The sequence below is a fragment of the Xiphias gladius genome, chromosome 15 (genome assembly GCF_016859285.1).
Source record: "Xiphias gladius isolate SHS-SW01 ecotype Sanya breed wild chromosome 15, ASM1685928v1, whole genome shotgun sequence".
NCBI lineage: Eukaryota > Metazoa > Chordata > Actinopteri > Istiophoriformes > Xiphiidae > Xiphias > Xiphias gladius.
In genome coordinates, this window is record NC_053414.1 from 10,183,028 (window position 1) to 10,255,116 (window position 72,089).

Here is a 72,089-nt window from a genome sequence, read left to right on the forward strand (position 1 = left end):
TGAGGAGATAAATATAAACAGAAAATGGTTTCTTGTGTTTCAAAGCAGAAGACTGGATGTAGGAATGGCAGGTTGATTTAGCAGCTAATGGATGAGAAGATGAAAGTACCAGAGGGGTCACGGACTAGTTTCATTTGTGACGGTTTCTCTCAGCTACCTAGAACAGTATCTAGGCAGTTAAGGGAAAAGTCAGACAGTTTTGGATATATACTTGTTTGCTGACAAATCCGCAATCACTTGAAGAAATCGATTACAATTTCTTTTCTGTACGCCCAGTCATTACTGAGATAGGTCCAGGACGTGCCAAGCTGAGCTGCCGGTCTTATTTAAGTAATATGTCAAAGAGTCATATGAGTATTGTTGATGCTAAACATGATAAATAGATAGACAAACCTGGCAACCCCACTGTGACAACAGGAGGGTTGAGCTTCAATGTGCAACTGCACCGAAAAGAACAATTAATTTCCTTTACAAATTATTTCTGCACTAAGCTAGGAGACAGACTGGTGATGTGATGTTTGCACTGAAGTGGACGGAACATGTTGAGGAGGATTTCTGCACTGGTGAGGAAAGAGAAAAGAAAACCGGTTAAGATAAGAGCTTGGTGATAGCGTGAAGACCTTTATAAAAATGGAACGGATCGAAGACGCATGACAGTGACATGAAGAGTCACAGAAAGGTTGATACAGACAAATTGTCAAGTCATTCAAATAAAGACTGTCTCCGGCCTTGTGATCAGGGGAATGTGAGATCTGAAAAGAAGAAAGAAGATAAATTAGGGCTGAATTTGTAAATATAGGTCACAAGTAACGTATAATCGCGGTTGTTTTGGGTTTGCATAAAAAAAACTACTATTTTATGACTGTGAATATTATCACTGTAAAATATTATTTTACTATTTAAAGATTGGTGAAACTGCTGGTGGCAGGGCTCTACGGTTGGATGCATTGACATGAAAATTGGCTCAGACATTTATGTTTCCCTCAGCATGAATTGTAATAACTTCCCCTGACATTTCATCTCGCACCATCACCAGGTCAGAGTTTCAGTTTGTTCAGAATTTTAGTTTATGACCAAGGGCCTGCAAAGCTAATGACCATTCCCATCGATGTCTGTACTCTGTGTTTGGTGCTAATTATCAAATGTTATCATGCTAACACTAAGATAGTGAATATGCTAAACATTATACCTGCTAGACATAAGCATGTCAGCATTAGCGCTTTACTCAAAGCGGCACTGTACCTGAGTGCAGTGTCATAGAGCTGTTGAGTGTGGGTTTTGGGCTTGTTTAAAAATATCATTTACAATGCAAACACCATGTAGATGAACCATTTATTGTTTTGGTTTTTTTGTGTTACTTTGATGGACTTTAATTTGAATCAGCTGCTCATTTACCCCCATTTGTCAATTTACTTTCTACAGATTTCCTCATTATAAAAGGATCTCCTTCATTCTAAACTGGGGTGCTCTCTTGTAGCATTAAACATTAATTGTGGGTGTGTGGGACACACAACCCTGCTGAAAATGTGAAGAAAAAAAAAAACCCAACTAGACTAATTTACACACACTGCCATTTGAAACTCTTTGAGTAGTTTGTCTCCTTGCACTCATCGGTGAAGACCTGTGCACCTCCAGCCTGTGGTAGTTTAGGGAACGACCTGCTGCATATCCCTGAGCAGGACATCCTTTGTTTTGAAACCAATCATTCTTTGAACTGCACTGATGTCATGTCCCCCAGGAGAGACCTCATTTCAATGCGAAAACACTGGGAGAGGAAGTGGTTCCCACGCCTCGGCCTTTCAATTGCTAATCCACATCAGAAATCTCTGGATAGTGGGAGTGTGTGTGGTCTATTGTGTGAGAGTGCATATGTGTGTGTGTGTGTGTGTGTGTGTGTGTGTGTGTGTGTGTGTGTGTGTGTCTGTAGGAGGAGGATGGACCATGAAACGCTAACCTAGATTATGTTTTCCTCAATCAAGTGATGAGGGAGCTTAACCATTGATGGCTCTTCATCTAATTTAGGTTTACTTCAGTTCAGGCTTCCATTGAGTCCTTAAGTATAGAAATAAATCAATGAAAATGAGCTCTTTCTGTAATAATCTCTTGGAGATGCAAATGCCATGTTGCTTTAAGTAGACAATTCAAAATGTTTCAATTAAATACTGTCTAAAAATTCTAAAGGTAAATCTTCTAGTAGATAAAAATAGCCGAGAAAACTTGAAGAGTCAGTGACAAAACTGTCAAGGACAGACACAGGCATCCCTGCCAGTAACTTCATGAAAATTAAGTTAGTATGGATAAATTGTGATCACTCATCATTCCTGTATTTTTCCATTAAAATGTTGCGCAATTGTTAATAATTCTGTAATCTCTCTGCTTATTATTATTATTATTATTATTATTACTATTGATGTTGTTATTACCCTTATGCTCCCCGTCTAAGATGACATTCTTTTTCCGTTTATCTTCTCTGATCCACATGTACCCTGTGGCATTTTTAACAGCCACAATTATGATATAGATTTAGGTAACATGCAACAAGGGCCCTCATCTGGACTCGACCCAAGGACCCACGTTGCGGCCACGTACACCCCCGGGCACGTCTGCTCTTTTTATGCTTTATATTTTGGCCTCTCTGGTGGATTGGAGGCATGAATGGCAGTATGCATGAATGCTTCGGCCACAGTAGAAGAAAAAGACGCTGGTACTGTAACATCAAGGTTTACTTGAAAAAATCTGTCTCTGTCGGCCTTTATTACATCTTTTGTTTTTCTCTTTTTGCACGTGCCAACTTTTCAACTCAGCCAAATATCCCCATTTGTCTAAAGAGATGGGAGGGCCGGACAGTTCGTTTACTTATATTTATGGGGAAACAACATCTCATGTACCCTCAAGAGTCCATAACAGGTTCACACAGCCCAATATTGAAAACGCAGAACAGGAACCCACTTACATACGGTTGTAATGCTGTCAGTACTTGAACACAATGTGCTTTCATATTTTGAAAACCTGACACACAAACAAAAACAGAACACTTGAAAAATAGCCACAGTGATCAGTGAGGGGCTAATACAGATCTCACTTCAACAACTGTGGAGGATGAGCTTCTTTTCTGTTTAATGAATAAGGCACACTTAAAAAAAATTTAATGGATTTAATGTCTCCAAGCAAATTGTTATGTTTTCCTGCAGTAAGAACATGCTGCTCATTGTGGTTTTAGCAATAAACAACATCCTGCTGTGATGAGCACGGATCAGAAAATGCTTCTGGAAATAAAATCAAAAGGGAAAAGAAACAAATAGAGAGAGGAAATGGAATTGAGTTTCTGATTATCCCTCACAGTAACTAAAGTGCCAAGGTGCAAATAAAACTTTAAAAATCCAATTTTCATGTTTTTTTGTATTATTGGTGTTTTAATTTAGATTTTCACCAGCTTTTTGAAATATTCAAAAAGAGAGAGAGCAAAGCTGAAGAATACAAAGTAAAGATTTAGTTGGAAGGTGCATAGACGACCAAACAATGGGAGAGTGGAAGGACCTTTGTATGAGAACATATTACATACATAGGAGCATGGCACAATTACAGTTTATGGATATTTTAAAAAATGACCCTGAGTTTTTCAAGTCCTGTACTTGAAAGGCCAATTTAGGCTATTAAGGGTCAATGATAAAAACAAATGAGAGAGGTCAGAAAGCCGTGTGCACATTGGCACAGCGGGGAGAAGATTCTGGGTCAGACAGCTGAGGAGGATTAATTCATAGTGCGGTGTAACTGGATAACAGCACAGACCTCTGGGTAAAGACCTAAAACTGAGTTAGGAAGGCGGGGTGGTGAAAAGCTGCTGGCTTAAGTGTATTTTTGACCCCGAATGAGATGACACTCTTCACTCTGAAACAGGCCGGTAACCTCCAGGTAAACTTCCTGAAGGGTCTGTAAGCATATCTCCCCATTGTCATTATAAAGGAAGCTGGATTTCCATGCATGCGTCGTGTCCGTTTAGTATTCCGCTTATGCCAAGGTCGAGCAGGTGGGGTCTCATTTTCATACAGTCACACCCCTGGCAATGTCAATCAAGCCCCTGTGAACAGGAGCAATGGGATGAAGAGTGGGAAGGGGCACGGGACAAGACTAAGCCTTTCCATGCTTAATGGCCTGATTAATAATAAATCCTCTCTCTAATTATGAAATGGTCAAAACTAATGAGATTTCTGCCACCCGCTTTCTAATGAGTGTATCACCAATTGCACTCACTCTGTACCTCTGCCACACATATGACACCATCTGCATATGTCACGTTCCTTGAAGCTTGCACAACACATGAATATGAAACTTTTCGTTTCGCACACACTGTTCCTGTTAACAGGTGTTGAGGGAGGGAAAATACTGAGACCGTTCCTGTATGTGTTTGTCTGAGCAGCTACGCATGTCTTTTATTTCGTACTGCAGCTCAGTCCCAGTCGTGTGCCTACACGCTTATCCACTCCACCTCCATTTGCACATTGGCATGGAGGATTTGTCATATTTAAGGCTGTCCCGCGCCAGCTAGGATAGAGTGGAAGTGAACCATAAAAAAAAATTTCAGGCAGTGATTCTATACTGGCGCTGACTTATCATGCTCAACTGTGCCAAACCGGAAGAACAGCTGCTGGATAATGGAGGAAACAATAATAAATTGAAATTTCATCGGTAAAGGACTCAGGACAGAGGGGTCTTAAAGAATAAGTCTGGCAATATTATATTACTTTTCTGATTGTTAAGAAATCCCATGAAAAGACCAAAACCAATAATGAATTTATTCTACTAAAAAATATATTCTGTGTAGCCAAAGCCTGAGACAGCTTATTTCTCCGTGCCGTAGAGCTCCATTGTTGTTCAAAAAGTAAAAACTCATCAGTGAGCCACACTGTTGCCCTGGATGACATGTGGCTTTATTTCAATGGGTATGGCAGTTTATGTTTACTCAATCCCACATCACTCTCCTGCTAAATACTCAGTAACACACCAAACGTATTAGACTGGGGCTGAAGATAGTCCCAAACTTAAGCACTATTTATTCCCGTTTGCGTGGCGTATGCTAAAAACTACAGTGCACAGCTGATTAAAAAAAAAAATAAAATACAGAGAATTAAAAATAATAATAATAATAACACTTGTAACTCATTTTTAAGGATTTAGATCTTCAGTAGGAATTAATGGGCTTGTAATGTTTTTGCCACAGACGGGGGCAGGGAAGTCGGAAAGTATTGAGAGACAGACTCACACACTATCAAGACCAGCTTTATTCTTTATATCAACAGGCCGACTTGGAGTTGGCAACTTGAAGTTAGTCCAAAACGGCCAAAACATTCTGTGAGGGCTACAAAAGGGTCAAAAAACTATGCAGGTTGAAACACAGGTAAGTACAAAGGCGCCTTACAACAAAGACGATTTGAAAACTGACTGCAGTAACCAGGCACACATATACTGTGGGGCTAATGGGGCGACGGGGGACTAGGTCTGCAGGGAGGAGCAGAGTCAGGTGACTGGTGGTGGACAGATGTGGAATGATGAGATCCGGAAAGTGCAAGAGGGAGGGTGTTAGTTCTGAAGTGGAATTCAAATGAAACAAGGCAAGTGTTTCCATTGCACCATCATCTTTCTACTCCGTAAAAATTATTTGATTTAATTTTAACTTTCCATTTTTGGAGCACTTTATGAATTTTTCATCCATGTCGAAACGTTGAGGTTCAGAGACCTCAAGTTTTTAAACCTTTTTTTTTTTCCAACCTTTAAACCTTAACTTTTAAAGCAAGACTATTGACTTTTGATAAGCTGTGTGGTAATTTCCCGGTAGAGGTTGCTCAGAAAAGAGCAAATTTGAACATTAATACGTCCATGACAACTGGGCAAACTCCATCTACTGATAAAGGCCGTGCGTTATAATCAAAAGCTCTAAAACTGCTACTAAATGAACCTTGAGGTGACACTGTCTTATCATCTGCTGATCCCAAGGTCAAGACTGAACTTTGAACTAAATCAATCCATGCAACCAATCTAAAAAGAGTGCACATGCATTTTATTGCACATGCGGACTGTTTTGGATGATGTTAGGCTTATACATTCACAGTAAAACAGTAGATAATGAGGTAAGTCAACAGCTGAATAAGCAAGTCCTCTGTTAGTGCAAATTGCCTGGCAGTATCCATGGTGACTAATGTCTCTCGCTCATGGCAGGGAGTTGCAAGCGTTTCCCAAAGTTTACCGGCTTTCATACCCTCCCCCCTTAATCCGCATTGTCCTCCACAGCCTCAGGTCTGACTTCATACAGAGTAAGACTCCTTAGTGTTTGTGGGTAGGAATCAGTTTGGGAAAGTGCCCGAGTTTTTAACACCGGAGCACAGGCGCGTGACATCATGTTTAGACAGCTGGAGTTCAACCAGCGGCATTAATATTTAGACCCTTCGGCTCACATGAAGGAGATGATCCGATGACCTCGTACGGCATGGTATGCGCACAGACAAAAACATATCATTTATATAATGACCACCTGTCAGCACACTTTGATCTTTCACATGGACATGGAGTGAGATACGCATGCTGATAGTTGAGGGCTGCAGCTTATTTGGGTTATTCATTCTTGTTGACAGTCAAATTATGACTCCACCTAACTAACACCATGAGCGAATTTCTCATGGTGAAGGTGAATTTAGTTCATCACCAAGCCAGTCTCTCGCTCCTGGCCGCTTGAGCACTGTGATCTGTCCTCTCTCAGAGTGTCCCGCTCGCTTCCACATTAATCTGCCGTTATGATGTGTTTTGATGAAGTCCTCTGTGTTTGGTGGGTTTTATTCTACACTGTTGCTGTACAGTACTTTCAATGCATAAAAAGAGCCAAATCCAGATGAGGATACATCAATAAACACCATAGACTTTTGGACTTTTGCACTTTTGCGGTCTTTTCCTACTGATCTAGATAAATACATAATCTTGGGAACATGTACCAGCGTGGAAAATGGAAAGTCTGCGCCTGATATTTCATACCTAAGTTATGCCCTATTGGGCTTACTCATTTATCATTTTATTCAAACTTTAATTGGCTGCGAATGAACTATGGCAACTTTTTTTGGATGGACTGAAAATATTTTCCTTTTTGGTCCATTTGATCCATTTCATTTACATGGATATGGTTTGACCGATTGACAGTTATTTATATATTTATCATCATATTATCTTAATGTAATTTTTTTTTTCCATTTTCGATGTATTTCTACACATGCATGCAGGCAGAAACATACAAGAAGCTTCAGATTATATAATAAATATACAGATCTGGGATAAGATTTTGCAAATGACAAAACTGGAAAATCATGCCATTACATTTATTAAGCGCATACAATATAAAAAAAAAACAACAACCGATAGGTAAATTACAATAATAAATACAACACTTCACACAGAAAAGAAAAATCCATGCTACAGCTCTAGGTCAGCTGGCTGGTCGGTCACAACCGGAGTATTAAGCACATCAGTTTTTGCGTGGGAACACATAATGGACCTACAACTAATATTCTGTGGCAAAAAATTCATGTCAGATCTCATTTGCGATTTGTTATCACGCAAAAAATCATGGGGGTCCCAGTTTATCGAATTAAACTTTTCGTCCTGCCCCACCCACTTCTACCTCTGGAAATGCCACCATGCTCTGCTTGAGTGATTCGCTGCTCCTCATAGGAAAAGAATGGGGGAAAGCATCTCCACTTAGCTCTCTGCATCTGCATCTGGCACAGCTTCACTGTAAGACTGTTACCTAACACATTATGTAAGAGGTGGTGTTAGGTGTGTGTGTGTGTGTGTGTGTGTGTGTGTGTACGTGATGGACAGCTGAAAATGGCAATCAGGGCAAGCAGTCGAAGTATAGCAGATGTTTCTCTGCTAAAGCTGGTGATACATTATGTCTGTATGTACATTAGAGATATTAATTTGTAACTGGTCTGCAATGAGCTGCACTTTATCATAGCACTATGACAATAGTGCTAATACAAATACCATAACCACATTCATCTTCATCTTTGAAGCTACTATGCAGCTCAACTAAGTTTATGGTGCAAGTTTGAAAAGACATACTGTGTACTGAAGTTACACATGGAGAGGATTTTTGATTTAAACAGTTTATGAAATAAGATGACAGGGCAATATAACTTGGTTTCATCTATAAATTGATTTGCCCTCCAGTACCTTCTGCACACAGAGGTGTATACAGAATGCACATGGAAGTAAATTACATACTGGTGCAGTACATAAAAGCAGGCCTGGGCAGGTCACATCCACATATCATGCAGCCACACAGCAGTGGACTGCAGACCAGCAGACTCCATGGATGACGCACAGACCCAGCCCATGCATGGTGAGTGTGTGTGTGTGTGTGTATGTGTCATATGCAGAGTAGTGAGAATTCTGCAAAAGTAGATCAGCAAGCGGCAGACAACTATGTTGGTCATTAGTGGGCTTATCAAATTACTTTACAGAGCTTATAATCAGAGTAAATATTCACAGTCACACAGTGATAAGTCTGTAACGGAAGTTTTCTGATTACAAAGAGATGATGAAGTCTGTTGAAGGAGGAAAACACAGTGATCCACACAACCATAACTAACTGTGATATTTAATGTTTACATCCACTATAATTGACACTACTGCCAAATGGTAATAAAGCACCTCCCCACCTCTTTGAAGGCAATGGTAAGCTCTTGGTGTAACCATGATTTAACACATGAATTTGGTGTTCTAAGACAGGACCCACCAACCCACTCGCCAGAAAGAGGGCTGCTTTCGGTGGACTGGATTTTGTTCATTCACATGTTTGAGTGTTCAATGTCAGTGTTTTTTAATTGTTAATTTCTACAATATCCACATATCAACACATGCGAAGACATGCCAGTGTGGTCGAAACAATAGTTAGTTGAGAAGTTTGATACCTCTCTAAAGGTCTGTATGGTAAATAAAACAGCCAGCTAACTTAGCTTAGCACAAAGCCTGCAAACAGCTAGTCTGGCTCTGTCAGGATGGTAGCAAACTCCACCTGCCAGGACCTCTAAAGCTCACTAATTTACACATTATATCTCATTTGTTTGATTCATAACAAAAACCTAAGTGTAAAAACAACAAAAGGTAGTTTTACACAGGGTTATGTACCAAACTATTTATTTATTTATTTTTTTAACATGAAAGGTTGCCAGGTAACCAATGAGACATTACCGGTCCTGGCCAAGAAATAGTCTGACACATAACTCCCATAAAATACAGATTAAACAAAGGACCTACAACTTGGTATTGAGCTTTAGAAGTGCTGATAGGCACTTGTATACTGCCATTGTATAGTGCCAATCTAGCGGATCCTTTTTCCAGTGTTAATGCCGTGTTTATTCTGCTAGCTGGCAGCTTGCAGTACCTTCACAGTTAATGGACAGACATGTGAGTGGTATCACTCTCAACTATCAGCAAGTCGGCAAATGAGTGCATTTTCCCACAGTATCGAGTTAGCCCTTTAAGGTTAGGGAACTAAAGGAAAAGTGACAGAAATGCAACATTTTTTTTTTCCATTCATTAGTACGGGGGCTACGTACAATATAATAATAAACATTACCATTACACACAAATATCAGCTAGAAATGTACATTGAGCACATTAAAGCAAAGATGAACTGCTGGTTTGTGATGGCACAAAAACTCCAATTACTGGCATGACAGCTGGACGTTCTACTCACCCTTCCACCGCCCGGACCTCTACACCGTCCCTCTCTGCCCCACTGCATAAAGGTACTTCCTGCACTGGCACTTACTGTTGGCACTGGACATAAATTGTGCTGCTGAATCATCCAAGACGAACATGATTCCTAGGGATACTGGGCTGATCTAACAAAGACAGCATATGGTTCGATTTGTGTTACGCTTTTCAAAGTACTTGAGTTCCCTTTAATCCTCACTTCACTGTCTCCACCGCCATCACACAACACTATCATTTTCTCTGTTTCCAGTTTACTTCCATTGACAAAACTCTAGAATTTCTTATGTGGTGCACGGTGTTGCAGATATGAAGATATTCAGTGATATTTTATATGACTAAATTTATGCAGCGATAGTCGCTGTAATTGGATCCTGTTATTTTATTCTTTTGGCAGCCTGAAGGGACATGGAATAGTTTAACCAGTTTAACCAATGAAATGTTTCCACACTCTTTCTACACGCATCTAAGACTTTTTAAGGGATGAACATGTCATCAGTATCCTGTCCTATAATATAAAAGCGTAGAGCAGAAACAGAAAATTGGCAAATCATCATCTTTTCTAACTCGTGTAAACAGCTTGATCATGTTTTTTTCAGCAATAGATTAAGTGCAATAATTACACTGTTGAATGCGCACAACAGATTGTAATGAATAAGTCATTGAATGTTCATTTATATCTTTTACACTGACACCAGCCTCATTTTATTCTGCAGCTATCAGTTTTAATCTTTAAAATGTAGTGTGCGTACGTACACCTTCTCAGCATGAAATCACCCTTGACGCTGCCAGTCACTTCCTCGATCTTTTTCAGCTCATCCCTCGTCGAGCTGTGCTCACTGCGACATCTGTTCTCTGCCTCTTTCCCAGAGTCAGGAGGGAATGTCAACTTATTGATACTTGTTTTTTAAGGAGGCGTGACTCATGCCACATCAGTTTTGCAGCTTCACAGAAGCGATTGTACAATCATGTACCTGCACGGCCTGAGAAAGCCCCTGTGCCGTTACTCTCTTAACAGCTCTGAAAATTGTTTCACACCTTGGGGTAAAAGTCAGGGAAACATCTATCATATTAAAGGTGATGCAGAGGCTTTCTGAAAACATGGTTGCTGTGTACAATTTTAAGCTGAATGCCTCTTATCAAAATCAAATACATGGACGTTTACAGCCTTTTTTATGAGAAACATTTGGCATTTTCCATCATGCAATCAACTGTTTAAAGTGAAAGGGAATCCTGTCTGCTTTCTCTTCAGTTATCCTTTTTCATAAATGTTGCACATCAAGGTCTCAGATAGAGAGGGCGCCTGGTCAAGTCACTCCAGCACTTATAAATGTCTGGAAGGAGAAACCAATAAAGTTCCTCACCGGTAAAGGTGAAATTTGTTTTTTAATTTGTGGGAAAATGGTGAATGTCAGGGTTGCCTGTAACAGCACAGGCAGAGAGGACCCAAATGCAGACTCAAAGACTGGCTGATGCAGTGAAGTAGCTTTAATGAATGAAAACTGTCTTACAGGTAGACAGGTGGACAAGCAGGAATGATGGGTAGACAGGCAGGCAGGCAGGCAAGTATAGGCAACAGGTAACTTAACACAGGTAGTAGGCACATAGAAAAACACAAGGGAACATAAAAAGACAATCCGGGGAGGAGCTTGGCCCGGGAGAAGTGAGCAGGGGCTGGATACAGGGGCTGGGGGGGAACCGTGGAGCAGACTGTGACATTGGAGATGTTGCTTCCCCAGATAAATGTTGTTTGGGGAAGCTTCAACAAGTCAACAGATGATTTGAACTATGCTAATTTTTTCAACTATAAACTTTATGTAACCCTTTGCATAAAACTAGACCAAACCACACAAATATACTTGGAATATACATAATACAAGACATGTGTTTGAGGAATGCAACTGTATAAGACAAAACATATATTGAGCTTTGTTTGGGTGACAAAGATGTATCGTGTTTGGACCAAAGTGATCATATGTATGAGCAGTAGAGTATTAGAATATGCTGCAGGAATGCTTTGAGAAGTTTCTTTGGATGTTTTATGCCATTTTTCTGGAATGAAAAATTGTTACCATTGGAATCGACTTAAATTCAGGCTGAATCTCTGTGGAGGATGAAGCTACCAGCTTTTAACAGCTGCTTTTCCAGCCTAAAGGGCTACATTTTGAGTTAAGTTGATGCCAATGATGGTTTACAGGAAAATACAGAATGATGGATCAATGATACGAGTGCTATAAAAAGCCAAAACCGTGCGTAATAGTTTATAGTTATGGGAGCCACTTTGGTCACTTTGTACCGCATCGCTGAGGGTCTCAACAACTGGTACAATTGCACTTCTCCTAAGCAGCTTTTTTTTTTTTTTGACAAGTCTAATTTGGGGAGGAACTGACAGAAGCACTGATATGCAAACCAGTGATTAAGGGCTTGTGTACATCTTTTTATGACTATGGGAATGGAAATTGAGGCCAGTGCACGTGCATCCACTCCATATGATTGAAATGATGATTGACTGATTCATAAAACCCCCACTATGCGTATACGTAGCTTTGTAATTGTAAATAAAGGAAAGGATTTGTATATGTCTTTGTGCGTACACAGAGTTTTGTGGTGATTTTACACATTTTTTCAACAGGTACCAGGTGTTTTTGGACTATCAGTATTTTGGTTAAAAGATCACAGTCATGCTTTCAATTGTTACTTGACATAGTTTTAACTAGGGTGTTTGGAACTAAAATAATTACATAGGTTGTTCATCTCACCTTGGTGCTTAGGTGCATGAATATTGACACTTTATTTACTATACAGAAATTCATGGAAAGCATGGCTGCCTAAAAGGTGTGCCATGTTAATAAGCATATTAAACAACTATTTCCTTCAGATAACACAATTTTTTTCCTTGACTGTACTTTTTTTGCACAAGTCATACTTGAATCTTCTTCAAAAATTCATGCCTTCTTTCGTGTCAAGAAAAGACTGCCTCTCCAAATTAGTCTTATATGTGAAGCCACATATGAGATTTCAGAACAGTCCAACAGTAATGCAGTAAATGTTAAAAACTAGATAGTATTGTATTTACAAGTGTCCCTGACAGCATGGAAAACTATGGCGTTACCTCACTTTGATGTGTTGAGATAAAAGCTCTTCAAAGACCCCTGAGTCCAGCACACCAGGGCTCAAAACTGAGCCAAGTCCCCCCCCCCCCAACACCACCACCACCACACACACACACACACACACACACACACACACACACACACACACACACACACACACACACACACACACACACACACACACACACACAGATACAGATACACAAACACTCCACCACAAGGGCATCCTGTCAGAAGTAGATCCACACCAAGTCCTGTGCCACTGCCCTGGAGCCATGAGGTATATCTTGTGCCTAGAATTTGTTGGAATATGTTAGCCAGTTTAATTTGCTCAACTGAATCTGAAACATAACTCTGAAATAAGTACAAATTATTCATTTATGTGATAAATTGTGCTGCTTTATCTAAAGCAGAAAAAAAATCATAGACACAATGCCCCACTTCTGCTGAGAGATGAGCTTAACATATTGTCCTGTTGGTGAATGATTTGAAACTGTGTTTGTACTGGATTTTTTTTTTTTGGCCATACAATGATTTTTCCTTGTTATATATGAGATAGTATGCATTGTATGACAAAATATTGTCCATCAAAATCAACAAAAAACCTTTCGACATATTTGAAACCTGTGAATTTCACTGATAATGATGTCCTTCTTTGCCCTGGGATGGTCAGAAAAATAAAGGATGCAAAACACTCATCGTCAGCACTGGCCAAACACGGTCATGCACACGTGACGAATATTGACATGCTTACCTTACAGTTTCCTACCCCTGCAGCTTGCCCTTGTATAGATCGTCAGGCTTTTAAAAAACAGCTAGCAAGCTCTCGTTGCATTTGCTCTGTCCCCCACAGTGACACCGGTCTGCTGACTCACAACATCCATGACTTTGGGAAAGATAAGTGGTTGTTACGACTGTCATAGTGTGAAGTGCAACATGGACCTGGGGGGATGAAGAGAGAATTCGGGGGCTACATTACATACAAACCACACACACCGCTGACTGGGATGGAAAGGATGAGTGAACAGCTGCAAAACGATCGTGAGTTGCCCTTGACTTACAAAGGTATGACATGTCAGAGATGCTAGCTGTCAATGAGCCTTAGCTTAGTGAAGAAGGGCAAAGCCAGTTCCATTGTTTTTGTCTTACAGTATTACCTAAATCAGACAGGTTATTGTACAAGCTACAGTACGAAATTAGGTTTCAAACTTGGGTCAAACCTTAACTTTCAGTTCAATTTTCCTGTGTATCAATCTCAGTGTTTTGGTGATCTTTGCAACAGCAGACTGAACTTGCCGTCGGCAGGCACTTGGAGGGAAGATGGTACTATATGTATATTGCTCAGAATCACAGGTGAAAGTGCCCTCGAGAAACATACTGGTAGTAGTGGGGATGATGAAAAGACCGTTTGACTCCAGTGCACTTGTCCCTCTGTGATACGGAGAGGTTGAAGTGCAAACTGTAAATGAACAGAACCAGAACATGTTTATTTTTTTACTGAATTTTGGTTGAACACTGACAGACAATGAGTACAGGGTAGAATAGGTTCAGCTTTACCGTATGTACAGCATTTTAATGTTGTGAGATAATTTTAACTAGTTTATATACTGTTGAGGGGATTATTCAGTATAAGGGCATCACAGTTTAGAAGCTCATTAAATAAAATCTTCATCTATAAAGGACCTAGTGACCAGAGTCAGCCGCTGGTATAGGCAGCATAGGCAAATGCTAAAGGTAACACAGTACTGTAGGGATGCACAACAGCCCGGGGAATAAATAAATAGATTGCATAAATGATTCAAATACTGAACATGAACATAAATACATAAAAACACTCTTCAGACCACAAAACAGTTTGGCCAAAACTTTGACATGTCCATGTAGATTAAAAGGAGAATCTGGAATGAGATATCAGTGTGGATTTTTTTTTTTCAATATATAGTAAACTAGTAAACTACAGAACTAGTAAAATACATAGTAAACTACAGTTGGAACACTGCCCTAATGATATACAAGGTTTAAAGAGGGTGAGGGGAGGTGACATGATTAGCTATCATTAAAATTCATTGCAGCTCCACCTACTGTTTGGGAAATATTTTGGTACGTTATTTATCGGGGGTCAGGTACGGCCACTTTGGCGAAAGGCAGCACTGCTAGTAACTATAGCTGTCAAATAAATGTACAAATATGTGCCTCTGAAATGCAGTGGAGTAGAAATATAAAGTGTCATATACAGTACATATACACATATATATACATACATACACACACACACACACACACACACACACACACACATGTACCCCACATTATTTATATTTTATTTATTATTTATATTTTATTTCATTATTTAAACCATGTTTTAACCCCGATTGGTCTGTGACCTAACTGGACACTTCCATTCTTAATTTTTTCCCCAATTGACCTTGAACCCTGAACTAACAACATGCCCACCTTGTGCAGAGTAGCGATACCCCCCTTTTTATGACCCTGCCCTTTGGACACTGTGGACACACCGGATGCTTGCCAGTTAAACGGACAACCTTCTCCTTTACTATCTCTTGTGGAGCCCTGCTCAGCACTTCACAGAGGCCGGCAAGTCTCTATTCTAACTAGCTAATTAAAAACGTGTCAATCACACATTAGAGGAAAAGCCCATGGGAAGTTAGGGAAGGGAAGGGCATATTCTTATTTTGAATATTGACTATTGTGATTCATGTGGAATCAAAGCACTGCTGAATGATCTGAAAGCGCGGCATGGTGGCTTGCTGCTGTTGTGAGTGTCGGCAAAAGTTTTTAGTTTAGTTTGATGTGCACGATCTTTGAGAAATTAGAGGGGAAACTTTTTGCAACTAGGGTAATGATTTGCATGTGTTATTTGCACTATTCTTTTGGAGCAGTGCCCCTCAAGAAGCTGATGATAACAGACATTAGCCGGGACAGTGACAGATGCTGATAGAATAACAAAACCATATTTCATGACAAAGATCTTTTTTGCTCTGTTTCACCACACAGTATAAACTGTGTCTGTTTTGCTCTTTGTCTGTGTCTCATCTCTTTAATTGTTTTTTATTTTTTGTATTTTTGAACCAACTACTCACATTAACATTTCAATGAAACATGATGATGTTTCCATTACATCCCTCTCCCTACAGCATGTATATAAGTGCTAATGTGAGGGCTAGTGGACTGCGTTGTGTACATGTGAGCCTGCCTCGGTCAACACAGTGCAATAATTGGCAACCGTCTGTATAAACATTCATCCAAGTCAAACAATGTGTATGTCTTTATATTTACAGTTCCTTGGTTATGTTTATAAGTTTGCTGCGCTGCACCGTTATGATGTCTTGTGTGTCGTGTTTTCACAGAACAGATAGTGGATATAGAAGTTATGATGAAACAGGTGGGAAAACCTAATGCAGGTTTTGCAGTAACACTAAGAAGGGTCTTCAGTGAGCAGACGGCTGAGTGCTTCACAACCAGTTTTGTATCCACCTCACAGCTGTGGAAGCACTTTGCTTTAGTAGATGGCTTAAGAAAAGCTCTTGTTGTGGAGTGCTCAAAGATGTACATAGTTTTCTTCACATGGAGGCGTCACATCAATAATGGCCTTTGTGTGGTTAATACATTAGTTTAATGATTGAGTACTGCACTTCCAGTTTCCACTCAACTTTGCTTAAAATGCTGTAAACCTGCGTTTTTAGAGAGATGTGAGTAATTAATGTATTTAGTGGAAGCAATTAGCACTAATCTGCATCCAAAAGGCTGAGAGTTGTTGGAAGAGCCCCAAGATGCCACTACACCCCATTATTTCAGCCACAATGGAGTATGAATTTTGGCAGCTCATATCACTGGTGCTCAATCATGGCACAGCAAGTGAAGGCTTCATCAGGGGCTGATGATTGATAGCTTATATTTGGTCTTTAGCCTATTTAAGCAGAAACTTAGATGTGTTTTTAGCCTGAGGCTGTTGTTTAAAAAGAGTGGGAGGAAAGAATAATATCTGTAGCTAGGATAACTCGTAATTGGATATCCTACATTTGGTTTAAATCAGTTGATTCGTCTTTGGCAAGATGATTTTGTGCTTTACCGTCCATCTTTCTTTCTTTTAGGATTAGGGTCCATACATAGGGTCCATGACTTATTTTGAGGTTGCAATTTCAAAAAAGTTCTTGCACACATTTGTCTCTATGAAATTTAATCAATAAAGTGAGTGCAAATGATGGACTATGTGTGGTATTGATTTTACAACTTATTTTGGGATAAAATATCTAATCCCTATCTGAAATAATTCTTCTGTTATTATCTAGACTTATTAGTGTAAGATAATAACAGAATCAAATACCATATTGGCCTCAGTGGCTCCTAAAAAGAGTTTTGCATTATCGGTTGTTTGCAGTCTTGATGGTGCTTGACTACACTAGGCTACCAAGTTTTTTTGTGTTTTGTTAGCATTAGTAACTGTTCCTGATGGTTTGTGTAACGTGATTTGGAAGAAATAAGAAATAAAGCGAGTACAAATCGGCATTTAACGTTTTTTCTGCTGAAACACAGGAGACCAAATCATTCTGGTACTGGTGTCTCGCACTAGACACAAGTTGGGGGGGGCTGCATTTTCTTGGTAATATCTTTATATTTCTTCCCTGATACAAAAACTTTATACTTTAAGCCCAAGAGGGTTAAATGAGGAATTCGATTTGGCGCCGGTTTTGTAGAGTCTACAGGATTATATTTGTTGTCAGATTTCACAATTTTTGGCTGGACTGCAACAGCAGGACCAGCCCTACAAACACGAATGTCTGTCACTAACTGCCTGAGTGATTAGGTTACACCAGTGGTCAGCTGAATGCCGCGTGACTGAGTGATGAAGTTACACTATTAGTCGGCCGACCATGTGTTGGAGTTTCCCCATTGGCCGTTGCTCTTTCATAATGAATCGGCGCAAACAGTTTTCTATTACATCATCAGTGGGGTGTTTACAGGCAGTGTTGCCAATTTAGCACCTTTGTCACTAGAGTTACTGATTTTCACACCCCATTTAGTGACATTTTTTCCCCAGCAAAGTGCACAAACCCATTAACAACAGGTGCTTCAAGTACCAGAACAAAACACTGCCACCAGTACCACCACCAAAGGTTCAACTGTCCTCTGACACACCAGACGACAACCTTGAGAAAGCCCATTGCCCTCAACAAAGTGTGGAACACTATGCAAAAAATACTTTCGACAGGTCATTTGTCAATAGTCTCCCAATTCTCTAAAATATAACCTGATATATGATATGATTTAACTACAGGGACTTGAAGAAGAAATACCATGCGTGGACACACATCACTAAGGAAATTAACCACTTAATCTTGTGCCAATATAGAGGCAACGGGAGAATTTAACTGCCCGATCAGAGTTGAGCATATTATTACTGCTAAACATGCCCACAAGTTTCAGGCTTGTGAGAATCCAGAGAGAGCAAGCTGCTATGAGTCCATTTGCATGAAGAGGGTTTAGTGAGCTAATGTGTGAGTTTACTTCACTTTTATGTAACATTCAGGTGGCATGATCCCGATTTTATTTGTTTTAATTGGAGATTGACATTGTAGCCAAGCTTTTTTTTGTCCCTTGAAATATTTCCATTTAGTTTTTAGCACAGCCAACATTGTGTTGCTTACATAATGCAGCACTGCTGCAATTCTAAAGACACTGTATAGCATGTAAAATTGGTGAATGTGTTTTCTCCACTTTCTTGTGTTTTTCTGGGGGTGTGGTGTAGCTGGCATCTCTACCTGTTTCCAAGATGTCTTCCCCGTCCTTAGACTTAACTCTGTGTTTAACCTGGAGCCCCGGTTCCAAAGACAGTGCTGACTAAGATTATTGTGCATCATATGTAATGATGACTCAGTACCCGATTGTTTAATTAGCATTTTCTAAGTTCACATAGCATTTTGCTAATTAGTATTTTGCTTATCATCATCATAATGTTCATTAGAGACATTACACCAAGGAGTTTTACTCTGAAATTATATAACAGTTTTGTGCTTTGCATATAAAAATGATGATGAGTAATACTTTTATACAGTTCATACGTCTCAAATTGGCTGATTAAACATATAAGATGTTTTCTCATATAGTTTTACAGACTGGTGATACATTAAAGGAAAAACCTGAGTGGAGAAACATGTCGAATGCAGATGCTCCTACACGGTGCAGGTGCAGATGCATTGCATGGTACAATTAAGCAGTTAACATCCAATCATGCTCTGTGGCATGATTGGATGTTCACTGTGCTGAGCAGGCCTAGTTGGTTCTGATTTTGTATCAAGCTGGCAATAGGAAAAGATCTAAGTGACTTTGGGTCACTCAAAGAGTTCACTGTTGGGGCACGGATGGCAAGAGTCACAGTCACAAAGACTGCTCAACTGGCTAGTGTTTCAATACGGATCAGTGACTGAAGTACTACAAATCGGTGCAAAGTTGTTCTGAGTGATCACCTTTATCCTATGACGAAACATTTCAATCCTGATGGGATGAGTATGAAAATGATGTGAATCACATGCTACGGCCTTTGCAGTCACCAGGTTTCAACCCAACTGAATAACTATGGGAGATTTTTGGACTGACGTGTTAGACAGCGCTCTCTACCAGCATCACCATCAAAACAACAGATGAGGGAATATCTTTTGGAAGAATGGTGTCCATCCCTCCAGTAGAGATCCAGAGACTTGTAAGATCAATGCCAAGGCGCACTGAAGCTGTTCTGGCGGCACGTGTGGTGACCCAACACCTTACTGAGACACTTTATGTTGGTTTTTCCTTTAATTTTTCACCCGTCTGTAGATTCTCTCAATCCATTTATGTAACTGGGTGTCTCAATAAAAGCTCATGAGCAGAAGACAATTTTTTCCACATTGACGAGTGTTACTTAGACAGTCAGTGACAGCTAAATAGATTGATTTGATCTGAATTCCGCTCAGATCAGAATGAAACTAATGTGATTTTGAGCTCAGTATGTCATGATGTTATACTATCTGGGTATATCTCTGTAATGTAATATGACATATTTGCCAGACATCGGTACCACCTGACTGTTGCACAATTCATGCACCCTGTTGTAATAACTCTGTCTAATTCGGGGGGTGAAAATTACATCTGATGTAAGGAACATGTCATGAATGTTCTCCACCTGGCTTTCGCTGCGGCATGCAGCATCTCTACGGCTGTAACGTTTTTTTCTCTCTCTCTCCAACAAAAGATATGTATGGGTGGCAAATGTACCACTTTCCTGCAGCTGCACATTACTTAACCGGGAGAAAATTGAGTTCTCCTTTCAGTAATTCTTCAATTAAACTGCAATAACTTACAGTGTAGCAGTTGCATCCACAGTAGCAGCTTTCATTAAAGTCATTCTGACTTTTAATTACAAAAAAACAGCCTGCAACTATTACTTAATACCTGTATGTAGTAATTTGCCCCCTTGCCATTACAATTATGGCTGCCTAATGGAAACCCCATTTAATAATATACACAAGTAACCTTATAGATTCCATTTAGTGGATTATTAACTCCGCCAAGGAGGTTATGTTTTCACCCGTTTCTGTTTTTTGGTTTGTTGAACCCATTACATTTTGGGGCAGATCTGGTTAAAGAGGAGGATCCAGGAGGTTTTTATTCTTTTTTTAATCACTTTACCTAACATTGCGAGATAGGGCATTGTTCTCGACATTTTCGTCAATACTTGGCCCAGTTGGAGGTATGCTCTCTACTGAGTTTCATTCTAGTTTATAGCATGTATAACTCCATGGCAGAAACAAATTTAGAAAAGTGAATCTACACAGCAACCCTAACTGTGAGAATGATCAGTTGTAATAGCATATCTTACAAAAAACAAACAAACAATTTAAATTACTTGCCGACAAAAGTTCCAATTCACTTCATCACATGGTTTGATGTTTGTGGAAATATTCCATGGTTTACAGAAGAAAAGCTTCCTGTTCTTCCTACAGGACCCCTGTACTGTGGACCTTGTCTGATTTTCAGCCAAAACCCAGATCATCATAACAGCAAGACTAACAAGAGCAACAACAACAAAGTCTAGATGCCATTTATATAAAAATATTATGAATAATATTTGAAATTCTGCTTGGGTCAGTCAGCCGCATGGCCATGTTGTTTTGCTGACACAGGCCCCTCATTAGAACCAGTTGCTGATTAAAAACAAGCCCATCTCGTCATCCTCCTATTCCCTCCCTCTCCCGTCTTCTCCTCCACATTCTGTCCTTCCCTGTGCTGTTGGTTCAACATCAAAGGGACCAATTTGCATAGAGCAAGAAGGGAGTACTGTGAGCCAACCTTGTTTAGCTAGTCAGTGTTCTGGTCGCGCTTAATGGCTGCTGACAGATGAAAGGAAAACCGTTCCGCTGCCCAAACCTCAGTACAGTACAGCCTCTTCTTTTCAAACGGGCATAATAAAAGATCATTTTTACAGTTAAAGTGAACATCTTCATAACTATCTACAAGTATGCACATAATAATTAGGGTTTGATTGAGAACAATAACACAAAAACTTCAGTCACCATTATGACCAGCGATGAACTCCTTGCTGTATAATTTACTTGTATATCATTACTGGTTTCATGATCCTGTTTTTGCTGTTACGTGCAATTTTACCACTTAGATGGACGACTAAGCGCAGATTGTTATGATGATATTAGACGATTCTTAGCTGACATTATTAGTGCCTGACCACAACGTCACATAAATCACAGTGACGGCGTTCGTTCTGAACGGGTCTGTATGTGTTTGTGTCCGCATGCTTAAGCATGTATTCGAGCATGTGTTTACAAGGTAATTGCATGCGTGCTTGCTACGCATCGCTGCTTTAACTCACCTGTAATGAGGTTATGGATTCTATTTCCATGGCAGCGCCAAGACTGGCAGAGGGAGCGCCACACAGGTTGCTCGTTTCTTGACCTTGAAACGCTCTTTCCCCATTTGCGAGGTATTTTTGTTCCCAGTGCAGCGCGCCCAGTACAAAGATGAGAGGAAGATGTGCAAACAGAAAAAACGAGCAAGCAAGTTTTTTTTTTCTTACAATAAGTCTCTGTATGTCACAACCAGTGTTTTAATCAGTGATGGACAGTGAGGCATTGCTTAGTAACACATTACAGTGATATAAAGGAATTAAAATTTGGAATTCAGAATTTACATTACAGTTACTAATACCTGCGTAAGACAGTAAATGGGTCATACAATTGTCAAATGTATTTTCTGTAATGGTAACAATTGTGCTTATCTGAGCTGCAAATGTGCACTCAGATACATTCGAGTAGCTGTTTTTTATTTAAAAATAATTATACGTATATGTACATGTGTAATTATATGTAGTACATTAAACCCACATCCCGAGCAGACCACGCGCACCTCCCAATTTGGGAGTCAGCTCGAATGCAAACCATCTGCGACGTATGGCTACCCATAACCCCCCTATATGCGTAGGTTCGAAGAGGTGCTTGAGTAAATAAGAAAATTGTGTAACGTGTAAAAAGCTTATTAATTAATAATAATCCCGTGGTGTTCTGTACAGGGAAGAGGAGTGAACTAAGACTGAAGCAACATTATCATAATTCTTTGTTATTCCGACCGTTTAGGGGTAAGGCTTGTTTGCTCTCCTATCGGGCGTTTGATGGATGGTTGATATCAGTTTTTTGGTGTTTCTGTGAGCAGTGGACAGACGCGTTAACTTAGTAACATGAGACTTGCTAATGTTGGCTGGCTTGCTAACATTAGCCACTAACAAGTCTACATTCAAAAATTACCCGTTCCGTGGCCGGTGTGAGCCCCTTGCAAGATGGTGTCTAGTTTTTCATTCAATTATTCTAGATTAAAATGGTTCTGTCCGGAAATGATCAGCTAGTATGAACATTAGTACAAACATTTATAGTTGATTAGAACAGTCTTTCCCTATTAAAGCTGAATGCACATGCTGTGCCGGATGGCTAGTTTAGAGTACTATACCAAATCAAGCACTGCTGTAAACTTTGTAACTTTTGTGTAGTAAATTAAATTTGTGAGAGATCATAATATATAATGCAACAAAGGAAAGGAAACTATTATCTACAGTGTGATTCGATCAGACCATGACTGTCACAAAAAGGTAACTTCAAAAGAATACGACCAAACAACAGCTTACGTCTGATGGAAGCCAATTGTGCTCCTGGTGCACCAGCTCGATCCGATTTTGTGCACACGCACACACAGATGGAAACCTGGATATTCTCATATCGAGGTAAACGCAAGCTTAAGAATATTATGCCTCACCTGACAACGTTCAACAGAATGATAATGGAATCGTCAAGCTACTGTCAGATTAAGGAAGCCACCTGCCTATGTTTACTTTGATTTTTCAGTCAACCTGTCCGGTTGAGCTCGTCTGCCTGTTGGACTCAACTTCTTGCAATCACTCCATTGATCGGCTGCCCCCTGTGGAACTACACGCTTGCTAACACGTAAATAAAAAAACATGCTTTCCATGCAGAAAGAGAGATTTGAGGTGTATTTGGCACGATGGCAACTGAACACACACATTTAACTTAAGATGGTGCAGAGGACCAAACCTACTTATCAGAAGATCAATAATATATTCAATAACACTGTGAAATAATATAATAAAGAAAGAAAATCGTGTTACAAGAACCAGGTATGAAGGACCAAACCTGGCTTATTAGGAGATTAATAAATGAATGAGTAAAACAGAGGAATAATGTGAGAAGGAAAGCCAACATTAGGTTATTAAGGGCCTTGTAAACACATTCTTTGACAGTTTTTGAGGTTTCTTGTCAGCACTGTGATTATGATCCTGAAAGGCAAATTTGAACAAACTATAATTAATGTATGAAAGGAAAATTTAATCACAAGGAAAATACAGCTGAGGTGGGACTCAAATATAAAATACAATGTGTAGAATTCATTTCATATTAATTGCTTTATATATTTAATATGATATTTTCTTTCAGTTTTTGTGGATATTATGTTTATTTTTTCAGAATGTATTTTCTCAATTTCTTAGATTAATTTATTGATTTATTGTTTCTTAATAAGACAGGTTCAGTAGTTATTGTATCATATGAGAAATTATAGCTTTCTAAGCTCATATCTCAGTTTCTGGGGCAAACCTTAGGGGCAATTCACACTAAATGAAGGGCCACCATTAATTTTTCATTATTTATTGTTTTTAGTTTATTATTTTTTTCTCAGTACATTGAATTACTTTTTTAAAAACTTTTTTTTAAACATTAAAACCTTTTTTCAAAAATAATGAGAAAGAAAGCAAACATTAACCAGGTTACAATATCTAAGTATGTAGGACCTGACTTATTAGAAGATGAAAAATTAATTGAGTAAAACAACAAAAATAATAATAGACATAAAGCCAACAATAACCAGGATACTTAAAGCATTGTAACTTCGCTATGCATTGCCTTTTATTCAATACCAATTCAATTAATTACTTACATTTAAGTACCAAAATGGATGACTTTTATTTTTTTGGTATCATTCTCTGTTATGTGATTTTTGATTGATGATTGCAGCAAATTCTGTCCTTTAAAAAGTATGAATTCTGACAAAATAAAAATATCTTACCAATAGCTTATTTGGCTACCCGCTGTCTGCACTGAGCCTTGTCTTGCTCAAATGCAAAAGCAGGTGGAAATTTACAGACTGTATGTACAGCAGAGAATGCACAATGACTTCAGAGGCGAAGTCGCTGTAGCGCCACTGTTTTCCAGATTAGATTTCTCTGCCTCGCCATCTGGGGAGAAATTCAACTCTTGCTTAGTCCGTCCCCAGTGAGACGCCTTTGAGAGCTTCAATTGTGAACAGCATGAGGCAGAAGAGAAGCCATTTTCTGAAACTGCTGAGGGTGCTTTGTGGTTGAGGCTTTTTTTTTTTTTTTTTAGGGCCAGACAGCTGAATGCTCTTTTCTGGCCAAGTCAATCATCTGACCTCAAGTCAGCTGAGTATCTGTCTCAATTGCTGAAGACTGAAGCCAAAAAAAAAAAAAAAGAAAGGAAATGGGAAAAAGATAAAACAAGCTGGAAGTGAAAGTGGCTGCAGTAAAGGGCCGCCAGATTACCAAGGAAGAAACAAAGAGTGTGCCGCAATCTTTGTGCAGTTTTCAGGCAGATATGAACAATGACAATGTTTAAATATTAAATGACTCATGTCAATTTGCCCAATTGATTTTGCCCCGTATAACATCTGGCGGGACAAACAGCTGTAACACCAACGTGTATAATCTAATGTGGATGTAGATGCCCTCAAATTAAAGCAACAGTTACAAATTTCAGGACGTGCACTTATTTGCTTTCTTATCAAGAGTTAGATGAGAAGAACAATACCATTCCCATGACTGCACATTAAGTACAGAGCTAGAACCATGAGGTGGGTAGCTTAGCTTAGCATAAAGGCTGTAAGCAGGGGGAAACGGCTCCCCAAAGTTCTCTCCAAATTTCCTCCTGGCAGCAGCTTCACTTTCATTGCACAGTCATGAATTTAGTATTGTATGGTGCAAGGTAAGGGACAAAATTAAGTCTACCGAGAAGTCAGCGGAGGCTATATCCTTGCTGAAAGCCAGCTACTGATCTGTGCAACGATAAGCCGGCGCTGGTAACTGAGAGGCCCGGTAGTGGTAAATGAGAGGCCAGCGGTATCTCGTCCTTATCACTCACTGAGGCTTATCATTGGACAGATCAGTAGCTGGCTTCGGCAAGGATATAGCCTTCGCCGACTTCTCAGTATCCTTAATTTTGTCCCTTACCCTGCGCCATAACATTGATCCTATCGTATATACTGGAACTAAGCTGGAAAGCAGATGAGAATATTTCCCAACATGTGGATATATTCCTTTAAAGCTGAAATCTTGACGCTTAAACCTTTTCACCCTGGGTGTCTGTCTCTCCCTTCCTGGGACGACAAAGTCTTGAATCTATTGCACTATAATGCACTGCAGTGACCATGTTGCAGACCCTGTAGCATGCTTTGCTGCATCTCTCCAAGGAAAACATTAAATCTTCTTGTTAACCGTCCAATGCTCTTTTCAATTACATTTGTCTGCCATCCAGCTACTGAAAAATCACCGATCACAAGTCACCAAGACAGCTGTATATTTAATTTACTTCTGGAATGTCAAGACACTAGGCAAATGCCTTCAGATAAACATTTATCCATTCTGCATTAGCATTAGCTGTGAAGACCCACAAATCTCATCAGTAATAATTAAGAGTAGTAAATTGTATGATTTGATCTGTTACAATTAAGCCGATAATCAGAAATTTCCAGTCATCTCTTCAGGGGATAAATTCTATTCCCAAGTGTCAGGACAGACATGGCTGTGCTTACATTACTTAAATGCTCTCACTGAGTACCTCCTAGTCATGAGTATAGCCAGGCTGTTTGGACACACCTTAACGACTAAGAAGTTTGCTTATATAGTCACCAGTGTGCCAATTAGAGATTGCGGATATGATGTGCCTATGTTAAAAAAAAAAAAAAAAAAAAGTTGATAAAATGACCTAAAAGTGAAACCACAATGTGTCAGTAATTTAGTAATTTAGTACTCTGACTCCCCATAGGCACCATCACACAGTTGCTTTATTTCATCAAAACTGTGTGTGATCAAATGTGATCTTAAATTGGGCATAAATCAATTTTACTGCAAGTGTTCATCATGTAAGATCGGTCTCTCAATAGAATCATCCGTCTGGACCGATGGCATGTAAGCGCACATCCGTAGGCTCAACTGATGCTTGAAATATAAATATATATTAATTCAGACTTTACCGAATAATAATGAATGTCTTGGTTTGTTTAATGAGCACTTCTGTGCGCATCGTACTGCAAGTGCCAGTGCGTTTACGTGTAGCCCCACAGACTGCAACAGTCTACACAGACTACACAGATTGCCATTTTTTAATTGCAATTTTTGTTCTGACATGCACGATGTCTTCATTAAGCTGGATTTATAGGTATCAGTTAAGGGTAGGCACCGCAGGCTACGCAGTAACTAACATGCACCTCTTAAAAAAAAAGTGTGACATGCCAGATCTAATGTGGCTATGAAGATACCATGGCAACACGGCAAAGGCAAAAACTGTGATTGGTCAGCTTTGGCTGCCTGGGCTTTCACCTACAGGCTTTCTGATGCTCGCGTACTGTTGATGATGGGGACAACATAAGCAAGTTGAAGCAAAGCTTGTCCATCTCCCCTGCACCTCTTTTGCTCACTGCAATTATCACTCTGTGTGACAGTGGATGAAAGAATGTAGACATGGTTGCACAGCAATACTCTGTTCAGTAAAGAGACAAGGCAAAATAGAAGTTACCTTGAAGTAACGACTGTTCTATAAGTACGTGCGTCGCCCACCATCGCTGAATGTCACACAGTAAATGAAACAAACTAAACACAATTGCTGTGGGAAATATTATTGAAGCACAGCCCAGCCTGATCACGTACAATACATCCATATTGAATTGTGGAGGTGAAAGGTCAAGTATAATCCTTTAACTAGCCGGTGACCAGCACGTGAAACACATTTGGAACAAGACCTAGATGTCGGTTGTGTTCAGCTAATGTCACAATGCCATTAAGCCAAAGTATTAAAATTAGATATTACAAGGGGGTTGGCAAATCCATGTCTTCGTTAAAACAATACAGCAACTTGTCACGGTGGTGGAAAATTGGAGACGACAAAGAATTGCAAACAAAGAAAAGTGAAATCAACAGAGCAAACTGAAATCAAAGTGATTCGGTTCACACCTAATTTCTCCCAAGGGATTAAGGGGAATTTTGAGAAAGACCCATTTGTTTGCGTGATAACAGTGATTTTCTTGAATATGCCAGTCTTTTTCGAGAGTCTGAGTTCGGTGTCATGTGCTTGTGATTAAATGCCTGACTGGCCTTTTTCCTCAATCCCTCTTTTAACTTACAAGCAGTCTTTTCTGCCATTTCTGTGATGATGATCATAATTCTTAAAGCGTGTTAAAAAAAAAAAAAAAAAAAAAAAGTAGGTGCAAAGCTCTTTAGGTAGCAGTGCTAAATAAAAAATTACTTTTTTCATAGCTGTTAGTCATATTAAAATGTATTTTCCCTCACCAAGAGCAGGCAAATCAGGAACTGATTATTTAGTCAATACATTACCATGTGAAATGGAAAGGAGTGATGGCTTCAGCAGCACCATAAATATCACAGGTCCAAACATCACTGAAGGGCAGAGTAGCATTAGTGTTATGTTCATGCTGAAGTCTGCAGATTATTCACAGTGTGTCTCAGGTACCCCTGGAAACTGTAGCCCCCCTGAGACACTGCAACTCCAGGTCCCCCACAGAGCCTGGATTAAGACAGCACCAGGGAACTCTGGTCCATTGGAACCTGTAATTATTGTGAGATTGCTCCAAGAGAAGAGCTTTGTTTCTACCAAGATAGACACCCTGAATGAAAACCAAGGCATCGAGCTTTCTGCTCTCACTCAACATTATGCAGTTTACAATGATAATGGTGGGCAGATTTACTACTTTAAGTTCTCAGTAATTTTTGAAAAAAATCGGTGTTTGATTTAAGTAAGCAAACTTTTCATTTCCAGCCAGCGACTGTTGATTTTGTCAGCTGAAGTGACAAAATCCATCTGATTTTCTCAGCTGGAGATGTGTAGCTAATTGAGCTAATGTTTGCTTAATAGGTTGATTGAAGCCTCCGTCTCTGGCGTGACTTTTTAATGTTTCCAGCTGATATGTTGTAAAATCAGAATCATGTAAAAGGACATAAATATTCACTTGAGGGCTGCATACAGTGGGGTCCAAAAGTCTGAGGGCCACTTTCCCATGCACTTGATTTGTAAAGTGCTCTCAGACCCTTGGACCCCACTGTACATGATACTGAGATAAAAGCCTGAGGCTAAATCTGCTGTTAGCATCTACCCGTTGTGGATTCATGTAGCAAACATGGAAATAAAGAAACTGCATTATTCTTGCATCACAGATAAGGAAAAATGTAAGATCAGACTTACTTCTTTCCGAAATGTCTCTGCTTAGCTATTCACCTGACCTACAAACAGTATATTTCACTTTTGTCAGAAGACACGTTTAAGGAGGTTCAAGGACGATAGTGAGTTTGTCCGGAGGCTGGAGTGTAAGCTACTTAGATGTACATGCTAACGTTTGCATCTTATATTAGAGCAGACAAACATGCTGTTTAATCCATTCATTAAAAATTTTTGCTGTTGTATTTTGGTTGGAGGGGGTAAAAAAAAGAAGAAAAAAAAAGAAACCAAGACCCAGACTCTTTAGATATGGTGTATCGCTCTTACTACAGCCTCAAGCACACATGCAGAGAAACACTGTGATGCCTAGTTAGGGCAGCTAACCTATGACAATTGCAGTTCGGGGGAGGGACTTAGCAAACAGTCAATTGGTGAATGAAGTTTCTCCAAAATTTAACTAAATCATCTAAAAATAGGTTAAAGAAATATAGAGGAAAATCAATAACAGCCAGTTGTCCCAGAGAAATTGGAGAGAAATTGAGGACTCCTCTTACATTCATTGCCTTTCTCTTGTCTGAGATTATATTACATGTATCCATCAGATGAGAGGATTTATAGAGTGTCTCAGCGGCAAGCAGAACCAAGGGTGCAGCAGGGGAGGTCATCTGTTGAGGTGCGCACGGGCACGCACACACGCACACACACACACAAGCCTTTAACATCAATTCCATCACTGTTTCAACCGCAGCCTTCCTTAAATATTAAAGGGCAGTTCCTGCGGGAGGTCAAGGATATTACTGCCTGTAATCTCCCAGGACAGAAATGATACGATTCCAGTTAACTGTGTCCGGCCAGTAATGACACTGCAATGCCCTTAAATACTGAATCATGTGCGGCCGCTGCAATACTGGTCTTCATCCTTTCAAAGGTGGTCACTGTGGCCTGACACCGGCACTGTGAGGCGATATGATTCACTATTAGGGTGAGTTAGATATTGTTGTAGGTCGCAGGGTAAAGACAGTAAAGTGGTTTGGTACAGTCCGAAGCCATGGTGAAAAAGACACACTAAAAGGAAATAAGACTGCTCAACCTGCTCAGTGCTTTGTAGGGCTGGCTCTAAATCAAGCTAGTGGGTTATCATTATCAGCCCAATAGAATACAGGGACACAGTGTCATTTATAGTGCTTATATATAGTTACTTTAATGGGTTACCCATGTAGTTTATTACAGAATGTCTTTCATGACCATGCATTTCATTTATTGGCAATACTTAGTATATTGTTTTTTTCCGTGTTAGAAAAAAAAGGACAAGGTGAGGTTCGTTCAGCCTGAGTGCTGCTAGAGCCTATGGGACAAAAGGAAACATTTGACCAATGACTTCCTTTTCAAAAGAGGTATCTTTTTGATTTTTCAGACAGGACAGATTTTTAAAACAGCTTTGATGAGCAGTATTATGTCTTATCTTTCCATTCTGCAATGACAGTTTACTCCTGCCTGGCTGCCTGTCTCACGCATACATATATGTTTTCTGTCTTGTTGGATAAGGATAATATTTTGTAAATCAAGTCTCCAGTGGTCTTCACTTGTATTCAGGCATACAACTTCAAACTTTTTCCAAAACTTTAGTCAACCTTCCTCCCCCCACAGGACCCTAGACATGCTGTTGCTAACATCATTAACATTCCACTTACAGAAATAAACAAAACTTTTCAGGATGAATGTATTAAAATGACTTTCAGTACTAATTTCAAAAGGGAAAGCTGAAGAAAACACGTAGCCCATGCCCAAATTACCTAAAATCACAAGTAATTCAAAATGTTTGTGTCATCAAAATAACCCCAGTTACAAACTGGACCAGATAACAAAACAGAGAAAGAAGAAACAAGCCCTGCTCCATCAATGGTGCCTGTACACAATTCCAAACCCTCATTATAAACACGTCTCATATTCTGTATTTGATACAAGTAGAAAATGAAAACAGGAAATTAGTTTTTAGTTAGTTTAACACACAGAAAACATATGTTTTAAAAGTACTGACTGACCATCAACAGCTAGCTGACTGTTATCAAATAGCTCTCCAAAGGTCCTTTGGTCAGCTGCAAGGTTTACATATTATTGACAGGCGTCGTGGCTGGTGTTGCTTTATGCTGTTTCCCTCAGTCTTTATGTTAAACTAATCTAGTCGTCTCCTCACGCCAGTTATGAATACTTTACGCACATATATGAGAATGGAATAAATCTGCTTATCTCAAGAGCAAGTACGATTATTTTTCCCATATTTCTGAACCATTCTGTTAAGTAACCGTTTAAAAAATGACAAGGCCAAGCAACAAGCTTTGGTCTGGGTAGTTACCCAATGTTAGGGACCATTTTCAGTATAGTTGAAAATCAACAAAAACAATTTTACCGGAGGAAAAGTTATCCTTGACTTTATGTAAGTTGAGAAAAATGTGAAAGCACAGTGAAAAACAAGAAAACACAATAAAAAGGTTGTTTTCTCATAGTTAATAAGTAAAACATTTCATTATCAAATCAACAAAAACTCAAGGCAAGCACATTTTGCACAACGGATAACTGGCTGGATGGATAAATCAATACCGATTTTCAGTAATTATTGAATATCTGATGTTTACTCAGTGCTAAAGTTTTCAGAAATCAGTATGGATTCAGTGCCTGACATTTTAATGTTCACTCAGAGAGGGTTCCAGTACAGCAGGTTTAATTACATTTAAGGTAAAATGTGTGTATTTTAATGTCCCACATGGCATTCATATAGTGTACTTATAATACCACCTATTGGAGTGTAATTCAAATCGAATTCTTTATGGTTTTCACTTCATATTTTTTGTGGGTCATTGCCATTTATTCAAGTAAACTTCTAATACCTCTCAAGAGGCTTAATAGACACGCAACATCAAACAACTAGGGCACATAAAGCATAAAAACTAATTTGTTATCCAATATAAGGGGATCAGCCAGTCTCTCTCAGCATCATGAGTGAACTCTACAGTATATCCCTACTTCATCTCATTGTCTAACACTAATGAGTTGGAGGGGGGGGGGCAGTGAAAAATAACAAAAATGATGTGTTATTGTTGCTTTTAACAGAGAGCAGATTAACCTGGTGCTAGTGTGGGTCTAACTGAATCGCATGCTAATGAGCACATTGACAGGCAGAGTTTAGGACCTCATGGGTGTCACCCGTTGGTACAAACGAAACAAAAAAATTCAGCTGTAGTCCAAGTTTAAGACAAGGGGAAAACAGTCAGTCTGAGCCAATTTGCTGTGGCAGTCATGGGGTCGTCAGATCATCGGTTTGATCCCTGCACTGGCGTGCTAAATCTGGCGTAAAATAATATCCCTTGCTCCCCTTTAAATACAACCACTGAGGTGCCCTTAAGCAAGACAGTTGCTTCAGCCTAAAATAATAGATTTTTCTTTCTTTACTGCTGGAAGGTTGAATTGATCCAAATTATACTTATAGCAACAAAGCTTTGATATATCCTTGGCCTATCAAGTGCATATGGTTAACCTGTTTTCAATCAATTGACTACTTGCAGCCCATAGACAGTTTTATATAGAATCGATTCACAGCCCAGTATCCTTAAGAACTATGTTCTTATTGGATGGAGCTGCAGTGCATGATTTGTTTCCAATGACATTGTTCAGTGTTAATGCAGGAAGTAGTATGATGTGCCCTTTATGTATCTGAATTTCATGTGGGAGACCTGAGTTTGCATCCCTCAATTAATGTTTGCTTATCCATGATCTTTCCCTAACCTTAAATAAGTAGTTTAGTTGCCTAACCTTATGCACTACTTAACCATAGTTTATTTGCCGTAATCGTCATGTTATCACAAAGCAATTTTTTTAAAATTTAAAATGAAAAACTCTGCCATTGAAAGCAATATGGGGTTTTGGAAAATGTTCTAATATCAACATTTTTTGGGACCAACAAACTACAACAAAGAGCTGCAGAACTGGGTGTTGATTCTGAGTGGGATTGGTTGTACTAGCACCAGGTTCCCGTTATACGTTAGGTCACTTGATTCAATGTTTACATCAAAAATATCACTGAGTGGAAATTTTAAAATGCTCCCTTCTTTTTCTAAATGCCTGATGGTAAGGGAGATGCAAAAATCCCGTAGATATAACATTTTGTTGAATCAGTTCATGGTTAAATGCCATCGTCCCCTATTGGTTGCAGATGACCGGCATCGTTATTATTGTAGTAAATGCAACACACACGGACAAACATGAACCGATGCCCTTCATTGATATCAGGTTGAAATTACTACGGGCTCCATTGTCCATGCCATTTCAACCCTGCAAAACACTTAAGCAGCATGCTTTGCCTTCTGCAAGCAAAGGAGGTCAGAAGTTGTTATTCCTAAACACTAAATGGCAGCATATGGTCCACCTGAGCTGGCTGAAAACAACCTCAGTGAGTTTCTGAGATAACAGATAAACTTGATATGGGATGGCGTGGTAAAGCTGTACTCTGGCTGTGTTTATTGATTGTCCACATTCCTGCTGAGTGCAGTAGTCCTCCTATCTTGCAGACCCAGAGACCATTTTCGTTAACTGTTGTACAGTCTCGTGGCTAACGGCATAAAAGAGTACCCGAGATGCTCCTCTTGCTCTGTGACCCTGAGCACCTTCAGCATCCACCAAAGAGACGCCATGTACGCTGAGACTAGCTTCATTGCTCGTTTTTAGGGTTAGTAGGAAGGTGTTGCGTAAGAAGTTCAGTTAAGTCCTCATTTTCCACTCTGTTGCCACCCTCAGATTGTCTGTACTCAGCTCTACAACAGAACATATCCTGTCAACAGTTTGAACAGGTCTACCTGAACTAATTTGAGGCCCCTTGACAAGCACAACACAACAAAGAACAGTGTGCTGACCTGAAATGACTGGCAGAACATTCTCCATAAATTGCCTATAACTTGCATATTTCTTTAATATAATTCTAAATTATATTCATAAATAGATTCTATCAAAATTAACATTTTACTAGTGGTGGATACACAGAACATTGGATACACAATTTCATGCTACTTCATACCTCTACTTTACTGAATTTCAGGGGGGAAATTTCCTTTTTTTTCCCCACTACATGTATTTGACAGCTATAGTTACTGGTTATTTCTCAGACTAAGTCTGAGTGAAATAGTAATTTCCCCTCTAAATTTCTCAGATGGTTACATTTAAATAACTGTTCATGGCCCCAAAAGGTACAATTATACAGTATTACTCAAAAAGAAAGCAAAGATCAGACAAAAGTCAAAAGTATGAATACAAGTTTGTATGGCAGAGGCTTTTCTTAATTTCTCTCCCATAAATCATTTCAGTTCTCCAGATTTAACCTCTGACCTTTTAGTGGGCTTTGAAAACAATTGGACTGAACTAGCTAACTGTATATAAAAAAGTTAAAGTAGCGCCTTGACCAGCTACAATACTAAAATGCTGCGTATGCACTGATGCTACACTATTAGTCTAATACCGTAATATACAACTCTATCTCAGTTGCAGGCATTTTTTTTTCTGCAGAATGAGTACTTTTACTTTTCATATTTTAAGTACATTTTGCTGCTACTTTTAATACTTAATACTCTACTATTACTTAATTCTGCATTTAAAATAATTTACTTTAATTTAATAATTAAATTATAATTTAATATAGTTTTAATTATTATAACAAGAATAACAGTTTGATGAAGTTTTACGACAAAGCAGTTTTTGGTGTTTGTAAAAGAATGGTGTTATATGATGTGTTGCATTATGAGATGTGTCCTGCAGTTTTATGTAAGAAGGGATAAATTACTCTGTCCTGTCCAAGTACTCAAGCAAAAAATCTGATTTTGAGTTGAAATGAAAATGCTTGTTGCATAAATAAATCTCTAAAATCCTCATTTCGGTTTTCAGAGCAAATGGTTAACCTTTTGTAGCTTGAGTTTTGACCTAGAATCAGTTAAGTCAGTGATCAATAACAACGGAAAAGCCTTGCGTGACCTTGATTACATGATGAGCTGACCAGGAGGCATTAATATTTTTTTCTCACTCTTTCTGACAAGGAAAACTATGATTTATATACAGTGACACAGGGTGTTTTTCCCCACAATTAATGCTAGGGGTGGCACAGAGCCAATTTTTCCCTGTATGACACAGTAGAAGATATTGCTTAAGGGTAGGGCTCATTCACACAAACCACAGCAAGGGCCTGTTGCCTGCACCTCTTCATCTAACAGTTCACTGTGGCTGCTGCCTCTGTTACCATTGCCCCTTGCAAAAATTGAATCCTTGTCTTATTTTTGAGACCAGTCTTTATTGAACAATAACACCACAAATATCAGTGAGGGAAAAATGCGTCCTGTTGGTTTCTAACGGGAGGCATTTATCAGGGGACAGCCCTGGTGTCAAGCTGGACCACAACAATGCATGTCGGCGCAGACATCCCCTGCACGGCCACAGTGAAAAAGCCTGCATCGCCGAACATCGCTCGGTTCGGGACGGCGCCCTTACAGCAGGTAATACCGGGTGGCTGGGAAAAATCGCTTCTTTCCTGTCCAAGTCCTTAAAATCGCAGTGGGGAGTTCTTCCTCTCCACTGTTGCCGAGTGCTCGCTCATGGTGGGAACGTTTGGGTTTCTCTCTGTGATACTGTAAGGTCTTGACCAGACTCTGTAAAGTGCCTCGAGATAATGCATGTTATGATTTGGTGCTAAATAAATAAAATTGAAACTGAAATTAAAAATCAGACGCTCGTTCGTTTAGGGACAACCCAGTCATCGCATTTGCGATCCATAATCCAGGTATTGTCATGTGCGTACAGCTAGGCTACTTGTAGAGGATGTTTTGAGAGCAATCAGCTGATTGCTTCTCACATATGTATTTAAGGAGATCATACAAATACCAAGAAGATAAAATACGTTTGGTTGAGTGTGCATTCTGCCCGTTTGCCAGATTCATTAAGGTTCATGCAATTTAAAAGGGTGAGTTTTGCACGGGGGAAGAAAAAATGTAGGTCTGAGAAGTATTTGCAATTTGTATAGGTACATTAAAGGAGGGGTTTTAGTGTGAAAGAGAAAATTTAATTAACCTACTCAATAGAAATCACCATGACAGCAGAAAAAAGGGTGAGCGTATGACAGAAACAGTATGCAGGAGATCTTCAGTGAATTAATTCAAATATAATATGACAACTTTTTAGGAAGGAGAAGAGAGCAGTAATAACTCAAGACGAAAAGCGACTCTTTTATACCACCAGTCAAAGAGTGAACAGGGAGCTGTGGCTTACTGGTCATAAAGTTTGAGCTCGACCTTCACTGGGCTACTACGGCCAGTGCACTCCGGTGGCATGGAATTTTTTACAATGCAGTCTTTTTATGTCTTTAGATTTCTTTTTGATTTCCTCACCAATTTCTTTTATCACTCCTACTGCATTAGTTTAACAAACCTTTTAATACATATAGACACAGATGCAGTAGCTGACTGTGTCATTAGCCCCTGTTTAAGTAAATTGGAATTGTGGGATTGTCATTTTTTAGTGGCGTCTCAAATGCATACAGATGTTGAATTTTTACTCAGTTTGTTAAGTAAAAAAATCAATCACAAACACAGAACTTAGCTCACTTGTACATTTTAGACTGGAGGATGTTTTTATTGATTTTATCTACAGTATGTACTATATGTTATAGTGTAGCCCTGCCTCCCAGAGCATTGGTTTCAAGACATTTTCACCCCAAGACGCCCCCTCCGTGATGGATTTTTGGTTTCATGACACCACATCCCCCTTCCCACCACCATGTCCGCACAGGTCGTTTCGGTCAAGGGATCTCGAACGGCCGCAGTAATTACGACGGGAGCAAAGGAGGAGGTTAGGTGATGTAGCCTAAAACACAACACACAAGACTTTTACAAGGGGACCACTGTTCCTTTCCGTGTTGGTCAGCGTTATTTCCTTGATCCACGAACGTTGCGAAACATAAACACTGCGTGTTTATTATTGTTACCGCGACGATGAAGGTCTGGTATGCCTGCCACGGTAACACTCCTACGAGTCGTATCCAAGGGTAGGGACAAACGACCTATATGGTCATTTAAGTTAAGTCAGATTTTAGTTCTGTTGGTCTGCATAATTATTATTGCATACTTCTTGACTTTTTAAAATTACATAATATTACATAAATACATACATTAAAGTTACATGAAGTTACCTTTTCCCTAAACTTAACAAACAGGGGTTTTGTTGCCTAAACCCAACGACATACAGGGCTCAGGATGCAAACCCCGGTCTCCAGTGCCAAAGTCCTCTGCTTTGTACACCTATCATCCACCACGTCCATCGTGTGATGACTCCCATGCCAAGCAAAACCCTTTTTTGACTGGAAATAATGTTTTGACTGAATATATTCCAGGCAGCAATTATGTTTCACTAAGAACAAGTTTGGACACAATTTTAAGGAAACAAGGCTGATATAGAATTTTTTTTTTTTTTTTATTAAAAAAACGACAGTCTTCCATCCGTAATCTCACAAATGACTGAACGTCTAATACCCTACGTGTTTTTGAGCCAGCTGAATCGATTTTATTTAAATATGTGTGTGTGTGTGTGTTTAGATAAGCGACACTACCCCCTGCCCGATGCGGGCAACTGGCCAACTTAAATGTCTGTTTACTTTGTATCAGGCTGATAGAGGATTGCAAGAGAATGGAGAGTGTGGCGGGGAGGAGAGACCGGGAGGGAGGGGGAGCGAGGGAAATAATTTTGGAACGTGCATGGGAAACACCTCTATTTTTAGCACATCTCCTCTGAGAGCGAAGCAGAAGCATGAGCTGAATGATTTTGGGCGGGGAGTGTGGGAGTAAAAATGGGGGGGGGGCGTGTGGAGAAAATAAATAAATAAAACTGGTTTTATTTTTAGCTCCACTGCATTCATACATTTATGAATCTATATATGAATTGCGCTGTTTCTGGCCTTCAGCAAATCCCATCCTTGCTTTTGTAGCTGCGTGGCTTATTTGCAAATGGCAGAGAAAACATCTTGGTGTGGTAAAACCCCATCAGTTGTGGCAGGTTAAGGATTCGTACGTGGAGCAAAAAAAAAAAAAAAGGCAGGCCTGTTTGTGTGTGTGTGTGTTGGGATACGTGTGCGTGTCTGTGTGCTGGCTTGTGTGCCCCCGTCTATGAGAGTGACAGAGTTGGTGCGTTGCTCTGCTGTGAAATATCCTGGAATGGCTTGCCTCCAGGGGTTTGTGAAAGTATGAAGCAAAACGTGACTGTGTAGTCAGTGCTTCACGACTGAATGGAGAGGAGGGGAGAGGAAGAGAGCTGAAGCCAGATAGAGAATAATTTGAATGGGGGGGGGTGAAGTAAGAACAGAGAAAGAACATGAGTGAGACTATGCCAGGGAGAGAGAAGAGAATACCGCAACCTCCTCAATGAGACTTTGGATGAAAGAAAGCAGAAAGATGTATGCAAGGAAGTGGAAGGAGTGAACCGCAGAGGCTAAGTCTGTCCCGTGCAGCGCTTTTCAATTTGTCGATTCCCGTGGCACCACTTTGGCTAAAGATAGAGTGCCTATAAATAGAACCTGGTCCGTTTTTTTTACCGTCTGAAGGATGGAATGGCCACAATATATTTAATCATATCAATTTCATATCTCCAATATAATCTACTTTAATCAAAATGGTTCAGAAATTACTAGGACAGATGATCACGTCAAATCACACATCACTGACACCGGGTGTCTGAAGGTGTGTAACCTAAGGGTGAAAGACAGTACGTTGACAAGGCATTTTTAAATTGCTTTTCTATTCTGACTTTTGATTTTACCCTTTCCAAGGCAAAGGAAGGGCAGCACAAGGTAGACACTACATTTAGGAATCAATGGAAGAACATAAGAAATGGTTACTAGACCAACGCCAAATCTGAACATAAACTTAAAACTACATTAAAATCAAAAAACACACACACACAAACAAATCGCTCACTTAACTCCGGTGATGTATAGTCATGCAATAGTTTTTTGGGTTTTTTTTCCCCCAGGTTTGTCAGTGAAAGTGAACAGAATTTAATCTGCGGTGTTCAAAGCTGGAAAAAACTCAACTGTAGTGTGTCTTTCAAGAAACAATATTTAATCAGGCTAATCCACAGAGCTCGCCGTTTTCACTTTTCATTCACTCCTCCGTCTAACAAAGAAACAGTCGCTATAAAAGCGTGGTTCGGTGATATCCAAACATCCATAAATGCTGTTCGGATTTCCTCTGCAGCACTACCCATCTGGCCAGTGTCAACTTCTGTCTTCTACATGTTCCAACCAAACATTGTCAACAAAATAAAACTCAGATTACTGCTATAAGAAGCACTGCACCTCTTTCTGATGGGCCTGTGTGATGAACTGTGGAGAATGACGTGTTGATTATTTAACTTCGATCACATGAACAATATCTTTAATATCATTTCAACAAACACAGCAGAGGAGACGTGCACATCCCTTGACTGTTTGCTGTATCTCATAGATGGCCCATCATATGTGGAACCCTAATTGTTTCACCCACAGCCTTTTCAACAACTCCCCCCAGCTAAACAAGAAAGTAGGTTGGCATTGCCCAATGCAACAACCCATATACATTTTTTGTGATCTGGTGCTCCCTATTGGCTGGATGGCATTTTATGACAATGTTTCAATGCTTATGACCACTGAAAAAAATGATCCGCATGAGCGTTTTCCCATCTACCACTGCAGATCTTGCACCTGGCTTAGTTAATTTTAGGCAACTAAAACTATTTGGCTACGGTTAAAGAAAGCCTGTGGCTGTTAAGAAACCAAATACTGAGTGTTAGAAGCACACAGAGATGTGAACTACAGTCTCAGGTTTTAAAGTCAGACACTTGTGGCACTAATACCGCGTCATGCTACTTCAGCCTTTGTTTCGCAGAGGGAATTTAACGCGGGCGAAAGGCGAACATAGCTCATTTTAGGCATTTAAACAAACAGTTACTTGTGGTTTTTCAGGTGAGAAAAGTCTCACCACTTTCTGTATTTAGGGTGAGAGAGCGATTACTGTGCCAGTCTTAGTGTGATAGTCCATCACGAGGAGGGTGACAGACTACAAGGGAGGCAATGAGTGAAACCAAAGCTTCTTTTTCACTTCTTAAGTATTCTTGAAAATCACCAGACAGTTTGAGCATCACCATTTTGTCCTTTGTCAAAAATATGTAAGGAAGAATAAGGTTTAATTTCAGTTCTCATGTACTGCAGAAAAACACAACTTGATCACAACATGTGTACTTCAGTAAAAAAGCTGTTGTTAGTTACAAATCTCACAGTAATGAAACACTGTGTTGGGTTAATGCTGGTATTCTGATCCAGTTTTTATTTGACCTCACTTTATATATTGTATTTTTTTGTGATTTTAAGAGTTTAACATTCATTTTACAATGTCTAATGATGGAAGCATAACAGAGTCAATGTTGAACATTGAAAGGTACATATCATAGATGCCAGTGATTTTACAGATTAGCGCTGACCATTTCCCTGACCCTTTGACATTTAACTTAGTGTATAGGAATTTAAGGAGATGTCATGTCTGTGACTAAGAGAAATGATTAAGTGACCCAGAGGTGCATATACAATGAAAAAAAAAAAAGATTCCCAGGACTGAGTCTTGAGGCACTTCACATGTAATTCAGGACACCGGGCTTTACAGTTGCTGAGATACCAACCGACTGCCTCTATTTGTCACTAAGAATGCAATGGTCAACAGCACCAAAGGGTTAAGGAGCACTAACACAGTGTCCTCACCAGCATCAGCATTCAGCAACATGTCCTTTACAACCCTGAAAAGAGCAGGTTTGGTGCTGTGCTGCTGAGGGAAATTAAAAAAAAAAAATTCAGGACCATAACAAGTTGTACAGAGACAATCTCTTCAAAACTTTGGAAATGAAAGGTCATTTCAAAAAGATCAAAGTTGGTGAGATGAGGAGATCCCTTAGCGTGACTTTCCTACTGTGGCTAGGTGTGTTAAAATGTTCAGGAACATAAGCAGAGGACATCAGAGATGTTCAGAACAGAGAGAACACCGATAATTTTAAAGAAGAACCTTTGGTTATGCTTCGCACTGAAGACAAGTTTGCGGGGAAAAAAATTGCTCTTTTGAAATATTTTTATAATTCTTCCTTGATACGACAGCTTTATACTTTGAGCTCAGGAGGTTTAAATGAGGAATTAGATTTGTCGCACTCTTTGTAGAGTCTACTGGATTATATTTGAGCTCAAATAACGCAATTTATGGCTTGACTGCAACAGCAAGACCTGCCGTACAAACGCAAATGTCTGTTGCCAACTGACTGACTGAGTGATGAAGGTACGCTATTGGTCAGCCAGCCGAGTGTTTGAGTTTCCCCATTGGCCGTTGCTCTTTCAAAATGAATTGGCCCAAACAGTTTTCTATTATGTTATCAGGGGGGCGTTTACAGGCAGTGTCACTAGCTTTACTTTGATTGATTTGAGATTGACTTTTCACACCTCTTTAGTGATGTTGTTTTGTAATAAAAATTTTTTTAAAAGCATCTAGCGACAAATCTAGCGACTGTTCGGACAAATCTAAGCTGCTTTTGGTAGAAGAGAGTGGCCAGTGGTGCGCCGCGAGCGTGAGGTCAGGCTTTCCCCCTGCAGGCACGCCTCTCTATGTGTCTCATTCAATTGACCGCATCGCAGCTGACACAGGCGTGACTGAGCTTCTAAGTTTATGGTTATCTATAAATATTGAGAGATGGAGGAGATTGGAGTGTAGCGTGTTTTGGAAAATGAGGTTTGAAGAATACAGAATTTTCCGCCTTGTATTGTGAAACCTTTTCCCTCAATGATGGGTTAAGATGAAAGATTTTATTAACTAGGGAATTTTCTGAAAATATGATTGTCACATTATATGTTCTGCATTTATGGTCATTTATATTTTTCTTGCAATCTTTGTATCAACTAAGTATAATTATGTTTTGTAAATAGTATTTTCTAAGTAAAGGATGATAATTGTGTTTTTTTATTTCAGTAACATGACTGATGAGTGAATCATATATAAGCAAACAGCCTCAGACACCACCCTGATGAAATCAAGATAAGAAGAACAAAAATGTCCGGTGTTCGGTGACCTCATCATGGTGTACTGGAAAAGAGCCGTGTGGTGCGTTTTAATTTTAATAATTCTTTCTTGTGTATATTGGATGAGTTTTGTGCAATTCCACCTACACTTGGCCCCAAATTCAGTCTTGAGGCAACAGATGCTTTTATTTCTTTAGGGGTATATACTGACAGTTTTGGATGTAGTTTTAAAAGGATGAAAAAAATGTATGATTGAGGAAACAGGTCCATACAAAAAATCAGAAATCATTTCTGTAGGAAAACTGGCAAATACGTACGTGAGTTGGCAAATACAGGGGTAAATGTTTGAGCATTTAAATCTTTAAAGATGTGAGGACGAAAAGTGGAAACACAATGCGTCTGTGATCACACACACACTTTAATCTTCCAAGACCAAACAGTAAACATCCAGTTCAATGGTAAGAACTAAATTAAGATATGGCAGTGGTCTCAAAAGGGCTCTGAGATGTTCTGTTTGAAATGATAAGACCTGAAAACCTAGCTGCAAAGTCATTCGACACATCCTCAGTGTGAATGGTAAAAAATCATGACTTTATCGTGGTGCCAGAGAGGCACAGGAGAGCCTAAAACTTCAAATAATGTAGATACAAATATAGACTTATATTCTGGGGAAGATAAAAACAGAACAGAGCACAGTCAGAGCACCAAATTTTGAACATAAGCATCTCAAAGCTGGGCAAGTTTTTAGTTGCTATGGGATTGCATCTATTAAAAATAAAAGCTGCTCATCCACAACCAAACCACCAGCTCTAGGAAAACTAATACGATTACAGTTATGGGAACAGAGTTCAAACAGACGCTTTGGCTCAAAGCAAGTTTTAGCCATGTCTGAGTCAGAAACATAAAATCTAATTTTGCAAGAGCAGTAAATTTAATGTAAATCTTATTTTAACATGAATGTTATTAGAAAGTGATCTTATGCTGAGGCTGCAATTAACTACAGATATTACTTTGAACTTTGTTAAGTATGTACTACAACTACATTTCCAGATATTCCTTTTCGAGTTGTGAGAAGATCTACAATTTATTATTACAGGAATGCCAGAAATGACAAGATTGTCAGACCTACCTTGGTTCACACTCAGTCGATTACTTGCAGTGAGAGCTGTACCCTTTTATGTGAAAAATATCTCGTCTGTCCAAAGAGGTGGTGAAATTCTCCATATATGGAATTCCCACTTCAATTGCAGAAGCCTCTCAGCCAGATTTGGAGTTGATGTTCATTAAAGTACTTACAGCTCAATTTTCCGGAGCCGTTTGCTTCTGAATATCTGCTTGTGAATCATCACCTTTTTATCTTTTTGATCCCAACATTTTGATTTTGATAAACACACGTAAGACTACATTTGTTATGTATTTAAATGATTTTATTCAGGTAAAATAAAGCAAGAACTGAAACCAGAAGCAATGGATTTGAATATTTCATCCAATATTCCAATAATCCCCAGTATTTGACAACTGGGGATTTCTCATCATGAGAAAACAGTTGTCAAATATTGTAATACTTCAGAGTGTTAATAAACTTTTGTAGGGGCATTTTATAGGCATAATTTAATCTCCCAAAGAAGAATGAATAAAAAAAAAATTCAGTTCAGAGCTGTTTTAGGATCCATTATCTTATTAATTTATTCCATCTGGCTTGACCTGCTTATGTGTGTGACACTACAGGCACTAATTTCATAAGTCAAGGTGCAGGGTGGAAAGCATAGTCAAGTGCGCTGTGCTCAGAGGCAGCAGCGGAGCATTTGATGTTGTCTTGGCTCGATGCATGGGGCATAGATGATTCCCTGTTCTGCCTTAACGAAGAAAAACTGGAAACTTCCTTCAGTTAAATCAAACGTCATTGTGAGACTGAATTCCACAGCCTCTTAACTTCCCTACCTGGCTCACTATCCTCCAATGGTACACCTCGCTGCAGAATTATCAGTGCAGTTTTTGATTGCAAACTTAAGTTTGATCAACTTCGAAATTTTCATTCATGCTTTTAGTGCATATCATAAAAACACAAATGCAACTCTAAAGATGCATTTCTTTTTTTCATTAAATGACACTGCAATCAGGTTTCTTGGAAGTTGTGAATGAAAAATCTGAATAATGTTTGTTGGTGTTAGATATTTTACTAAGTTAGTCAACCTCTGAGCGTTAGGGTTTGTATGTATTGATTCATGTATAGATTATACACTTATGCGTTGCAACACCGACAGAATGTGGAATACCAAATGTGCTTGTGTATATGCACAAGGACAGACAGTTGAAGTTTTCTATTGAAATGTTGTTTCATTTTTGTTCAAGACAAACACTACGGTGCCTTCCTGTGTTTCCTGATTCATAAGCACTTAAAAACCTAGTGCTCTGATAATTTCTACAAAAAAACTGTCCATTCTTTATTGGTGCAACGCACCTGCAAAAACATTGACAAAAATTTTCTTAACTCAAAGTCCACTAACTAGGTTCTTCTGTAACTTTCAATTGTGTCTCATGGTCTCCATCAGCCCAAAAGAGCTGATAAAAAACAAAAACAACAGAACTTGTCAGTATTACTCCTTTGGCTAAAAACTAGAATTTCAGCTTTCCTTGCCACTGGATTTTGAGAGGTAAGAGGTACCATTTGAACAGATAAGTAGCTCTTTGTAGCCCCTGATCAGGTTCCCCCTTTAAGAACCCAGCATGGAACGAGAGAGTATTCTCATACAGCTACTGTATATTTAGAAGCCACAGTACAATCTATTTAACACGATAAGTATGTGAACACCAGCCTCACATATGGTTCTGAAAGGACCTTGATGCAACCCTATATGCATCCATACAGTATACATGTTTTTGTTTATTAGGTCAATTTAATATTTGGGATCTACAGGGTGGTGTGAAGGCAGGTGCTAACAGCAGAGAGTGTGTGAAGTGCCAGGTTATTGAAGAAACACCGGCTCTTAATGTTTTCCAATCCTTACCAGTCAAATGGAAATCATGTCAATGGATGTGTGCAATAACTAGCATCATGCTCAGACAAACAACAGCTCAGTATATGCAAATGTCTTCATGACCTGAATCATCTCCTGACTGAGTGCTATGTACTACTTGTCTGTTTACATTCACAGTTTGAAAGGAAATGCATGCATGTGTTTGCCCATTTCTTTGTGTGCATCTTTCATTGAAGGGAGGGAGACCGTTAAAAAGAACTTGAGTGTGTATGAATAAATTTTCACGGGGAGATTGCATGTGCTGACTGCCTGGGGCAGACTGAGCAACAGACACACGACTCCAACCCCCACTGAGCTGCCTACTGTGGAACAGAAACATCTCCCTGGTGACATTGTGCCTGCGGACGTGCGCACCATTATGAATGAATATGAACATGGCATCGAGTATGCGTTCTGTGGCGAGGTATGAATGAGACCATGAATGAATTACTTCAAAAGTGCTTTATAAGCCTGTGCATAGCTGTTTGTATCTTTCTTTATTTCACAGAATGTGGCACTGATGAGTGCATAAAGGATGGTGGTTGTCTGAAAGATGAAAATGTGTGTGAATGTTCTTCTTGAAGCATTAAGGAATAATTTCGACAATTAGTGAAATTCGATTATTTGCTTTCATATCGAAAATTAGAAGGGAGACTGCACTCATGTGTGTCTGTTAAATCTGAAGCTAGCTAGCAGCCAGCTTAGTTTAGCTTAGCACAAAGGTTGACAGACAGAACCAACCAGGGTAGGTGTTTCTCCCTGTCTCCAGCCTTTGTGCCAAGCTCAGGTAACCGGCTGTTGGCTCCACCTAGGATACGTAGTTACCTGATGGACTTCCATGCAGCACCGATTTTAAATATTGAATGAGCCCCTGGATATGCAGGAGACAGGGATGGACAGTTTTTGAAATATGTAATTAGTTTTGCATTACAATGTTCTGTAATTTTTATTCCTTTTATTTTACATTTTCATGCCTAAATTAATTTCCTGTCACAGAAGCATTTGAAAAACACACTAGTACTTTCTTAATTTAAAAGAAAATATATTTGATCTCACATTACATTTTTCATAAAAAGTCACCTTCTTCTTGTGATTGGTATTCTGCGAGGACAGTGCAAACACAACTTCCAGTGTCACCTTCCAAAACAGTTTTATAAGACCTGCATTTTTTTAAAAAAGAAAAAAAAAGAAAGAAAGGGAGTTCTGTCCTGTCTAAATGTTATCTACCTGTTGCACTGCAGCTGTGATCTTCACTGTCCGAGCAAAATGAGTAGGTCAGTCAAAACACCCTGGTCCGTGCCCTGCCTTTTAGTGCGGTTTTATCTCTGAGAGACTCAAGGTTGTGAACCGGGTTGTGTCATGCCACTACCTTTCCCTAGGCGATAAGGATGGGTCTGCTGTTCAGTGCTGGTCTGTTGTTCCTCCCTGGGCTTGCCCCGAGCTTCTTCCATCTGAAATGGTTCTGAGGAGTGTGCGCGCGCGGGCTTACACTGTGACACACACACACACACACACACACACACTTGCAATTTTCACAGGTGCAGTCAAGTGCAGCTGGCTTGATTCCCTCATTTAATGCTGTCAGTAACAGCTTGGCGTGTGGCTGTTAACGACACACAAGGCACAAGTCATCCTGGTGTCAGTGTCAAGGCAGGCAGTGCATCCAGCTCTGTGGTGTCCCTTTGAGGGCACACGGCTAGTGTGCAATAGAACGAAGGTTTACCCCAACTCTATGAGCACGGGCAGACCCTGATGTGGTCAGTGTGCTGGTCCACGGTAGCAGCTGCAGATTGATGGAGCTGTAAGTTTTGATAGCTAAACATAGTCTCATGCTCAGTGACTCAAGTAATTACTGGTATTCAAATGTCAATTCATTGATCTGCCGAGTAGCTTCTGCTCATAGAACCAAAAGTGTAAAGTAACTACAAACAAATGCTAACGTAGTGCACTACGTAGATACCAGTTCCGAGGTTGAGGCTGAAAACGAAAGGCTCTGCCTTTGGAAGAAACTTCTTTAAACCCTGCAATCATGGATTTTTTGGCCCCTCAGGGGTCCCAGAAAAGACAAGACTGAAATATCGTCACTTTTCTAAATTTCTATGGCAAACATGTTTGCAAATGTTTCCTTACTTACACATCCAGTAGATACAGAGCTGCGTCAGCATTGATTTTATTTTATCTATTTTGGTCTGTATCAACTCCTGAAAGATATAACTAGCTATTTAGCTGCTAAATGTTCTACTGTGTTCACAAGCTAATCATTTACTTTGTCTGTCCGTTGTTTGGTGCTGGGCAGGTAGTGTACAGTGGGTTTTTTTATGGCTTTTTTGATGAAAAACTGCTGATGAAAGCCATGAGAGCGAGCCAGCGCAGTAAAGTTGCTGGCCTTAAAACCAAAACAGTGTAAAAACAGACGTGAAAAAGTTCTGTAGCACTAAGAGGAACTATTTGATCGATTGTTATAAAAATATCAATAATAGCTGCTTTAAAACGCCTACATGTTGCTGTCATTTTTGTAGAAACATGAAATTTATATTTTGTAGTTTATATTATTCTGTTAGAGCATAATGTCTTGTCTTTCAATTTGTCTGTCCTCTTTTTGTCTTTTGCAAGTTTTATTTTGAAAATGCTCAATAACAAACGTTTACCAAGTGGCACGTCCGACACAAGGCGAGGTGTAAGGAGGAAGCATCTTTAGCAGTGTGTCTCTGTGAGATTACCTCTTTACGATCAGTGGGATTCTGCTGCAATTTGTTATGTGAGATACAGAATAACACACACACACACACAAACACACGAACAAACCAAGATAGCTAGTTATCTTGCAGTCATATTACTCATTTCTTTAGTCAGCTGTCAAGAGGTAAGAGACATAATCCTCAGATACACTCTTTTGACCATTAGTGTCTATGACTCTGATCCTGGATACGTTTTCTGAAAATTCTTCAGGATGAACAAGCTCGCGGGACTGAGGAGAAATGGGGTCAAGCAAGAAATAAATGAAAGACGTCCTAATGAAGAGAGAGAAAGAGAAAGCGAGAGTAGACATGAGCCCAGAGGATGAGAAGGATTGAGAGGAAGGAGAAAGTCCTCCAACCGAAACGACCACATGGGTCAATTGCCCTCAACCTCTGATACATAGGAGCATTAGCGCCCTTGCAGCGGCAGGAGATACACCACAGATAAACTGTTAACAATCGCAGCTGCAAAATAAATAACCAACCCTTTTATAATGTGACAGTGCTATGGTAAAGGTTTGGTTAGGCTTAGGCACAAAAACAACTTTGTTAGGTTTGGTTAGGATACCGTCTCACACAAACGCTAGTTGTCGCTTGACAATAACACCAAACTATGGGTCGTAATAAGGTGCTTGCACAAACAACCTATGGGGTTGTTTTTTAAGGGAGGACAGTCACAACTCAACAACTATCATTATAAGATGTCGGCCCCTTTTGTAGCACCTATTTTATAAGAATAGAGTTATGTAATGTTAATGTAATGTAAAAGATTAATCCAAGCAGATAGTAAATCAATAATAATAAATCAAATCTCAAAGTAATCAAATGTTTAAATTGAATTATTTACATAAAAAAAACAGACAACATGACCAATTATGAACCTGCTGGTATTTCGCTTTTCATTTCACCCTCTCAAGAGCAATTCACCTGAAGAGAATCAGAATTAGCCGGTGGATTAGATTATCAAGCGACCATCATCAACCCTCCTGGAAGCAGCTGGTGGAATAACATCCATCTTCTCTACAGGAGACAGAGAGCGTCAGATGAAGGAAGAGAGCTTACTGTCTGTACTGTCTGCTTTATGCCGTAGTATGCACAGTTAGAGAGCCGAATAGTCAGCCAAAGCTCTTTTCACACTAGAAGAAGGATTTTAGATGATAGCTAATTAAATCACATATGATGATTTATGAGGAGCCACTTTGTTACAGTATGCATTTGCTCCAGGCCCAAGAACATCAACTTCCCTTGTATAACTGAGGCGCTCATCGGAGGCAGCCGTCACCAGGAGATGAAATACTTGTATTGCTTTTGCTTTTATCCCGTGGTTACAAATTGCTCTACAAGTTGCAACGAAAACGTGGTGGTCGTACACAAATGACAGATGTTGACTATGAGCTCTCTCCTCTCTGAAAAAGGAGGGGCAGAGTAACATTACCATCTCGATCCCCTTAAAGAATGCAGGGGGCAGAGAGACACCAGACCGGTTGGGGTTGGAGGTATAAATGTCAAGCAGAGCAGGCTTGTGTCTTTGCAAGAGCCCATTTGTCACTGAGCTTGAGATGAAATCCTGTTTGTCCTCAGCATATACATGCCCTTCAAGCCAGACGAGGCGTGGAAACCCATACAGTGCGATATCTATACATCACCGTCTATCCATGTTCATTGTCAGTAGTGACCCGTATGAGGGGTTGCCGAAGTATGAAAAAACTCAGGAGGTGATCTGCGGCACATACACTTTTCAGATTATTGAAGAGGTGCTAAATCATTGTTCACATGCTGGTGTCATGGAGGGTTAATCCCCGGTATTTCTTGATGACATATGTCAGTGAGCCCAGTCCCAGAAACACGCACGCAGCACACTCTCATGCGCACCCGGAATCACAGGCACGCAGAGAGGGCCGGTAAAAACTTTATCAATTACTTACGGTCCACCGGCCCACATTATCATGTATAAAACTGCCAATCAGATTGATTTACTTATTAATCGCAGGTGCTGGAGCGCAGACTGAAAGTTTTATAAGGCGTACGTCTACTCACCTAATAACATTTTTGCGATGATCATGCAAATACAGGAAATGTCATTTTGGCCTGCACTGACAGCAGTTATATATCAGTCTGTTGACAACATTTATTAGAAACAAGATTCCCAGAAATACTACACAAAAAGGTACTTTTATGTGTGAGTGTATGTTCCAGTACATTATCTGTATATTACCCTACACAAAAAAGGTGGAGCTATATAACGCTGGGGAACATTCAACTGAGTCCTAATTATTTTACACCATATACTAATGAGTTTATGGCATCTGTCCAGTGTCTGTGAGTAGTCCTGCTTTATGCTGATACTCAAGCCGTCCTCTTATAAACGGTCTGGAACCACTCGTTGCTGGTGACTAACAGAATAAGCCACAGAATCTAGATTGAGAAACGGAATTAGACCTCGATTGCTAAAACATGCATGTGTGCTTTTAAATATGTTATTGAATTATTCATTGTTTGCAGACGTGGTGCTATTTTTAAAAAGTATGCCAAAGTTAAGTTGTATGGAGCTCCAGTGCTCCAGTTTATGCTAAGTATATTTCTTCCTTCTTCCACAGACAGACATTGTCACTGCCAAGGTAAGATGTCACATAAACGATACAGGGATCTTCTTTTACTCCCTTTGGGCTTTGTAGGCTTGTATGTGATAATCCTTTGCCCTTTTCTCACTAGTAAATAGATAAACAATTAAACAGGGCTTGTTTGTGCAAGATTTTAACACTATGGATAAGACATAAAATGACCTTCCTGCTCCACAATAAAGATAACACGGTATGAAACATTATGACAAAAGCCTTTGGCATCTCAGTGGTCTGAAGCATTGCTGGGGAATACGTCCCTCTTGTGATCTCCCATGTTTTCTGTATGGTGAGCTCTGAGACATCACGGCGACAATCAAAAAGAAGATGAAGTGACATGATCACCTACATGTGTGCATGCAAGCCCGAGAAGGAACAGCACTGTCTCTGTGTGTCCATGTGTGTCTCTCACGTACACTCTGATCATTCAACGTGAACTCTCGGGTAGTCTTCATGGCAACAGGGAAACAGACAGGCAACTGTAAATAGAGCTACTAAAACAGTGACAGGGGTGTAATTTAACTCCGGCAATAATCCACAGGCCAGAAAGAGACCATGTCTGCAGTGCTCCTTAGAGCAATGTCAAGACCAATAAAAGTAAGACTGGAAATGTACACTACATTCATGACTGCATGGACTGAATATGTCAGTGCTAATTAACTTTACACAGCACAAAAGGTTGTTATGAGCGTCGGTGTTGTGAGCAAACAGGTAAGAATAAAGTACCGTGGAACCACGTGACACTTAAACAGTAGCTCGGTGCTAAATATTATTTATTAAATGCTGCATTGACCTCCAGGGGTCAAAATATTCAAGTGTGCTGCACGTCTGACCACAGAATTGTACACAGATCTTTTCCTGCTATAACATGTATGTCTGGAAAGAACAGGAGTAATTAATATCATCGACAATGGCTGTATTTCAGTTGGGTGTCCCAGTCCAAGGGCCCCGTTGTGCATGCCGGCGCAATGGAATGGCTCACTGGGACAATTAAATAGGGAAGAGCCATCATTAACATCACTAGTTAGACCTGGCTTTTCCCTCTATGACAAATGTGTCTCAAAAAAAAGTACACTGTCCATTATAACGTGATGAACAGCCCACAGAGAGAAAAAGAACACGTGGCGGATAGGTGGCAGCAACAGGATTTTAAGGCCTAAAATCCTGTTGATGCAACCTATCCAGTGTAGTTATTTTTTAAAGAATAAAATTCATGCACTATGATTAGTTTTACAATAAACTACAGTTACCTGGAAGGGGGTATGTCACAAATATGCAGTGCTATGCCCTAATTGTATAGTATAGAGTGTAACTGTACATCAGCCTCAGGCTGCACAGAAAAGACTTGTTAGTAAGATAAATTCTTACCTTTGGTCTCCTTAATGGTTAAATGACGGCAGTGAACTCCTATTTGTAAAAAGCGGAGACGGTCAGATTTAAGAGTTATGAAACAATGTGCACCATGCATAACACACGCACAAACACACAGATCCTTGTTTTACTATATTCGTGGGGGCCTGTGATTGACATAATGCGTTCCCTAGCCTCTTACCCTGACCTCAACCGCCACAACTGAACGTCTAACCCTACCCCCCCCCTTTTCTTTTTCTTTTTTTTTTTAAATTCAAGCATAAGGCTGCAACATAACAAAATGTGAAAAAATGGGAGGGTTCTGAATACTTTCAGAATGCACTGTATCTGCTGGTCCTGCCGTTGCTTTTAGAAATTGTAACAATAAATTCAGGATTTTTATCCATGAATTCTCATGCACCTTTCCAATTGGTAATTTTGTAAATCTTTGTTTCATTATTTTCCATTGTTGGTTTATTTTTTTTTAATTGTGCCTGAACCATTTGGAGACATACATATGACATACATGGTTTTTTGAGGCAGGTAATCCAGGTCATCTATTCCCCAGTAAAGCCATACTGATGAATCAATATAAGAATTTTACAAAGCTTTCGGAGCAGTGAAGTGGGATTTTGTTTCCCTTAAGAGATGAGTGAAGAAGGAGTGGAGCACTTACATACCACTTTGATAAATGAGTGCAAAGTGCAGCCTCTCCACTTCAAAACTGCATCACAATTCTTTTTGAAGGAAAGCTTTACATTATACATTGGAATTATTGGTCATTATGCACTTGCCCTCAATTGACATTTAGCTTTAGAACACATGGAATACGAATCTATTTTATGGTCATTTTCTGCCCCTTTGAGATAATAAAACAATCTGCCCATCACCTCAGTTCTTTTGAAGCACCCACTTTATCAGCATCCACAACACATGTCCGCAACATCACAGGCTCTTTCCTCAGGTCTCCCTGCTCATACTACTGGTGGACATTAAACCTCTCTTTGATTACAGCTCTGAGAAGCACTAGACACATATTTTGTCCACATTTCCTGGCAGCCACTTCCATGACACTATATAACTATATGTCTCAGCCTTTTCCAGGACATAAAAAGCTCGTTCAGAGGTGAGAGTTGAAATAAATTCACCAGGCATTTCCAGCTAACTCTTTCAGCCTCCCCCTGTGATCTGCTCCAGCTTGCCACCAGATTTGTTTGTCTCCGTGTTGATGTCAGGGCTTTGGGACTCAAGACAATCACCAGTCCATCAATGACATTTTGCCCAAGGATTTCTTAATACTAGGCACTTGTGATCATTCTTGCTGGGGAATAGTGTTTGTTATAAACAGTCTGGTTCACGTATAGCTCAAATTAAAATGCACTCATTGAGTTCACATCTTAAAAATGTCAGACCTTCAAGTCTTTCAGCATGACTTTCAAGAGACAATTCCTACAACACATAAGCATTTTCTGATCTGACACCCCTATGTTTGAAGTTTGATTATATGTAGACACACGGGGAATTAGTGTTAGGGAACGGCTGCAGGCATGGTTAAAACAAACAGGGAGGGACCAGCGATCTTCTGTGTCAAAGTCTGACATTTTGTTTTCCCATCCATCCAACCCAACCTCCTATATGGACAAACAGGCTGTTCAAATAACAGCCTGTTTTCTTCTTTGCAAGTCAAAGTAGTATGAATTGGAGCTGTCTGTGAGTCGAAGTCAGGCCTCAAGTCATTTCAAAACAAGTCTCGAATCAAGGCTTTAGAAGTAAATTGCAAGTCTTTCAGGTCGTCTATCTATAAAATCAAGAAACAAGTCCTTTCTATAAATAAACATCCAAGGTATGTGGTCATTTATGGCCTGTCTGTTGCTAATTTCTATACTTTTGTGGTTTTAAGTTGAGTTAAGTCTAACTGCATTCCAAGTCTTAAGTCTTGTGGCTCTGATATGAAATGATCCTGTTGTCTTTGGGGATACTGCAGCATCCAGAACTCAAGAGGAAACCTCCCCCAACAAACATGAGCTCTCTAATGAATAGAAGAAATACCCTCGGTCACTGAGTTTAGTGCCAAGCATTTTAATACTGTTCAACAATCCCCAACTGTCTGGGCTCCTTCCCCTCGAGACTATTGTGTTTCACCTACTTCACAGTGTCAGCTTTGCCTTTACTCTTTGCCCGAAAAGACAATGGACCTGACCTTTACCCTCCACTTTGCAAGTCCACAACGCTTCTTTTTTAGCTACTTCCCATTTTATCATCTTTTTTCAAAGTCAGATTTCACATTCTAACTTTAAACTGTCAAACTTTCTACTTTCAAAAGTTTTTTGAATGATCATGATTAATTCTGAGGCATGGGTAGGTCACATAAGGACATGGACATTACATTGGTCTAAATGGAGTAGTTGAGTTTCCAAGAAATGGAAAGCTGAGAGACCTTACTCACTTTCATCTATTTATAAGTTGACTAATTGACTGTAATTCAAACTACTCTTCCACTTCACGATGGGATTTTGAGTAATTTACAGAATTTGTTAATTTATTTTCTATTTTAAGTCTAATGCAATAAAATCCATGAACACAATAAACTTATGATAACAAATACAATTTTGTGCTTGAAAATGCAAGAAATGACAGTCTATGCACAAAAATCTCAGCATGCCAAGTGACACAAAATGTGGTCAAAACATCAAGAAGGTTAGAAATACTTGGACTAAGCTCTTCATTGTGTACATTTAATGCCCTGGACATTTTGAGGGAGGCATCCTTCAATTTAGTCTTCAAAGTGTCTGGTTATTGAAACTTTTTTTGCTTAATGGATCAACTTTTTGCTACAGTTGAAACATTTTCCACTCACATAAATGTGTTTTTGGCCAAATGGGCTGACAGACAAAAGAAGAAGACAGTGGGGAAATAGCTAACAGATGCATTCAAACACAAGCACACATGCACTGTAATATAGTGGATCACATTGTAGTTTCCTCTTTGTGGCTTTGCTGTTTGGGATAATGAACTGGGCTCAGAGCTTGGATCTTAATCCTTAATACAGCTTTATATATCTCTCTCTCTCCCACTCTTCTTTTCATCTCCCTGACACAAACACCCAGACACTTCAACATTCAGCCACTCAAAAAGTCTGTGCTGCCTACCTTTACTCCCACCCACTAGAAAACAAATTATGTAAAAGACGTACATGAGAAAAAGTTATTTAACTGCACACATATGGTAATTGTTGTTGTTGCTACTTGCACAGACACTTTAGTTTTAACACACTGTGGATAGAAGACCTTGGCAATTGGAAGTTTAGATTTTCATATTTCAGTGTTTTCATAAGATTATTTGCATGTTACATCTTAATGGGTTTTTGCAGCACAGTCATAGTAATAGCACAGCAAGCTATAACCAAACCTTTCAACCAAAAAATATCCAGCTAGCACACCCACGTAGCATACAGTGGGTTTATCAGTTGTTTTTCCCGCTCGAAAAAGCTGCCCTGCTGTGACTGGAAAAGGGCCTAGAGCGGTGAGAGTGATCCTCAACAATAAAACTCAACAATAAAAATTAAATGATGCTATAAAGCTGCTAGATGTGCAGGGAACTGCAGAGTCAGGCAATAATGCTCAGTGGGTTCATCACTTCGAACGACTCATTTCACATTTCACATTTGACCAACTGTTACTATAAAAATAGTGATTAGAGAAGCTTTATTGTTATTGATATAGATTCTTGAAAGTAATTAAAGTGTCCTGTCAGTGGATAGATGAATTGCACATCTCACTAGCTGTTCATTGCCAGAATTAATTACTGAACTGTACTGCAATTACTGGTTTAATTGGTAGCCTTCATCTGATTTTGTCACAACGGATTATTCCAAACCTCTGATTATTTTGAATCTCTTTTCCAAAAAAAGCCAACTTTTTTTATTTGCATCCGTAACTAATACCTTGTTCTTCAATATACAGCACAGTTGACTTTGTTTGACTGCTGTCATATTTAAAATATGGAGATGGAAGTTTCGGCCAGCCACATTATGTCTTCTGACCTCTTCTTTTTGACCACAGTGTCACTTATTCATATTTCACTAGTCGTGTTATCCACAGTATTTCAGAAAAAGGGAGGAAATAGAGAGATAGAGAAAAATAAACTTTATTCCCATTAAAATAAATAAATACTATATATAAATTCACTTCAGATAAATGTGAGGGGTCACAATAATGCTTTTACAGTAGAATATGAATGAGCCTCATCATTTGAATAGATTACATTTGAAGATGATTAACTGAGTGTCATTGACATTTACCACACATAAATTTTCTGATTAGTGTGGATGCCAGTAAGGACATTTAACATGCACAGGCAGTCCCAAATGACTGATAACCTTGCATGTTTCAATCATGCTATAATTAGTCTTCTGATAGCATACTGCTTCCTCTATAACTAGTATTTTTCAAGACTATCACCAAAACGCAGAAAATGACTAATCTGTTGGTACCTGACGAATCATGAAAAAAAATCCCTGATCCCTGATTTCCATTTATAAAAAAGGTACAGGACAAGCATTTTTTTTGTCGGAACTACAGGCTTCTAAAAAGATAAAACCTTTGTCCCTTACTAGACTACAGACTGCAGCCCTCCGAGCCACTGCAGAAGATTGTGGGATTTTTGTTTGCTATTTGCATTTCTCTTTCACTAGACATTTCCTGCTGTTAGGGCTGCTGGGGCGCGGGCTATTGATCTTTATCCAGTAGCTGTCTTTTAATGGTGTTTAGATATCAAAAGTTCTGCAGCACCTGCGCTTTTCCTGCTCTGACAGGTCAAGATGTCTGCTGTGAAAATTGTCCATTCTCTCACATTCTGGACTTAATTATTTGTGCAGATCTAATGTTCAGCTCCGTTATAATGAGCATGGAGATATTTTCATAGAACTGTAAATATTGTATCTGTAAGGATAAAAAAAAGCAGACTTTGTAAAGAAATCATTGTCACTTTGAATACAATACGAACCAATGTCACACCCACATGAGGGACAGAGGAGGGTAAAGAAAAAAGAGGAGTGCGGCACTGTAGGGATAACAGCTATCAGCCCTTCCTCTGACGTCCCGCAAGGTGGGTTTGAGATGATCAACAGACACATGCCCTGTATGAGGAGGATGCTTTACCTTTAGGATGAACAGTGTAATACACACAGGGATAGTCACCATAAGTGCCAATGTGAAATGGCTGTCAGAGGCTGCAGTGTAACTGTGCCCCTCGTGTGCACAACCCCCACCTAGCGTGTCGTCCATAGCACTAGTGCAGCCTTTTAAACCAAGCCTATGTAGGAGGTGCAGGGAAGGCAAAGAAGTGAACCATGAATTTAGGCCTTATTTTCCTGTATGATCTTGATATTATATCATGAAAATGTGAGGCTACCTTGAATTGTTTCATTATCAAGTACACTGATAAATAAGTTTTGATTTTGAAAAGTGTATCTGTGCTTTATGTTTGTCTGTGAAACAGCTGCTTTGCCAGCAGGTCCCTCAGTTCCCATGTACTTCGTGTGTCTCCTCCGTCTCCGTCATCTACACTGCTCTTTGTCCTGTGACGTCAATGTCACACACATGACCTATAGCAATACTGTGTAGGTCGCAACATGCTACCAAGAATACACAGACTCTCTGACACCTATAGTGCACTGTACAACGTGACCACTTCCAAAAATCTGACTGCATACGCAATCTAAATGTCCTGCTTTTGACTGGCCTGGCCCCATTAAACATTCTCAAGAAAATGACAATGACAACAATGTGATCCATCACTGGCTTCCCACCCACCAACACAGCCAACTGTGTCTGTTGACATGTTTGATCAAGACACTCTGCTTACATACTCCAGTGGGGGCCACTCTACCCTCACTTGCCAGTCTCTGCAGTTTCCCGTATGTCGATTTAAGAGTTATTTCTTCTGGTCGACTTACAACAACCTACCCATCATTCTGACCTATGGTAGTCAAGATTAGGAGAGAGTGAACTCACACAGGGGTTTCAACTCGCCACTGCCCAGTGGGGAAGAAGAGAGAGCAAGCCATAGGCAGATGTAGTTTTGAGACCCGGCAGTGAGGGTCGTGCCCGGGGGAATGACTTTAAGTGGTCGTTTAAATGTTACATTGCTTTTTTGGCCTCTTAAATAAAAGTACGTTTCCAAGTGCCAAGCTGCCCCTTATATTAGGCCATCCTCGGTGAGAAAAAGATGGGCTTGTTATGAGTGGCAAAGCAAACGAATTCAGATTTTCAGTGCAATGCTGTACAAAGTGGAGCACACAAGCATAGAGTGTTTATATGTGAAATTGGACAAAAAGCTGAGATCAAGACAGGAAAATCTGTAAAACCACAAGATGTCTGACGACTTAATGAATTTCAGATTGCTGCATTCTAGTTTGGTTGTAGTCAGTATGGACAATAGAGTTGAAGCTTTATTTTATATATACCATACATGATACTGTAGCCAAACGTAATTCACACATTAACAGTTTAAGAAGAATCCGTGAAAACCCTTTAGTGTCTCTCAGTGACATTGAGGGGTAGACAAGGCAAGTTTCAGAGATGAGGCAGTTCAGAGTGGTTTTCATGCTGAAAGACAAATACATAAGATATAGAAGAGACCCAAGGCAATACAAACATTTTAACATTTGAGTCTCTCCTTTTTGCGCAACATTACTCTCAATGTTCTCAACCAGTTGTCAGTGCAGTGTCACATTGTGTCATCCCACTTGATGTCTGTCACCTTGCATAGAGAACACAGGGCTAATGCTGAGTTAGGTGCTCCACTGGGGCTGCCCATGTAAGAAACAGCATGCACCACATGGCACTTGGGGCAAAAACAAACTCTCAGGACATGTGTTACATAGAAAAACGGGTCTTTCGTTTCATCACATGCCCTTCAAATTACCCACTGACAGGTACATTGTGATTCCAGCTGAGGAATGAGCGTAGGTAGACGTCAGCGATCAGTGTTTAAGATTTGTGCCAGCAGTATGTACGCCGGCCCTTATGGCCTACTTTAGTGAGTGAGCAGAGGAATAAAGATGACTGGATTTGGGGTTCTATTTGGGATCAGTTTAGCAGCTAAAGACCAATGTGACAGACAGATTGTAAATACTGTAATAACTATATCCTTTCCTTTGCAATTTTTCTGGCTTTTCTTTAACATTATTTCTTTCTATACTAATCCACACATACATATATTTTATATACATATTATCAGTTTCTACTTATATTCATGAATTTATATTTATTTTTTCCTCCAAAAAGCTTTTTAATAAACTCTCCTTAGCTTCCCATTTCTCCCCCTCCATCTTTGATTCCTCTGTGAGTTTTATCGCCGTGCCCTTGGCTTTCACATCTCTGGGGGTTGATGGGTGCTTTGACGGCAAAATGATTGACAGGCTGAGCTGATTTCCAAACACTAATCATGACATCACTGCTCAGTCGATTTCATTTCACATCACATCACATCACATCACATCGCATCAGGCTGACTGGAAGGTGAAAAGGACCAAAACACATTTTCCTCCATATCTAATTGAGAAATAATGTACATGATCACCGTCATTTACAGTAGAAATGATTTGCTCAGACTTTGATGTGTAAGCGATCATTGGAACAAAGAAAGACATAAACCTTAACCCAACATTTTTTTACTAATCTATTTTTGCTCTTGTCCTTTAATTAGCGAACATTGTCTTTTTGTTTCTTATTATACAAGTTGAATGGAGCTGAACTATGTTTATCGATTTTTTTATGAACCATCAGGGCAGTGATTTACTTTTATTCATTTACTGACTTCCAAAACAGCTGATGCATCGCATGAACATTTTGTCAGCTTCATAATTTGTTCTTTTGTTGGACATCAGATTCAGCATGTTTGGTGTGGACCTGCCAAGGACTACCACAGCAACTGAACAGTGCCGACCATGAAACATGGAGATGCGAGTGTGCTGATGTGGGGTTGCATTAGTGCAAAAAGGGGGATGACATTTATAGATGGCACTATGAATGCAAGTTTGCATACCCATATACGGAATGCAAAGAAGAATCCGAGTATGTCCCCTGTCCTGAATCCAAAAGAACCCCTTTGGAGTATTTTAGGGAAAAGCCTGGCTCTTTAGCAGCTAAATTCTCCAAAAGTGTTCACCGGCGAGTTGCTAACCTTGCCCGTCTGCCATTTGGTTCTGGGCAGTGGGTTTATCAGAGCAGCTGCCTGGTGCTAAACGTGGTTGATGAGAGCAGTGGGAGACAACCAAAGCTGCGTCAGTAAAACCAAAACAATGAAATGATACACACTAAAATTCACTGTGGAGAGCTGATGGCGAACTGCAGAGTCGGCTGATAATGCTCTTTGGGTTCTGTCACAGTGGGCGATTACTTTCACATTACACATAATAGTGTGATCCATTGTTCATATGAAAATATTGATTAGTGCAGCTTAAAATAGATTTTGAGATATCCTGTTAAGTAAGGGACAAGAAAAACTTAACCGCCATGGCGAAGGTCATTTTTTTTTCATCTCAAATCCCTTCCCACATCTTGAGAAAAAATATTAAGATGGAATTTTTCTTTTACTTATTAATTTATTTATTGTTATTGTAAAACTCAAAATGGATGGCAACATTTAACTTCTGGGCTGAAAGTGAGTCCCACTCCTCCGAATGGATTATTGACCATAAAGTGAGGGAGAGACATAGGAAGACTCACTCAGGCACTCAGGCAATCATAACCCCCATCACTAAAACTCTCTCTCTCTCTCTCTTTTTATCTCCCTCTCTCTCTCTACACGACTACCCTATACTATAAATAGTATCTGCATTCCCCCAAATCTTCTCACTGGGGAAAAAGCATGAAACCTAAATAACCATGCCTTTGCCTGACAGGCAAACGGCCAATGTTTCACCTCTAAGCCTGACGCTAATCATGGTGACAATATTTAGAAAAAAGGCACAAAGATACTCACAGCAGCCCTGTCATCTCTGACATTTCCTATTTTCCATCTTTTTATCTACAGCCTTCTGTTGACGTTCCCAAAGCCTCACGTGTGGAGCCAGAAACAGTCAAAGGAGGATCTATAAATAGCAGCAGCACACAGCTCAGTGTGCCCAATATGAGTGAGCACGTTTTTAATATCTCCTCATTAAATATGCATGAGATTAAGTACTCTAGAGTGCACTGTTTATTGAGTGATGAGCATTGTTTCGAAATTCATCAACTCCCTCCACCCAGCGTCCTAAATCTGTTGTTTTTTCACGTCAATACAGATGAATAATGTTTGACTGGATGACATGCGAATAGTACCAAAAATTATGTGATAGAAAGCATTCTATACGCAGTGTTGTAAATGTAACTACGTGATTAAGTTTTAACATCTTCACTCTAAATTCTGTTTCAATTTGTTGCAGAAATGCAAGCACCTACCCTCTAATTTCTGTCTGTTATCGTCTATATAAATATCCCTTTATCCCCTTAATGCAGGACAGGAAGTGCAACTTCAGTCTCTACAGCTGTCAGACTTGCACTGTTAAATGTTTTAATCATCGTTTGAGTGATTTTGAATGTCAAAAGGCTGCACAGTCACCCTTCAAGGCATATACACACAGCATTTTCTCTGTCTAAATCTCCGTCACGGAGCTGTCTGAAGGGTGGGGGAGCTGCTGCTCTGCTCACAGACCTCTGAAACTGGGCTCACATACCTCTAACAATCTGTGCAGGTACCATTAACTCAAATGTGGGTCATCACTTGTGACCCCACAGACTGGGCAGCATATGCCGCGGCATATTCTGACGGATCTGGCCAAACATCATACGAGTATGTCACAAGGACCAACTGTCAGTTGCAGACTTTCTTCATCATTTTCCTAGTAATGATTTTCCAAGACAATGACATATCTGTAAAATAGACGCAAACGTTACCAGGCAGCTAAAATCCCTTTGCTGAATTGGCTCCAGTGACAGCCTCTATAATCCGAAGGGACAGGTGTTGCCATGACAACAGCTTGCCCTGAGCTGAGCTGGCGAAGCTTACAAACAAATGATTACATGAGTGAAAAAAAACCCATGTCTGTGCCAAATATGTGCGTAAAGAGCACACAAGGCATTCTGCCTCCTCCGCTGCTCTGGAGGACAAAAGCGAGAAACGCATCCAAGTTCTCACCGAGCGCCTCAAAGGAGAGCTAGAGACAAAAGGTGGATACCAATAGTGGGCATGAGGTGACCTCGGATCTATCAGGAGATGACTTAGCTCAGGTGCTACGGACCCACTGTGCATGGCGGTCTCATCACTCTATTGGCTGAAGACAACGCTAATAATAGAGCTACTGTATCTTACAAGAGTGTACAGCAGCACCACCAAATCCAAAGGCAAAAGAACACCTCACAAAGTTCTTCCAGTAGAGTGAATCCATGAATAAGTAACTGTGTTGCTGATGACCAACAGTCCCAGTCATTTCTGACCTGTTCAGATCCCCATCATTTACTGCTAGGAACCTGAGTAGTGAGCAGTGTGTGTGTAGCACTGCTACTAAAGACTTCTATCTGCAGCAGTTAGTCCCGCTGAGGGCTGCAGTATGTGCTGCTTTTACAGATAGGGCTTAATTGGAAGTCCTGTCTCGTTTTTCCAAATCCCTGCTCATCTATTTGCTCTTTGGTTGTTATCAACTACTACTCTGGGTGCTAATCTTTAAAGAGAAGAAGAACAGATGCTTGGCTTGCAGTGTTTTAAGCAAAGGTAAGTCAGTTTGCCTCCGTTGTTAAACTATGACAGCAGACACGGTTTAAGGTGGTTGAAAGAAGAGTTCAGCATTCTGGAAAATACTCTTTACTCACTCTCCTCCGGAGAGCTAGTTGAGAAGATCGATACCACTCTCATGTCGGACTGCTAAAAATGTGAAGCTACATTTAGCAGCAGTCTAGCTTAGCTTAGCAGAAAGACTGGAAACAGGTGGAAGCAATATCAAAATCCATCTACAAAAAGTATCAAAATCCATCTAAAAACATATAAAAACTTCTTTAAAGCTCACTAACTAACTCATTGTTTATTAAGTCATTACAAAAACAGACGGAAATAAAAAACAAGAAGCTGTGGTTTTAAAATTGGAAATTGTGTGCCGGACTATGTCTTGCAACGGTGCAAGGCAGCCAGCATAGACTCCAGGAAGACCTAAGTACCTGGCTGCTGGCTCTTACGTATGTACTTAATGTACAGATATAAGGATGGTATCAATCTTCTCATCTAATTGTCTGCAAGAAAGCAAATAAGTGCATTTTACAGCATGTCAAACGATTAATTCAACAATGGCTGACCTTTGCTAAGATATATTCAAAGTGGTCAGTTTACCATAGATAGTTTTTTAGTGCCATTAAGCTGATATAATATATGGTGCTACTCCTGTTCTCCTGCATTGTAACCATTATATTCACTGCATGCATGGTTAGAACAGAGAACATATTTGTTTCCTGTCTGGAAGAATGCAATGGTTTGAGCCAAAAATGCCAAACAGGACCTGCCATCACTAACCGAATGTAGGAAGAACAAATTTCTCCTATGGTACAGACCAATATTGCCCAAATATGAAGAGGGTTTTTTTTGTTTTTTTTTTAAATATTATGTGCAGTAACACAGGGCACAATGCGACACAAGTGACACATTCTGCACCACATCAAAGACACCATTGTCCCTGTCAAAAAAAAATCCCCTTTGTTGAAAAACCTGCTCCAAACCTGATCTCAGTTCTGTATCAGCTGTGTTTCCTTTGAAACCGGGGACTTGTGAAAATTTCATTTGTCTTGTTTTGACTTGTACAAACATTATTTCTTTGATAATGCAATGGGAATAAATCTTGTATGTACAATTTTTTTAACACCAGATTAGTACAGATAGATAACACGACATGATGCAAACCTACAATAACAACAAAACTTTCACACAAGAAAAAGTAACACAATAATTTAAAAGCTTTTTTCAAAGTAATATTGCACTAGTGGTTTATTTATTAAAATATTGTAAATAGGCCCAATGATGTATACCCTCATTACATTTTAGTAGGCTATATTGCATTACATACTCATATTAATATGAATTATGATTGTAGGCTTTATTACATATGATTTTTTTCTTTTTACATTGGATTTTACATTGTACTGTTTTGACTCTACAGATCTACAACATAAATGTTGTTATACTTTTCTTCAGAAGACAGTGGCCTGAGATATGACTGCAACATCTGCAGACACTTTTCTATTTGGCTGACTCTGCAGCTGTAAGGAGGACAAAATGGTGGGTTTACTTCGACACATAGTGTCCCTCTTAGCAGAGGAAAGAGTTATTTTGTAGATTAAGAACTGAAAAAGGGAATGAGATAATCCTTCTTATCAACTGCTATCCAATAAAGAATTTTGTGGGCTTTGTACACCAGCACAGCAAACAACAACTGAAGAAAAGTAAGATGAAAACATGCAGTAAGCCTTTTGTTCTCAATTAAAATGTTTGGCTAAACTTGGACAATGCCGCATGAGTTGTTTAAAAAAAAAAGTTCGATGTAATTCTATTTTAAATCATTATAATGTTAATGAGATCTAATTTATCTAGATTTTGTGAGAGAAAGTAAAATGGAAATGTGTTTTGTGGACATACAAAAAACGTTTTGTATGGATACATATGTAAAATGTCATTCTCATTGATGGTGATAGTAAAAAGGGAACTTGGAGCGTTTCATGTTAATCTGCCCATTAGATTTTGATTTTCCTCGAAATTTTGGCCCACTGTTTGGACTGGAGGGGAGGTCAGTATCACCGAAATCAAAAGGATGCATACTCTGGGAACTATGAACATAAACAGGAAAAGTCATGGAAGTTCACCCATACATTTTCAAGATACCCTATCGTGGACCGGGGGTGGGACAATTAAAGAAATTTAGACGAGCTGGTGGTGCGAAATGAAAGGTCAGGGACGACATTTTGGGACCATTCTGTTCCAAATTCCATGGGAATCTGGTCAGTTAGACAAACCAGTGGGCACACGATAAGAAAAGAAGTAGATACACTGTAAAAACCAAAATTTGATTTTGAAAACTGCTTGTGCTGAAAGTGGTGCTGATGGGGCATTCAGATCTAGCAATGTCTCTGGTTTGGTTCCAGCCAGAGACCTTTACTGCATGTCATTTCCTTCTGCCTCTTTATCTCTACTGTCACTGTCAAATAAAAGCAAAATGACAAGGAATAATCTTGATAAAAATGGGGCTCATCAGCGCCCTATTGTTCTGTTGGTTCATGATCACAATAAGCGATTGTATTAAAGAGTATTGTATTCATCTAAAATATGTCCTTATTGCAGTACAAAAATTGAGACTCTGCAGGATGAGATTCAATGACTGTAATTTTTCCTTAAAGGTCATGGTGGGTAGGTCATTCCTACATAACTACAGGATTAATATCAGTTAGAGGAAACCTCTAAACTATTACCCAGTGTTGTTCAACAGGTTAGAAGACACAGTTCTTTTCAGTTCACCAGTTCTATGAGCCCCTAAGGTTAAACACTGTCTAATTTTGGCATGTAAATATCTGCCAGATTTATATTGTGGATCTTGTTTATTTGGCTTCCCATTACAGATTGCACAAGCATTAAAAATTTACAGACTCAATGCCTTTTGAAACTATTTTTGAGAGCCACATACCACAAAAGCTACCTTTCCCTGGGTAGCACAGGCTGCCAGTGTAATTTAGGGTTTTAAAACCAGCCTTTACGTTTGTGCTTTTGATAGAAAAGCATTAAACCATGGAGGCATTATAAGTCCATCTCTGTGGACACTGGTTTATACTCTCACAGAGCTGTCTCATCCAGGAACACTTCAAATTAGCATCTCTGCCCACAGGGCAACACTAGGAAAACACTGGACTGTCTGTAACGTGGGAGCCAGGAGCTGGCTGACAAAGCCCAGGGGGCCACAGCGGCCCTTGCTGCCTTTGGTTGGAGGTTTTACAGCATTAGTGGGAGAGTCAGCAAGAGTAGGTGGACAGTTTCATCACTGTGTTGAAAGAGAGGAGGCAGGAAGTTCTCCCAAATCGTTCAGGAGAGTGGCAGTAAATTAAAGAAGAGCAGAGTTGAGTTGATTAGTTAATGTGAGAAAAGGCACACCTAAGTACCCCAACAGCCATTTAAACCCACACATTTGCACCCAGGCACACCTGTAGACTCAAAATAGATTGAGACTGCATGAAAAACAGTAAAATTAATACAAAAGCCAATCACCTCCATTGAACATACAAGAGGTCATGTCAATTATTCAACAAGCCTAGCTTTCTAATTGTGCACGTGCACATAAGCATCATCAATTATGCACATCAATTATTCACATTAGTGGTCAGAGTGTCAGAGTAGAGATAGGAAGAATTGGGTTTTGAATCTAATATTACATGGGGGGATTTCCAACATTTCTTTTCAGACCAGTCCAAGTAGATTCTGTTAAATAGTAAAAGTAATCAACAGCAAACAAAACATACTGCTTAATATAACAACTCCCACACAGTGTCTATGGTTTTGACAGGAGAAATCAGTGTTTATAAACAGTCAGTAAAAGATGTAAAACCAGTGTCCACCCTGTGGTGAAATACTCCAATCTCAAGGTTCACCTACTAGCTTTTTGTGGACCTTTCAACTGTATCGCACTGCTTTCTTCATTAGAAAAAGAACGCTGAATGTAGATGGCCTCCATGATCGGCCTCCGGCTATGTACTGACTCCTGGTTGTTGACTATTACACTTTCCCATTTGATTTTGTTACTACCCCCCGTTATCATGAAAATGAGGTTCCATACTTAATGTCAGTGATGCCCAACCAAAGGCACTTGTACCCTACAGGGTACTGCTGCAGTTTCATGGGGTTACAATGGAAAGACTGTGGAGGAACTCAGCTAAGTTGAGAATATTCTATCCAAATATTTCCGTTAAGGAGACGACACAGGGTTACAAAATGGTGTGATGCTGATCTTTAAGATATTTATTCCCACAATAAATAGCTACAATAGGCTGAAACGCCTTACCTTCCCACTGACCTGAGTCGGTTGTAACAAATTTTACACCAAAATGTGGTATGATTATTATTATCACTGAAAACTAGTTATCAGGTGGGCAGAAAAGTTGGATCACTAAAAGTCATGGATAAATGGCTGAAAGATCAAGCTTCTGCCAGTCCAAGTGATAGTAGTACGGGTGCAAACTTGAATGAGTCTACTGAGAAAAAGAAAAACGAGAGACCAACCATAAACATCAACCGTTCCAAACAATCACTATGTCTTGTATGGATTCACATGGTTTTTTTTAGCAAGCGATTGCACTTTCAAGACTTTCAAAGGGGTGTTACGAAGGGTTCCTGAGCCCATCTGGTAAGGCTGTGGGTGTGTTAGGCAAAAAAACCAAAAAAAACAAATTGAGAACCACTGATGTCAGTTTTTGTGATAACACTTGAGCAAGTTGATGTAATCAAAAAGAAAAAGCCGGTAAATGAACAATGAGTTCAGATGCATGACTCAAATGTAAAGAATGAACCTCCATGCTCCAATATCCATCCTGATGCTTCTCCATCAACACAGAGAAACGGGAGGCTTTGTGCGGTTGTTACATGCAGATGGGTTTAATTAGGCTTTACACACGCAGGGAAACCTGTTGTTATTAAGAGTGTACTATACCCTACAATGACATTAGCATGCTAAGCCTGTTGCTACACTTGGTGGAACAGTTGTGTCCTCAGGGGAGCATTATGAGAAAGCCTCACATTCTGATCCTTATAATTAGCTTCTTATTACTCCAATTAACCAATGACCAATTAACATGGTATTTGGTCCATAGTGTGTTTACTTTCTCTTATATAAATGACACAAAATTAGGTAATCAGTCCCCTTTGAAACTATACATGTTGGCCTGAAACTCAACTTTAAAGACACTTTTTTCTAATGTTTTGCACAGTCTTGGCACATGGTTCAGATTTGCCGCCACAAGGCATAACAAGTATGATCAAAGTGTAAGTCCCAGCTCTGCTATGCCATCAGTTCTCAAAAACTGAACTTGAGCCAGATATGCATCTGGACATGCAGAGTGATCTAGGGACACAACAATCTGCCTGTACTTTTGGTTGTAAATTTTGACTTTTTAAACTTTTTTTTTTCACTTATCTTGTCATGAGCCACAGAGCGAGGGGGTCAGACTGACAGACTTTTAAGGACACAGTGTGTGGGAATACCTTTATGTTCTTTGTATAATATCTAGCGTTAGTCATAAGAAGCCAGATCATATATTGATTTTGCACAAGAATAACAACATAAATTCACCAGCAACTTAATTCTATCCTCTATTTGTCAAGAATCTGCGAAAGCCTGTGTTTCCCTCTAACAGATGGGTACTAACCAAGAAGCCTTCCATTTTCATCTTCCCATTTCTATTTTTGGATCTGTTCTGTGCTGTCCAGCATAGCCTCTGCTTCCAGAGGCTTGTTACTTAGAGCTGGTGGAATCTGGGCACATGTGTCCCTGTTTGTTTCCGATGTATTTTCAGAGAGGTTAATGCGTGCTGACATCACATAAATGTCCTCTCATCCAACTGAGAATATGCCAGCCATGCAGCAAGCAAGCCAACTGCACACTCACACTCTATCACTCTGTCCTTACCCCCTGTCAGGGGCGGATCTAGAGAAATATTCATGGGGTGGCAAGAGGGTGGTATGGTGTGTGTGTATATATATATATATGTGTGTATCTATGTATATATAAATAGCCATCTTGACAAACAAGCCTATCACAAGGAACAGAGTGCTTTATTTTGAAGATGATTCACAAGCCTGAGGTGCAGTGGTAACAAGGCTGCAAAGTGAGAAAAAAAAAATGACAGTCTGACTTTTCACCTACTGCAGTAAATGCAAAGATCTATTGTGTTCTTTCCATTTCAGCAGCAATGTTTTGACAGTTTAAAGCATATAGGGTGCATAGTATAAGGACAACATCACCTTACAGCATAAAAGGACAGTCCGAGACACGATACAGGCAATGAGCAAAATGTTTTATGTGGTGATTTAAAAGCTTTGTGCGTGTTTAAGTTGCATAACACAGTTCTAGAAAGATGTATAGTGTCTGGAAAATAGAGTCCTAGTCTAGTACTTAATAAGTAGTTCATACTTAATAGACTGGAAAGCCCGTGTTCCTGTGGGTGAAAATTGCAATGTCTCTCATTATAACATAATCAGTGTTAAGGCAGCACTGCTGACATGCTCCCAAGAAGGGAACAAGTATCTCTGAGAAAAATTAGCTTGCATTGTTAGTGTCTTTTACTGTACATTTATCTTGTTCTCGTTCATCTTGTTCTTGGTCATAACGAGCTATTTTTACACCATGGCACCATTACAGTGTAATCTCAGACACAAACATTAATTAGCTCCCCCTGTGGCTAAATTATGAGCTACAAGATCAAGTTAGTTTGCACTGTGTCTCACACCATCACATTCAAATACTTGAATTCCACTGGACCTCTTTGTCTAAAAGACTACTTAAATCTTCTGACTAACTGACTGAAAGTGTACTTGCTCCCGTGACAGCAGTGGTAATCTACCGCCATTATATATAAAAGAAGTCATGACCATTTCCATCACACCAGAGAGGACCAAATGACTAAATCAAGAGTGCTGCTTCCATTTATCATGGCTGGAGAAGTGGGTTCATGTCAGAACCTTTAAAATGTCTTTTTTTTTTTCATGTAGGTACCGTCTTCAAGTATGACCTCAAAACTATTTGGCAGAGATACATTAAAAAATACTGTACATAGCAGCCTATTTTTCAAATAAAAGAATTGTTCCAAATCAGAGGTTCCATCATAATAAACCTAAATGACAAAGAGAAATCTTTTTTTCCACCCCAACAAACTGAAAGTGAAGACCAGCACGTAATACACCGACATAGACGCGTACAGAAACATGTGCACATGAAAGCATAACACGCTGACCTTCAGAGTTTCACCTTTCACAGCGAGGTATTATAGCCCGGTATCGTGGTAGATTTAGCCACCTGGATAAAAGGGAGGGGCCGTTCTCTTCCAAGTAAGAGGAGACATATGTCCTGTACAGCACGGTTCATTAACCCCATATGTTACCCCTCAGCGCAACATACCACACAAACCAGCAGTATACTATAGTACAGTAGAAGAGTAAAGTCATATCAGTGCCAAATATCTAAGCCGGCTAAATGTTACTCACTTTCATTCCGTTTGATTTGGGGATGCAGGGCCAAACCCAAACTGATATTGTGAGATGATCACGTGAAACAATATTAAGAGAAGTGTTTGTGCCAAGAGGAGGAATTCCCCATTTTCATAAAGGTCAACACTAGTAGAACTACTTTTCTTAGACAGTCAGCCTTTATCCCCAAACTGTCATTTTTTGTATACTCTGGATTATTTTGACAAGAATGCAGTTATTTTTAACGTGAATACAATGACTGAAAAGACGAGAATCTAATCATTACGTGCAGCATCATATTTACACGTTCATTTTAACGTAATGGTGTGGAAATCAACACATACATTGCCGTAACACAATGCATGTTTTATGGCAACCACCTGTCAGTGTGGCGACATGGATTTGTGTTCTACCATGATCTTAGAATTATTATTTTGTGGGAATATATCATGGAAAAAATTAAATTTCTTGGCATAGATAAGGTTACAAACAGAACTGTGCATAATTGATCATATAATGGGGTTATTTTCATATTTTTAAATATTATTCTTCTGTATGTGTTAGATGATGGGGTAATTTTAGTAAAATAAGTCCTCTTTAAAGGGTCTTTGAGGTGAAAAAATCCCACATTTTAATATGTCTGTAATCTGCGAGTGTATGTCCATCTTTATAATGCTGATCTGAGGTTATTCCTACTTGAAGATGATGGTAAAAAAAAAACTTGTCAGACATGGCTATTTTGGTATGTTGCCTCAGTTTGAGCGATGTGAGCTTTGTTCTTAAATGTTTAGTTGTAATGTAAAGGCCTGTACGTGTACTCCATGCTCCACCTGTTGAACACTGAACTCTGTCCTCTGATTTTGGGACGGAGTCCTGCATGTCTGATTCAGGCACTTATTTAACTGCCTTCATAGTTTTATTTACAGATTTGCAGATCCATGACACACACTTGTGAAGGAATTTTTTCTTTAGGATGCAGGTCCACAGGTCACCTACCGGCAGCCCCTAAAGCTCTGTCTCAAGGACGACTGTGAAGACACAGATAGAGTCAAGCTGGACTCAGTCCCAAAAGGCCACTGCCATAACAACCAAGGTCCTAAAAGATATCATGCACTTAGTCTCCGGTCACATCACAACGCTAAAAGTATTTTGCCATACAGCTGAACTGTAACTGAACTGTTGCTACAACTATAGTCTTCAGTATTTAAACACACAGACACACGTACCTAAAATTCTGTGTTCCTAAAGGCTTTTTTCCTGAGTGAAGAAAGTAGATTTGAGAGTAAATTCCCAGTAAATACAGGGATTTCAATGTCCATTATGCAACCCTATTTGACATATTTAAAAACCTATTGCTAGGCTAAAGGTGTCATCTCACTGTGGTCACCCCAGTGCCCCCTAATGATGAGGGCCATCAACCTCAGGCTACAATGTCCACACCCTGTCATAAACAGTACAATGTAAAAGCTATTTCTTCTTTGATTTGGGTTGTTTACCCCTCAGAGATCATTTTATGATTGGGTCTAATCTCTTTCTGTAAATTTAATCATGCAAAGGAAAAAAGCTGTCATTTAACTTCTAAATTGGTCTCTTGTGGTCTCTCCTGGTTAGATCATATACTGTGACCATTACATTATGCAGTTCGCAGCAAAAAAATACTTTGTGGTTTTCATCTCGGGGAGAGAAAAGGTTTCTGATGTGAGCATCCATGTTAGCAAGCACCCTTCGAGGTAAAGTGACAAGAATCCGATCCCCTAAATCCAGGGATTCTGTGGCTGACGATTTATTAAAAAAAATGGGATTTGGCGCATTAACATTCACAGGATTTAGAAGACAAAGTTGTGAAGATTCTGACAAGTGAAGCTAGTTGAAATGTCATCAGGGTCTGCGAGGGATGAACAGCAAAAGCTACAACAGCTTTGGCACCAACTCACACATTCACAGACAAGATTTTTAAGGCATATTATTTCCATTAAGATCAGTGTCAGGTAATAGAGTGACCAGTAGAGAGTGGATACAGTGATATGAGGTCGAGAGATAGGAATAAAATGACAAAGAATAATCTCCTCCTTGAGCATGACAGATGGGTACTAATTTGAGCAGCGGATATGGCAGCGCCAACGT

The 72,089-nt window shown here is 39.6% G+C and overlaps 1 long non-coding RNA gene across 1 annotated transcript; it reads left to right on the top strand.

The window, feature by feature from the left end:
- The first annotated feature begins 6,352 nt into the window (after positions 1-6,352).
- Positions 6,353-42,185, top strand: LOC120800526. The gene is made up of 3 exons (XR_005708991.1): positions 6,353-6,484; positions 13,726-13,937; positions 41,953-42,185. It is a non-coding gene; the product is annotated as an uncharacterized LOC120800526 (long non-coding RNA).
- Positions 42,186-72,089: the final 29,904 nt, after the last annotated feature.